This window comes from Miniopterus schreibersii, assembly GCF_964146895.1.
Source record: "Miniopterus schreibersii genome assembly, chromosome: 1".
NCBI lineage: Eukaryota > Metazoa > Chordata > Mammalia > Chiroptera > Miniopteridae > Miniopterus > Miniopterus schreibersii.
This window is the reverse complement of record NC_138101.1, coordinates 35,384,421-35,456,509: the sequence shown is the minus strand read 5'-3', so window position 1 is coordinate 35,456,509 and position 72,089 is coordinate 35,384,421.

Here is a 72,089-nt window from a genome sequence, read left to right as displayed (position 1 = left end):
TAGAAGAGAAGCAATTTATAAGTACTCTTAAGAAAAAATGTTTGGTCGATATTGTCTGTCACTTAAATTCTCTAACCTTCAATTTTTAATACATAAAATAAAATAGTAATGGTGCTCCTATTTTAGTAAGTTAGAGTACACCAGAATAAAAATAATATCTGTGGAAAATTGGTAAATTTTTAATGTTATGTTCATTATAAATTATAATAATAATAGGTTTAATAGATTTAAATTTTTTTATCCAGACTTCCCACTCATTATAAAGTGTTAACTTTTTTCATTAGCAAAGTAGTTAGTACATTAAAAAGTTAAACATAAGGCATAGGAGTAAGGAGTCAATACATAATAACTGTTGGTTATCCTTACTTGTGTGATATTTTTCCATGTACATTGCTTTCTTTATAATTATTTGACAAAGTTTGTGTCCATTTATTATTTTCTTGATGTATAGTTTTCATACAGATATTTTAGAAAATATGAACAGCAAGAATTTTCTAAAAGACATGAGCAATATATATTGTGTCTGTCATAAAATATCTAGACTCCTACAATGGATATCCTCATAATTTTCTATCAATTATCCTCATAATTTTCTATCAATTATCCTCATAATTTTCTATCAATTTTCTATTAATAAAACTTGGAGGGATAGAAATAAAATGAAGTTGAGGAAATAAAACAATTTGAAAAGCTTGTTAAACACAGGAATCTCAACCAGTATTTAGAATTACAATATTCACAAATATTCATAATTAAATATTCACACACAAAACAATGCCCCAAAGCTTAAGACACTTGAATATGTGCCAAGGTACCTTAGATTATTCAAAACTCTCTGATGAAAGTAATCTTATTTTTATTTTCATAAGCATTATGTATAAAATATCTAAATTGTCTAAAAATGTATTTTTAATTCTAAATTTTTTAATTCTAAATTTTAATTCATAATTTATATCAATTTTAGTTGAATCACTGAAAAACTATTAACACAATATAAGGAAACCTCACTGATCAAGAACTCATCAAATTAATGTAAAATAATTAATTACCTATATAAAATTTCTCAATATTTATGGTGTTTTTGAAATATAGTCTTCCCATAAAAAGTAGATCTTTGGGTATTGAGGTGCATATGACTTCCTGTTTTCAATTGCTTCTCACAGTTCATGGACAAACTATCATGTGCTCTCCTACCAGCAATCTATGAGAGTTTCAGTTGATTCATATTTTCGCAAATATGCTATGGTTGACAGTTTTTACATTTTAGCCATTGTAATAGCTATATATACATACATACACACACACACATATATATACATATACACACACATATATACATACACACACCCACACATATATACACACACACACACATATATATATAACATAATGTTATCTCATCATTGCTTTAATTTGCATCCTCTTAATGACTAATGTTGAACACTTTTTAAGTGTCCTTACCTGTCATTTTTTGGCCTATTCTTGAACAGTTTTACAGTAAGAATTGAAGTTAGATAGTGTAAATACTTGAAGTTTGTACTTTTCAAGTTTTTTTTGTTATTTCAGGTCCTATGAATTGCTACATATCTTGGAGAGAGCGGTGGAGGATTTTGTCCCTAAATAAAATGAGAACTATTATTTAGCTTAGCATTTTTGAGTTACATTCTACAGTTATCTTTATTAAAATGGAAATTATTTATTTGCTTCTTAGAAAAGAGAATATTAGGTATAAAATATACTTCCAACTATTTCTTTCTGGATTTTCTTCAAGTAATTAGCTATCAACGGACTTTTACTCCAATTTGGCACTTCTGTTCATCTCATATTTTAAACTACCTCAAGTGATTCTACAGTCACTTAACCTATAGCTTGAGTTAGATGATTTAGGAATGGGATTTACTCTGATCTCCTTTTTGACTTCCATTTATAGTAAAAACTAATTATTTCCTTTTCTTCAGAATATCTTAAAAGCATTACCTACATGCATTTCTTTAAGCTTCTGCATTTCATCTTGTTGATGGTGCTCTTATTTTGATAATTTTCATTTTTCCAAAACATATTTTTTAATACATTTTACATTTATACTGAATAGTATATCAGAAAGAACCTTTCCCGAAATACCATACATATCATGCCTTACTATTGGCTTATTTGGAGTGTATCTAGTAACTTAAATTATTATTTTCCAGTAGCTGAATCACTTTCCACCCATTGTAAGAGAATTGAAAAAGGAAACAAACAAGATCACCATGTAGAAAATAATAGAGAAAATGGAGCTTCTGTTTCCTTTTATATGAATTTTGAGTATAAATAATAATGATCCTCTTTGGGTTTAGTTTAAATGAAATTATATTTGAGAACTTATATTGTAATGTTTCATAGTGATGCAAGTAATACTTAGTATGACCAGTATTTAAAATATCCTGTGGATGAATAATGAAGTTCCATTTGCTATGTTACTGGGAACCTGCGATTATTAATAAAAAATGATGTTGAATGCTAACAATGGGTAATATTTGTTCTCAAGAGAAGTCTTCAAGCAAAAAGAAAAGTTATACCAGCTGACTTTGAGGCCAAATTTTCTCAGGCTTTGTATAGAATTACTAGAGAGATTTAATCACAATAAATATCAATGTTGAAACCATGAGGCATTTGAAATAGGAACAACCCAAGTTTGAATTCTGTTTCCACATTAACTTTCTGAACTTTAATAATTACGTTGAGAAGAAAAATGACTAGTGCTATCTTTCTCATGGGATTGTTGTGAAAACTGTGTTTTCTGATTTTAGTGCCTGAAATGAATTTGTTGCTCAGAAATAGTTTCCCTTTCTTTTCCCTTGTTTCAATTAGTTTGCAACGTCCATTTCTTTGTTCAATTATGATCAGTCTATTGCTTTCCCTGTGACCTGTGATCATTTAAAACTGAATGAATTACTCATGATTTTTTTGGTTATAAGACATGCACTACTCAAATGGACTTAAGAAAAAAATCTGCACATCAAAGGATATATGGTAACTTAAATAGTTTTATACCTTGACACAGCCGAGCACTTGATTTATTTCATCCTGAATCATTGTTTATTTCAGTCTGGATTTCTACACGTTTAAATCCTGAAGTTCCAAGTTTATGCCACATGTAAAGTTAGTAAAAGCAATAAAAATACACCTAGGATTTTATTGCTTTATATCATGGGACAATCCCCAGCTACTTGTATGTGGTCAAGATATTTCAGCAATTTCTCTAAAAAAACAAAGTCAAGTGTCTGGTCCTATACCAAGTTTACAAGTTTAACCCTATTGTATTTATGTGGTCTGAGGAGGGGTCAGGGTGGTTTCCACAATAGAGACTTGAATGTAATTAACAAAATAAGGAGCAATGGATCCTGGCAACAAATAGATGTCTTGTACACTGAATTTATAATCATCTTCATTAGGCACACTGAGGTTCAGTAACATATTTTAAGTTTTTTCTGAGAATTTAAAACACTATTTGTTCCGACTATAGTCCAGACACATGGAGATTGAATACTTCCAGCTCCAAATATGTGAAAATTTTCATTGTGGGGGCTTAAAAAATTTTATTTTCCCTCCCACTTTCTAAATTCTTCTAGCTGATCTAATAATCAAATTAACAGAGACAGATTAACAGGAGAAAGTCAAGTTTTAATACATGAGCGTGTGGAATTCACATAAGCATGAAAATTCCAAATATAGTGAGGTAAAATTGGGTATATATGTTATTTTGGACAAAGAAGAAAAGGGAGGTAAGCCATCTGAGATTTCAAAAGTGAATATGGGTGACTTACTGGTAACTGAAGATGAGCTGAACACACATGAGAGGCAAATTCTTGTTTCAATAGGACACAGTGATTAATCCAGTTACCAGGCTCCGGCCTGGAGCCCTTCCATCCACCATTCTCAATTCAAATTAGGCTAAGGCTAACATCCTAAGATTTCCTTCCTGGAATAGGACTTTTCACCTGAATCATTTAGGCAGGAAAAGGGGCAGGTCAAAGGTTCTTTCTGAGTCTTTTGATTATTAATAATGAGCTTAAAATCAATATCCCACTCGGCTGGTGTGGCTCAGTTGGTTGAGCACCATCCCATGCACCAAGAGGTCCCTGGTTAGATCCCCGGTCAGGGCACATGCCCAGGTTGTAGGCTCGATCCCCAGTATGGAGTGTGAAGGAAGGAGCCGGTTGATGTTTCTCTCTCATCAATGTCTCTCTCTCCCTCTCTCTCTAAAAGAATAAAATTAAAATAATAAAATAAAATAAAAATAAAATAATCAATATCCCAAAAGGCAGCACACAGTTTTGGTTTCCTTCATCATCTTCCTTCCTTTTAACTCCTTTTGTAATAAACACTGCCATTTTTCAGTCTGGATGCTCTATGGCTTTTTTGCATTCCAGTTAAATCTTTACTGCTTTTCCTCTTATCCTTGCCTTTCCAATACTTTGTTTATTTTCCCTAAAGGAGCTCTCATTGAAATGATACATAAATTCACTTATCACCATTTTTTTTTTCTGGAAACAACTTTTCATCATCTTTTACTACTGGAACTTAATGTAAGCTTGTATCTGCCAGAGGAGACAGTAAAATCATTTACAATAATTTGTTAAAAATTAAAGTTATTTAACATTATATATGAATACATTAAGAATTAGAGAATGTGTTAGTTCTCCAAGGTATATGTTCTAAAACTCTATTTGTTATTAATGATGATAGATTCTTAGCATAACAGTCAGGGCTCAGCAGGAAATAGAAAAAAATTCTGGATATTCAGAGGAAGGGATTTAATATATTAAAATAAATACCAAATCATCAAAACTTTTGGATAAGCAGAAGTCAGGGTTACGAGAAGACATTGGATTTTTATTTCAAAATAGCATCACTCAATTTGTGATCTAGAAATAGGGAAAAAGTTGCTGCCACTTTATATCCCATTACTTCTGCCACAGCCTCTGTTTGCTCTTGAAGCTGCTAACTGGACAGTGTAATATGAGGTTAGCTTGCTTGAAACACCCATGTTCACCAACACTTTAACTTAGCACTACTTTCCCCATTTCTACCTTCCAAAATTAACACAAGAACATTTTATTAGAAGAACTTAAGCAACATCTACTTCTTATTGCCAAGGGAGTCTGGACCATGAAATATTTATATAAGTCCATGAGATATGGGAGAGGAGAGTTGGAGCATAGGAAAGATGCAGGGTACCTGTCGAAGATACTAGCACAGAGAGGCTAGAAAGTTATTGTGAACAGCAGCCAGAAATATAGCTTAAAATGAATGCCAATATTGTGATCTCAATGGAATAAAAAGTATAGCCAATGGAGTGATGTGACATATTACGTTCTGAAATAATATAGAATATATAATTGCTTCCATGGAAGATTAGTATTAAATTGGTGCTCAGGGATAAACAGATGAGTTTCAACAGGAGTATCCATTATTTCAAACAGTGTGTGACATTTTCTGTTTATATGTATAGGCACATGCTTTTTCCTTCAGGTAATTAATTCAAAAAATAACACAAGAAAATGTATTATTTCAGAATTGTTGCTTATCAATGTTGGACAAATAATTTTGTTTTTATGTTTAGCCTTTACCACTTAATAACTCTGGTACTTGGAAAATTTACTCACTCTTTTTAAACAATTTCTTACCAGAAAAATAAATGCAAAGCAATTAGCCTAGTATGTAGCAAATGTCAAGTGATAGTTTATTGCTATCAGTAAATGTTATTCATGCATAAGTCAAAGAGAATTGAACAGGTACCAGGAGACTGGATACAAAAAGGAAATAAGACAGATATAGGCTCTTCCTTCTGAGTTTATAGTGCAAAGATATTGACAATTAAACAATAAAATATAAATAAATTATATGTGTCAAGTATTATGAAACATGAAATGCTGAACAATGGCCGCTGGCCTGATAATAATGGACCAGGGAAGCTTTCTTCAAAACCGCGAATCCATGCCCTATTGGCGTGTCTCGGCGGTTGAGCATCCGGCCCTGCACCGAGAGGCTGCCGGGTCGGTGCCCTGGCTGCGGGCTAGATCCTGGGGCAGGGTGTGCAATAGGCAGCTGATTAATGTTTCTATCTCGCCTCTCCCTTCCTCCCCTCTAAAATCTAGAAAGTCATATTAAAAACAAAACAAATAGGTAGATTGATGACCAGTCCACATAATTTGTTATAGAAATTTCTTATATAATAATGTTTTAGAGTCTACAAATCATACCCTGTACATTGCTGTTGATATTATTGGTGACATCATACTCTTTAGTTACCTAAGCAATCCTAAATCAGAACTCTGATCATGTTATCTTGCTGATTACATAACTGGGATTAATGGTATAACAGAAAAGCAAAAATGCTTTAACTGGCCATTTGATTCACTCTAATTTTACACCCTAAGAACTTCCTTTACACACACTCAGCTTCAACCAAACATACTGTTTTGCTAAGCCTGGGATGACCTTTGCCATATTTTTACTTATTTGAACTCTCCCTGTTTTTTAAGGGTCACATTAATATTCTTCTGTATTACCATGTCTTTATTTTATTACCCTGACTCAATACAACTGAGTTGTTATTAATAATAATTCTAAATGTTGAGCTCCCCTATGGAAATTTTCAAATTTTATTCTGCTTGTTATAATATGGAGCTCATTCCCTGAAGATTGTATAAGAAGGAGAGGTGGATATATTTGTTTATATTTATATAGGTATGTAAATTAATATATTAATATATGGACAGATACGGTGTTGCTTTGAACATACTATACGTCTAATAAGCACTTGATAAACTAAATTTATGTATCTTCTATTTTATTTTGTATAAACTCTTAAGAAGAATAATATTGGCTCAAACATATTGGCTTAAAGCCATGCATAGTATTTTTATTGATAGGAATTTGTAGTCAATTGTAAGATTTACCACAAATTGTTAATAAGTATGAATATATTTATAAATATATTTATACAGTGTAGCTTATCAATAAATATATATTAAATAAAAATATAAACAAATGAATGAATAAATGCATTGTAGAGTAAAGCTTCCACTTTTATTTGCTTCTAGACAAAATTAAGTGAGCATTCAACTTTCAAAATAAAACTTCATAACTTAAACACTTGCATAAACAACCACTGGTAGCCTCATATTCAATTTCTTAAACACACACTGTGGATCAAGCTTAATAAATTAAATCTCATCTCTCTATATTTTTATATTATAAGGCAGAATGCACCAATAAAAACATACACTAAGACAAATGAACTAACATGCTGCATATTAGAATTTCAAATCAAGTCAAAATTAAATGTCTAATTTAATTAAGTAGCACTATATAGACAAAGATATAACAAATTTTAAAGAGGCCAAGTAATTTTCACTTATGTGCATGTTCTATAACTTTATTCTGTAGGAAATAAAATAGAATATTAACTTAATAATTCAAGACAATCCTATTAGTTAATGTGATATTTTAAAGCATACTGTAAATGTTTATAGCTTAGAAATCCCTCAAGGTAGCACAAAAGTCAAATAAAGGCCTACAATTTATTATGATCATTTCCTTTTTATATACAGTAAATTCCCAAATGCTATGAATGGTGTGCTGAAGTTTGAATTCATAATCCTGCATTCTCATGCAAAAAACTTATAGAATGCTATTTTACTATGATTTCATTCAGTGTTTAATCTTGAGGCTTTCTTATACTTATTATAGTCAAAGACCATCCAGTGAAATTCAAACTATTTATTGATTGATTTTAGAGAGAAGAGGAGAGAGAGAGAAAGAGAGAGAGAAACATCAGTTTGTTATTTCACTCATTTATGCATTCATTGGTTGATTCTTGTATGTGCCCTGACCAGAAATGGAACCCACAACCTTAGCATATGTGACGATGCTCTAACCAACTCAGCGGCCTGTCCAGGGCCACTAATTGTAACAATCAATAAACTCTAAGCAAATGCAGTATCCTAAGCCACTCACATCCATGCCAAAAAAAAAAATTACGATGGCATGTTTTATTTGAAAAGTAGTGGTAAATGTATTGTTCTTATCACAAAATTTAATTTATTTAATGATTTATTATTATTTATTTTTACCAATGAAAACAAGAATAGAAGTATGGAATAATAGTGTAGAAACCACTTTTATTAGTGTTTTAAGAATCATTAAAAGTTAAATTGGAAAATGTTTAGGGAAGTTATTTACTCTTCTGACTATATATGAAGCAAATATTATAAACCCTCAGGAATTATGAGGGATGCTTTCAGTAATTTAGTAAACAGTCTCCCAGAACAGACAAGTAAATCCAGCAATAAATAGGAAAGTGTAAGCTAAGTACCACAAATCCTTTACAACCCCTGAGGATTGTCACTGCAGGCTACACAGTCAACAAAAATAATTCATTCAACTGCTCAAGTAGAGACGTGCTTCGGCTAGAAAGTTTAAATTTCATGCATACTAAGAAAGGGAAGCAGTTCTGGGTCATCAGATTTTAAAGTCCAACTAGGTTTAGAAAGAAATGTTTTTGTTATGATATCAATATAACATTAATATAAGATTTTAAAAAGTGCCTAGATATGCATGTCTTTGATCTAAATGTATAAAGGAAACAAAGGAATGGATTATCATAAAATCCAGACATTTATTTTTAGAAGGAGGGAGAAGACAGTGATAAAGAAGCGACTGAGAGGGTTCCATGTTGGGTATAATAGAGGTCCTTTTCTGATTTGGGTGAGGGTTGCATGAATGAGCTTATAATTTATTGAGCTTTGCACTTTCAATTTGCATTTTCTGTCTATGTATTGTATTTCACAGTGAAGACGGTTTAAAATTTTAAATTGTTTTAGAAAAACCAGTCATTTATAAAGAAATGAATTTACCTACATAAGCTTTTACATTCTAGTTATTTCAAAATTTCAAGGTATTTATAGTTTATTAGTTTTAATAGTAATGCAACATAAGAACTATGAAAAGCAAGAACACTTTTCCTTACCCCTCCTTCCTCCTATCCCCTCACAACTCAGAAATCACAAATAAAATCACTTTTCTATCTCCCCATGACAATTGTGTACCTATTTTTGACATCCCATGTTATCATCTCAAAAGTGAATAATACAGCTTCTTAAAATCTTTGATTAGATTTGATTAAGTCTGATTAAAATCTTGGCCATCAATAAAACCTCCAAAGGAGGGGAAATGGGAAAAGCCTAGAAACTAGGACACTGAAAACATCTGTCTTCAAAAAGACTGACTAGTTCTAGAGAAAAAGAAAACTTGTATAGTTCATTAAATGTCAAATGTGATGAACTCAGCAACATGTAGTGTACTAAGTATTCTCAAATCTACTGGAACTGCATAGGAACAAACATATAATTATTTGATTGTAGAACAAGGATGTCATCAGTCACTTTAGTGATAATTTCTAGTGAAGCAAGGTCAGAACCCAGATTGCACAAGGCCTCGTTTTCTCTAAATTTCCATTTGTAGCACCCATTTCTGCTACTGTGGCTGTGTCTGTGTGAGCACTGACTTACCCAGTAACACAGGTGAACTGGTATTTTCTGGGTGAGTCAGCATGTCCATTTTGGTATTTCATGTTTCTTCTGAGGAGTCCACTTTCTGATGAGGGACAAGGGGACGGGAAAGATCTTTACACTCTGTGTCACCTCCAGCGGGATTCCCTTTTATCTCTTCCCCATGCCTCATTGTCCTCAGTCTCCCAGTCTTTACCCTTTCAGACACCAGACCAGTTTAGCCATTTGCGGCTGCCCGTGGCTCTGTGCATACCTTCCCTGCAGGCCATTTCCCTCTCCACAGAAAGCAAAGGGCCAGGAGAAGGTCTAAGGGTCTGGTAACAGATTTCTTTCATTATTGCCGTCAGTGGCAGGCCCTGAGTGGAGCTGTTTCAGCAACAGGTCATTCTCACCTCTCCACCTACATCCTCAGGCAACACATGAATAAACTACGCCTGGGATTCTTCCTCTCCTGTCAGTGATTCAGAACAAACCCTCCCTGAGCCCAGAGGGGCGAGCTGCGTTGGAAGCACGCGGCCCCAACTGGAGCTGACGCAGGGTTCTGTGCCAACTGCTCATGCATTTTATTTATGTGAAACAGATTAAGGTGCACATGATTTATTGACGGATCTTTGTAAAGAAAAACAATGTAAGGGATCGGTGGGTAATATAGGAACATGAAGAAGAAGAAAAATGAGCAAGAAAATTGTTTCGCCTCGTCTAGCCACGGCTGGACAAACTGAACGTGGTGGCCACGGATATGCCGTGGGACATTGTTGTGGCGCTGAATTAAAATCAGCTGGTGAAGAGACTGATTCTCACTGAGGAAAATTCTACAGAGGGGGCTCTGGGCTCCTAATTGCCAAAAATAATAACAACTGAGGAATGGGTGCACAGGCCCGGCCAGGTGAGTCTGAGCGAGAGAGTGACTCCTGAACACACTCATAGTCTCAATGTCTGCATCATGGAAGTTCCCAGGTCATCCATCCTCGCTGGGGTTATGATTCCTGCATTCAGGGCCTCCTGCCTGTCTCTACAGCTGCATCAACGGGACCTCACGCCCACTCTTCCCAACATTGCGCTCTTAATCTCTCGATACATGGTTTCTATTGTTCTTGTTAGTAAAGGCACCGATGTTTAGTTGTCAAATGTAAATCTGAGCGCCCTCTCTGATGCGTCCCTCTCCCATCACATCTATATTCATCCCGGTTTGCTGCAGGCGCTGCTGCTCTCTCGTCCCTGTCCTCGTGGCTCTTGCTCCTCGGGTTCATGCTCCCGGCTGCCTACTGCAAGTGCCTGCAGTGCTTCACCCAACCTCTTTCTGGGGCGCACTCAGATGACATGCGGGGCAGGCTGCAGGTGCTGGAAAGTGAATGATTGAGAAGCAAGCTTTAGACAATGATGGACGGGATTTGGAAGATTAATTGCCCAGCACCCTCTACCCTTGCATAGGAAGGTGATGGGGATTTCCCCACCCTGTCTCCTAAAGAACTCAGCAGTACTGGCTCTGGGTGCCCATAGTGGAACTGTTTTTTAATAACACGTCCGAACTAGCTTCCATTCCTTTCTCATCTTACATCCTATCTTCCTGATTAGTGCTTCTTGAATCATATAAAAAGCACTTAAATCTTTGTCTAAGTTCTGCTTCAGAGAAAACTATGCTAATAAATGCCCAAGTCTTACCAGTTTATTCCCTTAGTGTTTTAAAAATCTGCACTTTTATTTATGTGGCCATCACATAAATCCAGTTTACTATCATTTCTCAGCTTTGACCAGCATTGCAATAGCTCCAAACTTCTTTCCAAAATCCATTCTGCCTCTCCTTAAGCCATTCTCAATACTGTAAACCTTGATATTTCCAAAATGGAAACCTTACAATATATTATATTAAAACTACTTAATGGATTATGTGGATTTAAGATTAAAAGCCAACATGTTTTATGTAGTGTACAATTTATGGTATGTTTTCACTCAGCATCCATTTCACTCAGTTCTAAGTACCATCTTGAATTGCAATGAGTAAATCTAAATACTTCATGTCCTACGTTAATTAGCAGTGTAAACTTAAGATAGGAATTATAATCTCTCACTGAGATGTGCTTCTGTGAAATTGGAATGGAATTTTAAGTTAAAATGCTTTATTACAGTGAATGCTGTGATATTGATGAATAAAATTTGAAAGACTTTAGCGTTTATGATGACCAGGGCAGCGTTTCACGTCTAGACACATGTTTAACTGAAGCAATGGTACCAAGGTCAGAGACCACAGCAACCTTCTGGTCTTTGGAAAGGTTTTGCGAAGATGACCTGCATAGTCATGGGACTGCATGTCTAATGATATTTCTCCAGTGACTCCAAGAACGTTTAAAGGTCCTAATTTCCTGTGTTAACTCTTTTCATGTTTGGAAAATCTAGAATGATTTCTCTTCTAAACACTGAAACTTGATTATACAAATAAGGTAGCATGTAGTTGATTTGTATATACTTTCCCAGCTCCAGCATCCATGGATATTTTAATTTTCTGCATTTCAGTCATCCAGTCTATTATTATACTGTTGTATGAAAGTCTTATGCTCTTTCCAGCTGCAGGGTTATTTTTTGCTTCTCAACACATCTCAACAGCATTTCAAAAATGCCGTTTCTCCTTTGTTATCAGAGCTAATTAATTCTATAGAGAATATTCCCTGAGGTCTTACTTCATGAAATTATCAAATTAGCTCCTAAATTCACCCCTTCACAAAAATTTACATTTTAAAATTGTTCACTTTAAGTGTGATTATTTAAATATTATATAACTCATCAAAACAAGGAATAAGTTTCTGAAATCAAGACTGACTCTGTTTGAAATCCCTATTCTAATCCCTAGAACATTGTCTGGCCTAAGCTAGAAATTCAATTTTTGGTGAATGTTGTTGAGAGAATTAGAAAAATTAGGAGATATTTAATTAAATGAAATTTCTGTTTAAGTTACTGATGGGATCCAGACCTCACACTGGCAACTTGACCTTATGTAAGAAGAACCCTGTGTCACTATGACAGGAAAGACAAAGAAAAGATAGACATTGATATTTATTAATGGTGTGTAAGAAATTAAAAGGTCCATATTTTCTCCCTGAAGCAATATATTAAGGAGTCTACTGATAATGATAGAAGTTGTAATTGGGAGGTGGTTCAAATAGAGGGGAATATATTGAAAATTTCTACTTTGTTAATGGGAAAGAATGTTGACTAAGAAAATGAAAGAACTGGGGAGTTTTGAAGACACATTTTAGAATCAAAACAAAATATTGTAAAGACACCAGTCTGTGCAGGTAAATTCATAAATCATATCAGAGTTTCAGTGAATGAAACAATTTAATTAATCCACATTCTAGGTGTTTTATCATGCCTGTGTTAGAATAATAAGGTAACAGTAAGGCAATTCTAAGAGTATTGACCAAAACATGGGTGCTATTTTAGAGAGAGACGAGAAAGATAGGATGCCTTTATGTGAAATAAGTTAAAAATTCACAAAAATAGAAATACTTGTGAAGTCATAAACATATGCAGTGTGAAGAACAGGGGTCTGGAGATATATGAATATATGACGAGAATACAAAAAAATTATTAAATATTCCAGAGTTCCTGAAACTTGTGTAAAAGAGATTTTTAAAATTCTAGCTCTGATAATTCAGGTCCTGCACACATGGCCACTCCTGGTTAAGTGGGAATGGATCTTAACCCCATCTTAAATACATAAGAATGACATGGATAAAAGGGCTATTTCTCCATAGAAAAGTAAGAGGTTCTATGAGCAGACTAAAGGAAATTGGATGTTGAGTTGACAAAAACTATATATGTCAATGGAAAGTTCTTTAATTGTAACAAATACTGTCTTAAACTGATTTCACCTACCCACTCTCAGGGACACAGCATTGGCTCTGTCATTTACAGAGTCATAGAACAGAGGCTAATGTAAAGTCAGCAGTAAAGGTAATAAACTAAGGTGACTAGTTTGAGGAAAACATGAAAGAAGACAAGGATTCAATTCATTCAACAAATACTTACTGATTGCCTATTATGTTCCATAAATTGTTTGTGTGTGTGTGTGTGTGTGTGTGTGTGTGTGTGTGTGTGATTGATATACATCACTAAATTAATGCATTTCAGATTAAAATTTTCTAATCTTCTAGAACTTAAATTTTAATATTAAGTGTGTAACCAAGTTCAAGTTTGTACCACTTACAGCACAACAGCCAATAAGTCAAGAGACAAGATGCTGGGGCAAGGAAAGTGACTTTATTTGGAAAGCCAGGAACCCAAGAAGATGGCAGACTAGCATCCTAAAGAACCATCTTAAGAAAGCACAGAATTCATGCTTCTTTTATATCAAGGGAAGGGGGAAATGGGAGGGGCAAGAGGTGATTGACAATGAAAGACCTCTGGACACCAATAGGGTTCTGAGGAAGATCATGAAACTTCTTTGTTTTTACTCTGTTGACTCTAGTTAATGTGATTTCAGGCACAAGGTTGGACAATAAATACTTCCCTTATCGCCTTGGGAGAGGCACCTTCCGGTAAGGGGCTGTTTTTGTAAAACTCAAGCTGCAGCAGAATTCCTCAAATGCTACATGCAAGACTAAGCAGAAGCTATTAAACTAAAGGCCATGGAACAAATCAGACTTGAACAAGATGAAGTTAAAGAAGCCAAGCATTTCACTCTGTTACAGTTACAAAAGACAGACAGGAAACACAATAAGTAAACTATATATATTTTTAGAAGGTAATACTTAAAACAGAAAAAATTAAAAAAAGGAGACACAACACCAAAATTTGAGGTTTAGGGATCGGCATGTATAGAGCTAACTGGGCACATTATAATCAGTGCTCAGAGTATGCTTTACTGAAAAGGAGACTACCACTAACAGAAGGAGAAAGGGAAATTAGCCATATGAATGCCTCGGAAAGAACACATCCAGTTAGAGAAAACAGCTAATGAAAAAGCCCTCAGCTGGAGTGAGCAAGTGTTTTGGAGAAATATTAAAGAGTCAAGAAAATTAATATTTCAAGAAGTATTAATAACTGGAACAAAGTGATCAAGAGAACATGTGAATGATGAAATAAGAGATATAACCACAACTTAAGGCTTCATTTGCTCTTTCCGAAATGAGGAGTCTTTCAAGGTTTTTGAACTAAGAGATAACTTGATTTGACCTATGTTTTAAAATGTTATACTATCTGATGTATTGAGAATAAATATTGACAATATTACATTTGATTTGGAATATTGTGGCATTGGTTGGCTTTTGGTTTAAAAAAAATGTGTAGTCCCAACAGTCCCTGTTTGAATGGGTTGAGTTTCAGGGAGAAACTCCAGAGAAAATCCCTGCTCTCATTAAAGAGTAGTACCTAAATGCATTGATTTTCTAGAGCAAAGCCCATCTCTTTGCAGGTGAAGGAGTCAGTTCCTAATAATGTCACTGGGAATATACTTGCCCCAAGTAATAAATAATCCATTTCTAAAGTGTCTTTTTTCTATAAAGAAAGTCAGTATTTTCTTTTGATAAGGTGTGTGTAGTTCCAACTATGCAGTGGGGGTCAAAAGCAGCTCTTCATCAAATCCTCTTACCTCCCAAGGCGAATCCACCTGCCTCACAGGAGGGTCCAGGCAGGGTAGGCGAGTCAGTGCAATCCACCCTGGGCTGCCTGCTGCATGAACACACCTCTGTTCTCAGACAGAATGGCACAATAAAGTAGAAATGGGTCTAGAATTCCCTATTTAAAGAAAACCCAAGGATTTTGAGGCTTATAGTTTTATATTTTAGCTTCAACTTCTAAACAATAAAAAGCAATGAAAGCAAAGTAATTTAAAAAGTAGAATCTCTAGAGGATGAAAAGTAATTAAAACAAAGGAAATGGAAGTAAATAAAGAGAAATTAAAAACAAAACTGCATCCATTACTATAGCATCTTAAGCAATTTATGATAATATAGTACATTATTCTTTTCTGGTGTTTTTCTTGTGCATATTTACATATTCAAAATCTGTTGTTGTAATTCTGAGTCCTGACTTTTTCCATAGTTAATTGGTTCTTTGTACTTTACATGTGGCGATATTATCTTTCACAATAGCTTTGTAATAGTTGTGTAATTTTCAGTTAAGTGAGTATATCATAGTTGATCTTTTATCGTTATTGGAAATAAAAAGCTCTGTAACATCAAGATTCTATAGCATTTTACATATTGGTAGGTTATGGATATTTTGTTATCATAAGCATATTCAACCAAAACCCTTTCTCTTCTATTTTCTGATATTAATATCTGATTCTTAACATTAAAAGAATAATATCAATTAGTAGAGAATTTCATTTTGATGTTTCTCTTTTCCTACTAATATTCATTAATTGGTGTTCTCTAAGTAATGAAGACAATTGGCTGTCTAAAAATCATGAATTTGTCTTGGATCAGTGCAGATGTGAGCTGTGTCCATTTATTAATCATCTAGCCATTGTTTCATCTGCAAGGCATTTATTTATTTATTTATTTATTTATTTATTTATTTATTTATTTATTGGCACTTATTTTTATTTCTTGTTTTTAAAAGCCCACTTGTATAATATACAATTGGGAAGGCTGTGTGGAAGGTAGATTCTGACTCTGGAAAATTGGAAAGATCAAAATGTGCTAAGATAAATATGTATTCATTTGCTTTGTGAAACAATTAGGATAGTCTACCAGTTAATCTCAGTTGCATACATGAAGTCCAAATATACATTGCTATATTTCCATATCAATGAACACATAGGGTTTGATTTAAAAAATGAAAAAGTTTAGTAAATGAAGTTTCTGAATATTTTTAAAGAAAAGGACCAACTTTTAGTAATATAAAGAGAGAGATTTATCATAATTTGGCCAATAGACTAGATGTGGAATTGGAATTCAGGGGATTATAATATGATAATTATGATTATTTCCACATTATTTTATGCTGGCTGTATAGTCAATGTGTCTATGAATAAAAATTTAATTTTCAAATTCCATTAAGCAATTTGCTTAAGTTTAATCATGCCAGTGGTTTTTATTAACATTTAGGTGATTAGAAATTATAAAATTCACTTCATTTATTGTCCTTTTCGCTAATTTTACCTTATATTATGATAGGGATAATAGGGACTGTTTAATAATATATTTGTTATAGGAATTTTCAAAATATCTAAATTCCTGAAAAATGTATATAGTCACCTAATGTTATTTGTTGGGCAACATACATATATACAGTGCTTCATTTTGTAATTCAACAAAATCCCTAAATTCAAATAAGTGCCCTGGCATATCTTCAGACATACACATGCACACCCCGATGACACATAGTTTTTGCCCACAGAAGTGTACAATTTAAAAAGGAGGAAAAATGAAAGTCCCAAATAATCATGATAAATACATAGATCTATAGAAATATATAATATAAATAGGGATAACAATAGGTAATTGATTAATTCATCTTTGGTTGTATGAAAACTATTACAGTATAAAAATAGAAGAGACAAGTATCTCTTTGATAAAGAATAGAAATATTTTATGATAAAATAAGAGTAGGAAAATAATTCCTGGAAATTAAAACAGTGTTAAGAGTACTTTGTGATTATATTTGATGGGGTTTTATCTGTTGCAGCTCTTAGCTGAAAATAATAGGAACAGGTTTTGGTTACCTCAAAGAGAAATAAATTAACTGGGATGATATCTGATATCTCACAGGTTCAAGGGGAAAGCTGGGAATCAATCACAGGATAAGCCAGAAACAAGGCAGTATGGACCCCAGGAAAATAACTAGTCATGGTAGTACCTGGGGCCCCTCTGTAACTGGACATTCCATGCTACCAATGTGGCTGAGCTCCTGCTACCATCGCTGCCACTCTTTCTCAACCTTTCATAATTACTTTAAGGTTCAGACTCTTGGTAGTAGCACTTGCTTGACAAATTGTGGGCCATAATAATCTAAAAATGGAAGAAAGAAATTTCTGACCCCATTAGGTCCCCAGAGTGATATGGGTAACCAACACAAAGAAATCTGCTACAGAGAGAAAGAGAGTAAGCTGTGATTCAAATAGTAGACTGATACAATATTGGTTAGAAAGATTTACACCACTACATAAAGCTTAGACTTTTGCTTGTAGGCAATAATAATTTATAGCTGTATTTTAAACAGAATAATTAATCTTGTTAAAATTGTATTTGAGAAATGACTGTAATATCGCTATGGATGATAATACTGAAGCTATGAGAATCTCTCTGTTTTTTGTTTTGTTTGTTTTTTTCCAAAGTGAGTACCAAGATTTATTTAACTACTTAATGAGTGAACCAGCAGGATGGATCAAAGGAAGAAGTGAAAACCATCACTGACAGTCGGTGGGGAAAAGGAAAAGGGTGCTGGAATAAATTTGCAAAGTTGATAAGGAACTTACATGACTTATAATACTCTTGAAAACAGATAAGTGTCTTACCCAGCAAAATGCTGGTGGGATTAGCAAGAATAAAAAAATAAGAATGGATGTAATAATTATTTTAGAAGTAACACTTGGAGAGTTTAGAAACTCACTGGATATGACAGATAATGGAGAGAAGTGATCCAGAGATACCTTATAGGCTTTTTTATTTATTGTTAAATTTTTAATTAATTAATTAATTTTTAAAATTTTATTATTGTTTAAAATATTACAGATGTCTCTTTTTCTCCCCAATGACCCGTTCCACCCCGACCCTTCCCCCTCCCCAGTCCCTCTCCCCACCATTGTCCGTGTCCTTGGGTTGTGCATATATGCACATAAATTCTTCGGTTACTCTCTCCCCCTCCACCCACCCGCCCTCCTCCCTCCCTCTGACATTCGTCAGTCTCATCCATGCTTCCATGTCATTGAATCTATTCTGTTCATCAATTTATTAAGTTCTTTAGATTCCACGTATAAGAGAGACCATGTGATGTTTGTCTTTCTCTGCCTGGCCTATTTCACTTAGCATAATATTCTCCAGGCCCATCCACACTGTCCCAAAGGGCACGAGAACTGGGTATTTGGGCTACTAATGAAATATAATTCAGTTTTGGACCCACCATATTTGAAATAAATTAAATATTAAAGAATTGAAAAATATCGGGCTAGAGTTTGGAGTCATAGTTTTGAGTCTTTATGCACTAAAACTCTAGGGGTACATATTAAAAGATAAATCAGTAAAAATAAAAGCAAGCAAGCAAACAAACAAAACAAAACCCAAGGCGGGTATTTTGGTGGAAGCCAAAAAAAATAGACTTCCAAGAATTAATGGGAAGCCAGATAGATAATTGCTATTGAAATCAAAAGAAAAAGAAGTGAAAAAAGTGCTACAGGTTTAGACAGTAGATATATTTGACACAAAACTTTCTTCAGTGGCAAGAAAAATCACTATTGGAAGGATTAACGAATAAATTTTCAGTACAAAGGTGAAAAAGAGTTCTTCAAAAATGTTTGTCAGAATGAGGAATGATAAGCGGAATGTTTTTTTTTTTAAAAAGGGGGTGACAATGAGGGAAAGGTTATTTAAAATATAACTTTATAAGCAATATTATGATGTATAAAATTAATTCACTATTTTATACCTGCTATAGTCCAATGTGATTTGTTTTATTAAGTAGGTTAATTTAATACTATTTGAATTATGCACTATTTAACAACTTATACATTTATGGCTTACTCAATTTGAATGACAACATTAGTAAACATTAAAATGTTAAATATCTATGTTTCCTATGTTTAGCCACACCTAATATGTAACAATGGCTTAGAGTAATATATTTATAGAATAGTCCTGAGTTTTATGCAAATATTTGTAAGCAAGCACACTATAAATTTTTTAACTTGAAAGGTAATCACTTGAAATACAATAAGGCTTAAAATTTCAATCTACCTGATGCCAAGAGCATAAGATCTTTTATAATCATCTTCAGTATTAAACATTGATCTATTTTGTTGAAAAATATATTTACACACAAAAAAGTAAAAAAAAAAAAAAATAGAGGAAAGATATATCATTAAGAGATAAATACTTCACTGTCTTTTTTACTTTTTTTTTTTAGTTGATTCTGAAACCTAATAATCAAATAAGCAAACAAGAAAATCAATAACGGAAATCATACTATCAAAAATACAGTTGCAGTGCCCTAAAGAGTAATTAAAGTGTTTTAATTTATGTTTTAAAATAACCCAGAGCTCCCCACTAAAGTGTGGAAACCGGGGTAGAGTTTACGAGCTACCTATGTGCCAAGGTATTGATGACCTCAGCATTTGGAGGCCAGGCAACTAGACTGACGGCTGTTGTCCTCAGCAGCCTTGTTGAACCTAACGTTTCCTAATATATCTTTATGTGTGCCATGAGGCAAAAAGTTTGTGAATTGCTGTTTTTTAAAATAAAGTCTTGATTAAATACAATTCAATTTTTTTTATTTTTTCCCCCTGAAGGAATTGAAAGAAAATGAAATATCAGCTATTTAATCACATTTTCTCTACCATGAAACCTTACATGATCATGATAGCAAATGTACACAATAATAAAAGAAGAAGAAAGAAAACTATTTATTATCCCACAGTTTAAACATATCTATTGTAAACATTTTAAGGCATTTCACTCAACATGTGTTTGTGTATGTGTGTCTGTGTGTTGTGTTTGTGTTTAGTATGCTTGGGTTTATTTTTTTGAATGAATGTATGATTATTGAGGGGAAAAGACATTAAAAGCTTGGAATTAGTATTCTGACATACATATAGTTTAAACTATAATATTAGAAATACTGGATTTAATTAAGAATACTTAGGGTAAAAATACTATATTATGATAGGAAAGGGTTTTATAAAACTGTTCATTGAATGATGATTATATTAAAGGTTTTTCCTTGCCAGAAGCAACAAGAACTGGGTGGGTAGAGGAAAATCACTTATTTTAAGGGTGGCATTTAAATGATAGAATTTAAGTCAAGAATGAATTATTGTGGTGTGGGTATTTATTTCTTAATCTATTTTAATTTGATTATGTCAGAAATATAAGTTGTGTTGTTACAGAACCATAGCCAGAGGGAAAGTTTTAAGCTATTATATTTAGGAATAGTTTTTATAAATTAATTTTAATCACCAAAAGTATTTATATCCAATAACAAGATTAATTTTTTATTTTCTCATATGGATATTTTTAGTTCAATTCCCTTATTATATATACAAATTTCGAGAGTTGTTATATGCATTGGCAAATCTAGTTTCTTTCCTCTTTATATTAGAAGAGGAAAACCTTTTCCATTTAACTTGCTAGATCCTGGATATTATATGAATACTTCAGATTTTTCTGTTATCTAGTGAAAACTTTGTAAGTGGCATTTGCAGAAAATCTGTTTTGATTTAATATCCTTTATAGTTTCTTACTTTTCTGGTTGTTATTTGAATATTTATAAAATGGAAAAAGTGCTATTATCCTGTTATCATGTTTAAAAAGGAAAAACTAGGCATATGTATTTCATAGAATAATAGGTAGAATTTTCTTTCGTAAGAACTTTCAACAGTTGTGCCCCAAGAATTTTTAAAACATGCAATACCTAAAAGAGGGGCACTGACCTCTTTTCCCGTAGATTGTCAAAAAATTTGACAACAGCCAACACAATGGCTGTCTGGTGTGACTGAATCAAAATTATACCTATTTTTTTGTTAGGTTGTCAAAAATATAATACTATATTTTTTGGTGTGTTGCGGAATTTTAGTAGTTGATGTGTGGCATAAGATGAAAAAGGGTGAAAGTCGCTGCAGTAGATAAATGATGACCACTTGCGCTATACTGGGTTTCAATTCTGACCTTATGCTTCAATAAAGAAATGTTTTATAAGCTGAATTGTATAAAAGTAGTCTACTAAAATACTGGCAAAATATGCAAATATTAATATTTTAAGCTTTAGAAGAACTCTTAAGTAAGTCTAACAATAAATGATGCCCACTTTATCAATTATGACTTGGGTGTTTTAAGACACCACGAAATTACCCAAAGTGAAGCTTAAGCCAGTATCATTCTGATAAATGAACATTTTTCAATTAATATTCTCAATAAATGTGTTTTAGAAAAAGCCCAATATGCCATGAATGAATGCACAGGCTTATGGCCTAGATTCACTTGGCATTTCTCTTGGAAGCCAAATCTTAATTTCATAATCAAGACCTCCCACAGAGGACTCTTCTCACATTGGATATACGCCTGGTTCATCTAGAAGCAAGCCAACTAATTGCTGGGACAACAGATGGGTCTGTTCAATCAATGTGCTATCTGCCAAGTAAAGCTAAAAATGTCTCAAACTAAAATAAAGTACCCCCAAATCAGTTCTTGATTAAATCAGACATATGATACATAGAATTTAATTCTTATCTTTCTTCAACGTAGGAAATGAGAAAGAGGAAATTGTCTAGGTTGGAATTAAATTCTGCAAAATCCTGCTATAAGGAAGAATGATGAAACCCAAGTAACGAAAATAAATGAATCTAAACCACTAATGCCAATGGTCATTTAGTAACTGTCAGGCTAGTCAAAGTTTTTGTTTTTGTATTGTTTTAAATTTAAACCACAATATAAATATGACAACCAATGCGTATATATATCACAGTGGTCCTAATAAAGTGTTCGAGTCTAAATAATGTTGTTCCCATCAGGGACTTTTTTTTAGCATATTATAAAGATTTGGGTTATTTCTCTAATAAAATGCCACACTCTTTCCAATTTGTTCATGCAATTTCAAGTGAGTCAAGAGGTCTGATGCTTATCCAATTGTCCTTAAACTCCAGTTATGAATGTTCATTACCCATTAGAGCCCAAAAATTCATCAAGAATAATTCTGAGTTTTCTGCTTGGGGTTCTGAGAGCCTAAAGTTTGTACTTTTCACAGTGGACTATTAAAAGTGGATGGAAAAAAATCTGATTTTTCCAAGGGATGAAATAGGTTAAGCAGATTAGAGGTTGGAGAGCTAATGAAAACACATGTTGAGGGAGTCCAAGAATAAAACAATCAGAACTGGAGGAAACATAGGAAAGCAGTGAAGTCAGCAATCAGAGATGTACCCCACCCAGATCCTAGACTCTGTTTTTTTAGAACCAGAGTTGGCACATGAAGGTTGTCCTGAGTCAAACAAGAGAAGCAGCGTATATTTTCAGTGTGAAAACCTACAGTGTATTTCTTCCTATATGATGTCAGATGAAAGCTCCCACTAAAAGCAGTTGTCATATAGCCCATAAATATTAATCATGTCTGTACCTTGAACTGTTGCTCAGTCCTCACCTGTATCAGTCAGAATTCAAGGAAGAAAACAGAAGCCAATCTGAATATATCAGGGATAAACTATTTAATTCATGGCATTGGTGCTTACAAAATTATTAGGACTGAAGGAGTAGAAGTCAAGAAGAAGTCATACTATAGTAGCTACAAACCAGATGTTGGGAAGCTTGGACTGCTGGCACCATTATTGCTGCCTTGACAACTGGCTCTCCCAACTAAGTTGCTGGTGACTAACCACTGGAATGCAGAGCCTGGCACCAACAGACAATCAGGTCTCTCCTAAATTTTTGTCAGCAGTTATTGAAAAAAGTTAAGCCTTTGTTCCATTGCCATCTATCCAGTATTATTTGGTTATGTCTCAGTTGAATTTTATATGTATCAATTTTATATGCAATACTCTGTAAGGGTGCTCTGTAAATGTAGTTTTAAACTTTCTAACCCATCAGAAAGAACCAATCCTCAGTCAGAATTTAAACTACGTTTTCATCTTCTCAAAGCACCTGCTCCTTGACTGCACGAACCAGACTTTGTCAGTGAGCCAAGCTCTCCACAATTATCTGGGCCTAACAATTCTCAGGTGTCACATACTTTACCCTCGGGATCCTCACGCTTGCTAGTACCGCAGTTTCCTAATTTCACATTCTGTGAGGCACACTCGGAGGCTGTGTGTGTGTGGATGTGCACTGTACAATTATAGCAATGCCACAGAACGTGCAGAACAGAGCCTGGGACTGCTTATCAGCCTTGTCTTAGCTCGGCCTTTTTCTCTTTCCTTGGATTCCTTCTCCTTTGTGCCCCATGCCAAGAAGAGGCCATACATATATACACACCCCAGCATATTTTCCTCCTGTAGTGTACTTCCTAAAATTACAGTATCTTCTATGTTACCTATTGTGCATATGAGCATCAAACTTCAGGAAACACTTAATATAACGTTTCTGGGGGGAAAAAGCCATTTAATCAAGTGTGACCCTAATTTCACATATATTATTTCACAGGAGATATGGTTTCTGGGAATGTTATGTAATATGGTGTGCTGCATGGTTTACAGTGAGGATTTTGCACATATCTGTTAAATAAATAAATTAGTATGGTATTTTTTTATTTTTTATTTTTTTAGTATTTTTAATTAGATGAATCATTATTTGGTATTTAAAATTTTGTAGATTTATATGACTGAATGTAAAATAACAAAGATCTGCTAAGGACAACAAACAGAAGGGATATGTACTTTTCTGTTCATCTTTACCACAGACCCCAGCAGACCATCTTTGCTATTCCTTATTGACCAGGCTAATGTCAATATTTGAATTTGCAACCTGACTAAAGACCACTATTACTTGTTGACACCTCCATCATAAGAACTTCAGTGTACATCATTTAAAAATATATATATTTATTGATAGATTTTTGGAGGGAAAGAAATAAATATCAACCTACCTCTCCACCTATCTATGCATTCACTAGTTGCCTTTTGTATGTGTCTTGACCTGGAATCAAACCTGAAACTCTGAAGCATCCAGACTACACTCTAACCAACTGAGCTACCTGGCCAGGGCCAGTCTACCTCTTGATCAAGTGTATATTCAATATTTTAGAAGACTGAATCATCAATAATATACATTACTCTTTTTATATTTCAGTTTCTAGATAAAACTTTTTATTGTATTTAATATTTGAGAGGATATATGCTGTTAAAGGGTCTAAACAAAGTTTATTCTATACGTTCTATGGACAAAAACTTCCAAGAAACTTTTTTTTTTCCCTTCCTGAGAAATCCAGTCCTAGCAATTCCAACAAATTTGGAAGGGCTTCCTGAAATGTTCTAAATTTGATATACATATCAATATAAGAGATTAAGGTTTTTCCAAAGAGGACTCTAGGAATAATGTTTAAGATATACATCCAAATGTTACTAAAGCTATATACAATACTGACATTATTACAATGACTTTAATGTGTTAAAACCTTCATGAATGTAAAACTTTTTTACAGGTCTATATTCCTATAAAATTAGAACTTTTTAAAAGAATAAATTTTCAATAATCCAGAATAACTTTTAAAAATCAGCCATAAAAACTGTAGTATAGATAGAAAAACAATGACCTTGACAATTTTATCAAGAATATTCTTAGAATAAATCAATACACACACACACACACACACACATATATGTATATATACACACACATATACACACATATATGTATATATATATATAAATTTTTTTCTGAGGAGCATGTAGAATTTCCTAATATTTAGAGAGATATTTTAATAATACAAATGTGTTTTCTTTTGAATTGTTGTTATTTATACAATTATTTTTCATTGTAGTTCCATTATCCCTTTATTTAACCTTCAAAAGTTACCAACACACACCTGTACATCATCTCCTCTGGTAAAGTGTAGGATTATACCTTATTTACTAGCCAGATAAGCTCAATGGCTTTAAAGAGATAAAGATAAGTTTACCATCCAAACTTTTGAAAACTGGATTCAGTATCATTGCATTAGAAAGAACAGCTCTGCAAGGTATCTTGCAAAATCAGAATTATCATTAGATACCAGAGGTAAAATTAAATGTGTGTGTGCATTATTTGAGGATAGATTGATATTTATATAAAGATTTTAATACTTTTTAGTTCCATTGCTCTGTATCTAAAATATTTTATTCATTTCTAAAATTAAATTTCATTTTCTATATCCTAAAGCATCAGCTAGTATAATTTATGAATAGGAACTGTACATAAAATCTAAAAATTATGTTAGAATTCAAAGATGCTAATATAAGACAAAAACTCTACATGACACCCTTCCATTGCCAAATCTTAGATGGCATTCTAAGTATATTAGCTAATGGTTCCTTCCTACAGAAGAGAGAGGAATATCAAGATTTGTTTGTAGACATACAAGGTGTTGAGTATTTACATTCATGAGGAATCATGAAGAATTTTCAGAGTGGAGAAGAAATTGAGAGTTAAGAATATGAGTGACAGCAAGAGGGAGGGAGAGAGTGTAAGAGAAGAGATAGAGAGGCAAATCAAAGGAAGTAAGATGGAAATTGTGAAATGTTTATATTCTTGGAACCATAATAAATAATAAATAATAAATAATAAATAATAAATAATAAATAAATAATAAAGGAGCAAAAACATGAGCACTGCCGAATTTAATCAAGTAAGGCTAACATTTCTGAAATGTGTATGCATCAATTGCTGGCCCTAACAACAGGACCTCTATCTCATGGAAATGACATTATAATGAGAAAAGTACATATCCAGGTGTAGTAAACAATAATTAGAGTAAGTAGTAATTAGCCTCATCTAGTTTAATTTGATCCATCTTCTGAGTCCTATGGCTACCCCGTATAAATCACATTTTTCTCTTGTCACTCTCTATCACATCCCTCCATCTATTTTCTTCACAGAACTTATTAAGAGAAGCAATGCCTGGCACATATTAGATGCTAAATAAATGTTTAATAAATTAAAGAAACAGGGTATGCTTTTCCAAACTTCTATAACACTGTCAAATCAGATCCTCATAAAACATCCTCTCCAAAAACACGTTTAAAAAACTATCCCCTGAATAGGTTGGTGGGTAGCATACGACACTGACAGATTTTTAAATCTAGGGAGAATAGAATTTTCCAGTGACTTCCCACTGTTGATAACAAATCCTTACATAGATTTCACTTTTGTTGCTGAAGCCTGGAAGATTAACTGCCATTAAGAACTAGAGAGAATGAAAGGTGTCAAACGAGCAGAGCTACTGCTTTTGTATTTTACTGATGGTTTAAAAAGTTGAATAAGGCACCACCTAAGAACAGATACAAAAGTCAGAAGTGTCACAGACTGATTTCTGAAGGCCATCCTTCATCGACTCAGTGAATCAGAGTAAGCCCAAGTTGTCTTCCTAAAGCGCACAGGCTGTTTGGATATTGTTTATTACAATTCCTTAAGAGGGAGGGAGGATGGCGGCGCTGTGAGAAGCAGCAGAGGCCCCGCCCCAGCCACGGACCCGATTTCCTCCTGAAATCCTGCGGAGCCAGCTTGGAAAAGCCAGAGAAACACACCTGAGTGCACGGAGGGCGAGTGGGGAGCACTGAGGAGACATCACGGAGTCCGGTAAGAGGGGGCGCAGGAAGGGGGAGTCCCCCTGAAGCCCGTGCTGGGCGCCGAGCCCCGAGCCCCGAGGCCTGGATGCTGCAAAGCTCCCCCCCTCGGGAGTGCGGACCGGCGGCCAAAGGCGGGGACCCCACACCCGGAGCAGAGAGGGGAAGGAGCGCCCCGCACAGGGCAGAGGGACCAGGGGAGCGGCGAGTCCCAGAGGGGTCGGCACCTTCCTAGGAAACAAAGCCTCTAATGGTGGAGGACGCCTTCCTAGGAAACAGAGCCTCTAATGGCGGCTGTGACCGGCATCTGATGCTCTGGGTGCCAACCATAGGGACGCTGTTCCAAAGTGTGTGGCACCCGAGTAGTGAGGGACCAGAGGACTGCGCGGAGCACCCACACATGGGGCCCCTCTGCCTCCCTGTGGGGCACTGTGCTGAGCCCCAGAAAGTGCTGAATCTACAGGGCGCAGGGGAGGGGAGGAGCCCTCCCGCCCTGAGCTCCCAGTGCCGGGAGGCTGGGACCTGTGACCGGCCCTGAGGGGCGCCCTGGTGGCCTGTGAAGCCGCCCCAGCTTTGCTGAGACCAGCGGTGCAGGGAGCTGTGGGGAGCTGACTTTGGGTCCCCTCCCCTGGGTGCCTTGGTGGGCGGGCGGCGGGACCCTGCAGGGCGGACTCTCTGCCTGTTTGTTGTTTTGTGCATTTGTGAGTTTGATCCGGGACTGGCTCCCACCTTCCCGGCGTGCACTGGGGACAGACCAGCGGAGGCTGCCTTTGGGGTCTGCACAGTAGACGGTCTGAGGGGCAGGCCTGCTGCGACCAGCCAACCAGAGCTGGGCAGGGAGGGGCGGAGCCCGCCGGCCTCTCCTGCAGCCGGGAGCACCGCCCCCAACAGGAAAGGGGCGGGTCCCACTCACTGAGGCCCCAGACACCCCGCAGGGCACAGTCCTGAGGGGAAGGGAGAGCGGCTCACAGGAGGACTCTGCAAGAATAAGACTCTCGGGACTATTGTTTGGGAACTGGAGGAAATGCTGAAAACCCCTGCTGGGGGCTGGGCAGGCAAATGGCCCTCCAGAATGTGTTCTTAATGGAACCCACTGAGCCCAGGCTGCTGAAACGGCCCAGACAGAAAAGGCAACAGGCTGAAATCAATCTGAAGCTGCAGCAGGACAGAGCCTGGGGGACTAGAATCAGAGGACAGGGTAGGGGCTGAGGAGCTGGTGGTGGAGCAGAGACTAACTCCCACAGAGTGAGCGCCTGAGAGCAACGCCTCTAAGGGGAGTGATACCCTGAGCTACACTAGCCACCCTGCACCCTAAAGACTCTACAGGAGACTCTGGAGCAAGACCAGGCAAATACAAGGTTGGAAAATAGCTGACAAGAGGAGGTGGTCCACAGAGAGCCTCAGACCAACCATCTACCTAAGGGCACCAGAGCCAAACCGAGACGGCTCCTCACATTGGGGTGATACACAAGCACCTCCCAGAGAACAGAAAGCAGCACACAAAACAGTGACCCTCAGACAACACAAGCTACCCAAAAGAAACTCACCTGAGTGACTGTCTTTTTTTTGTAGTTGTTTTTTGTTTTTTTCTCTTTTTCCATTAGGAAGAAGAGAAAGGGCAAAAAAATCATTTGCTTTTTCTTCTTTTTAAATTTTATAATCACTTAAAAAATTTTTTTAAATTTTTAATTAATTTTCTTATTTTTTTAAAGAAGTTTGTTTTGCTTAGCTTGTTTTTGTTTTGTTTCTCTGTTTTTTATTTGCTTTGTTTTGTTTTATCCTTGTTTCTACTATCAAGACTTTCTTGATATCCCTGCTTAAAGGCTGGGACTTTATCATTATAACCAGCAAGTTTACTGCTTTTCTCTATAGTTTCCCCTAAATCTCTTATTGTACTCCCTCCCCACTTGGGCTTTATCTCTCTCTCTCCTCTCAACCCACTGGCATAACTTTTCTTTTTTCTTTTCTTTTTTCTTTTCTTCTTTTCCTTCTTTCTTTTGTTTTCCTACCTTCTGTATCCCTGTCTTTTTATTAGATTGTTAGTTTTTCTTATTCTCTTTAATATATTTTTAGTTTTATATTTTCAATTATTATCCTATTCTCTCCCTTAATTGTTTGCTGGCCCTTCTTTCAGAATCTTTTCTCTGCCACTATTATCTCCCAGTAGCTTCTCTATTTTTTACATTTTAGTTTATTATTATTTTCTAAATTTTAGTCACTATTAACAACAATATCCTTCTCTCTCTCTAAGCTTTACTTTTCATTATCTTTCTTATTTTTAAGCTATTTTTCTTTCCTCTCTAGAACTTGTGTTCTCCCTTCACTCTTCCAGTTCTATTTTCACTTGGGTTGTTTTCACTGTGACTGTCAAGATGTTTTGTCAGATACCCCTTGTTTCCTGGAGGTTTAGTTGGGTATTGTCCTGCCTTCCCAGCACCTGTACAACAGCTTACACGATGAGGTTGGGGCTGAGACACAGTTACCAACCTGAGAGGAGGGTCCTCCCAAACACTTGTCAACAACACTCTAGACGCAGCCACAACCGGAGAACCCAAAGAATCCACAAAAGGGACACCCACAAAAGGGACACAGCTAGAGCAAAGAGCTCAGAAGTATAAGGAAAACACACCTCTGGGCTCCACTGGTCTCACAATACAAAATCCCTCCGCACAAGACTGGGAGACAGCAAATATACCTAATATATATATACAAACACTAAGACCTACCAAAATGGGGAGACAAAGAAACAACCGCCAAATTAAAGAAAAGGGAAAACACCAGGAAAAGACTTCAATGAGATGGAGTTAAACAAGTTGTCACAAACAGAATTCAGAGTATTGATGTTGAAGATGTTCAAGGGCTTTAACAAGACATGAGATGATAAGATCGAAGACCTTAGTGAAAACATGAAAAAAGAGATACATACCATAAACAAAACTCAGACAGAGATAAAGAACGCTGTATCTGAAATCAAGAATGCACTGGAAGGAATTAAAAGTAGGCTCAATGAAGCAGAGGACAGAATAAGTGACAGAAAGCAAGGTAGAAAAAAATCACACAATCAGAGCAGCAAAAGAAAAAACACTTAAAAAGCATGAGGATAGTCTAAGGGAACTTTAGGACAACATGAAGTGAAACAACATTCGCATTATAGGAGTGCCAGAGGGGGAGGAAAGAGAGCAAGGGATAGAGAACTTGGTGGAGGAAATGATGACAGAAAAGTTCCCTATGCTGGCGAGGGAGAAAGCCACAAGTTCAGGAAGTACAGAGGATTCCAAACAAGAGGGACCCAAAGGAACCCACTCAAAGACACATCATAACTAAAATGGCAAATGGTGCCTGGCCAGGCATGGCTCAGCAGTTGAGGGTTGACCTGGGATCCAGGTAATCAGGGTTTGATTCCCGGTGAGGGCACATGCCCAGGTTGCAGGCTGAATCCCCAGTTGGAGGCATGCAGGAGGCAGCCGATCAATGACTTTCTCATCATTGATGTTTCTATTTCTCTCTCTCTCTCCTTTCCTCTCTCTGATATCAATAAAGATATATTTTAAAAAATGGCAAATGACAAGGACAAAGAGAAAACATTAAGGGCTGTAAGAGAGAGACAAGCAGTGATCTACAAGGTAACCCCCATTAGGCTGACATCGGATCTCTCAACAGAAACTCTTCAGGCCAGAAGGGAGTGGCATGAAGTTCTCAAATTAATGAAAAGCAAGAACATGCAACCAAGACTGCTTTATCCAGCAAGGCTATCATTTAAAATTGAAGGTGAAATAAAGAGCTTCCCAGACAAAAAAGAGGCTAAAGGAGTTCAGAACCACCAAACCAGCATTACAAGAAATGCTAAAAGGACTGCTCTAAGAAAAAGAAAGAATAGTGATAGAAAGGTACATCAGCATAAGGGGGGAAAATGGCATTAAATAAGTTTATATCAATAGTAAATTTAATAAATGGTCCAATCAAGAGACATAGAGTAGCTAAATGAATAAAAAAACAGGACCCAAATATATGCTGTCTACAAGAGACCCACCTAAGAGCAAAATATTCATACAGGCTAAAAGTGAAGGGATGGAATAAAATATTCCCTGCAAACGGAAAGGAAAAGAAAGCTAGAGTAGCAATTCTTATTTCTGTCAAAATAGACTTCAAAATAAAGACCATAACAAGAGACAAACATGGTCACTGAATAATACTAAAGGGATCAATACAGCAGGAGGAAATAACCCTTATAAACATTTATGCACCCAATATAGGAGCCCCTAAGTATATAAAAAATTTCTTGGTGGACTTTAAGGGGTAGATTGACAGCAACACAATCATAGTGGGGGACTTTAACACCCCATTGTCAGCACTGGACAGATCATCAAGACAAAAAATCAACAAGAAAACACAGACCTTAAATGATTTACTAGACCTAATGGATTTAATTGACATTTACAGAACATTTCATCCCAAAGCAGCAGAACATTCTCAAAAATAGACCACATGTTAGGGCACAAGGCAGGTCTCTATAAATACAAAAAGATTGGAATCATACCAAGCATCTTCTCGGATCACAATGCCATGAAACTAGAAATCAACCACTATAAAAAACTCAAAAATATTCAAACACATGGAAGTTAAATAGCATGCTATTAAACAATGAATGGGTTACCAATGAGATCAAGGAAGAAATCAAAAACTTCATGGAAAGTAACGAAAATGACCAGACAACAACTCAAAACCTATGGGACATGGCAAAAGCAGTCCTGAGAGGAAAATTCATAGCATTACAGGTCTATCTCAAGAAACAAGAAAAAGATCTAATGAACCACCTAACACAACAACTAAAAGAACTAGAATGAGAAGAGCAAGAAAGACCCAAGGAAGTAGAAGGAAGGAAATAATAAAGATCAGAGCAGAAATTAATGACATAGAGACTAAAAAATATATATAAAAAATCAATGAAACTAAGAGCTGATTCTTTGAAAAGATAAATAAGATTGATGCTCATTAAGAAACAAAGAGAAAGGACGCATATAAATAAAAACAGAAATGAAAGAGGCAATATAACAACTGACCCAACAGAAATACAAAGGATTGTAAGAAAATACTATGAGCAACTATATGCCAACAAACTGGACAACATGGGTGAAATGGACAAATTCCTAGAAGCATACAACCTTCCAAAGCTGAATCAAGAAGAGGCAGAAAACCTGAATAGGCTGATAACAACTAATGAAGTAGAAGCAGTAATCAAAAAACTCCCAGCAAACAAAAGTCCCGGACCAGATGGATTTATAGGTCAGTTTTACCAAACATTCAAAGAAGAATGAACACGTATTCTATTCAAACTATTCCAGAAAATTCAAGAGGAGGGAAAACTCTCAAACTCTTTTTATGCAGCCAGAATCATCCTAATCCCAAAACCAGATAAAGACACTACAAAGAAAGAAAATTACAGGCCAATATCCCCTGTGAACATAGATGCTAAAATCCTCACCAAAATACTAGCAAACTGGATCCAGCAATACATAAAAAAATCATACACCACGACCAAGTGGGATTTATTCCGGGGATGCAAGGCTGGTACAACATCCGCAAATCAACAGTGATACATCACATAAACAAAATGAAGGAGAAAAATCATATGATCATATCAATAGATGCAGAAAAAGCATTTGACAAAATCCAGCACCCATTTCTGATAAAAACTCTCAGCAAAGTGGGAGTAGAGGGATCATACCTCAACATAATAAAGGCCATATATGACAGACTTGCAGCCAACATCATAGTCAGTGGGCAAAAACTAAAAGCATTTCCCTTAACAATAGGAACAAGACAGGGATGTCCACTTTCACCACTCTTATTCAACATAGTACTGGAAGTCGTAGCCTTAGCCATCAGATAGGAAGGAAATATAAAAGGTATCCAAATTGGAAAGGAGGAAGTAAAACTGTCATTATTTGCACATGACATGATACTGTACATAGAAAACCCTAAAGACTCCATCAAAGTACTACTAGATTTGATAAATGAATTTGGCAAGGTAGCTGGATACAGAATTAACATCCAGAAATCAATGGCATTCTTATACACCAACAATGAACTTTCAGAGAGAGAAACTTAAAAAGCAATACCATTTACCATTGCAACTAAAAAATAAGATACCCAGGAATAAACTTAACCAAGGATATAAAAGACCTGTACTCAGAAAACTATAGGACACTGAAAAAAGAAATTGAGGAAGATTTAAACAAATGGGAAAATATACCATGTTCATGGATGTGAAGAATTAATATCATTAAAATGTCCATACTACCCAAAGCAATTTATAAATTCAATGCAATTCCTTTTAAAATACCAACAGCATATTTCACAGACCTAGAACAAATATTTTGAAAATTTATATGGAACCAAAAAAGACCTTGAATAGCTGCAGGCATCTTAAGGAAAAAGAACAGAGTGGGAGCGATCACATTACCGGATTTCAAACTGTATTACAAAGCCATTGTAATCAAAATGGCATGGTATTGGTACAACAACAGGCTTATAGATCAATGGAACAGAACAGAGACCCCAGAAATAGACCCACACCATTATGGTCAGTTAATATTTGACAAAGGAGGCAAGAGTATCCAATGGAGTAAAGACAGTCTCTTCAATAAGTGGTGCTGGGAAAACTGGACAGGTACATGCAAAAAAGTGCAACTAGACCACCAACTTTCTCCATATACAAAAATAAACTCAAAATGGATAAAAGACTAAACGTAAGTCACAAAACCATAAAAATCCTGGAAGAAAATATAGGCAGTAAAGTCACAGACATCCCACGTAGTGGACTTTTCACTGATACATCTCCTAGGGCAAGAGAAACTAAAGAAAAAATAAACATGGGACTACATCAAACTAAAAAGCTTCTGCACAGCAAAAGAAAACAGCCTCAAAATACAAAGGAACCCCACGGTCTGGGAAAACTTATTTGCCAAGGATGTATCTGATAAGGGGCTAATTCCCAAAGTGTACAAAGAACTCATACTACTCAGCAAGAGGAAGACAAACAACCCAATTAAGAAATGGGCAAAGGACCTGAATAGACACTTCTCCCAAGACTTCATACAGATGGCCAAGAGACACATGAGAAAATGCTCAACATTGCTAATCATCAGAGATGCAAATTAAAACCACTATGAGGTATCACTTCACACCTGTCAGAATGGCTCCATCAAGAAATCAACAAACATGTGCTGGCGAGGGTGTGGAGAAAGGGGACCCTCGTGCACTGCTGGTGGGAATGCAGACTGGTGCAGCCACTATGGAAAACAGTATGAAGGTTCCTCAAAAAGTTAAAAATGGAGCTGCCTTTTCACCCAGTGATTCCACTCCTAGGAATGTATCCTAAGAATCCTGAAACACTAAAATCATATGCACCCCGATGTTCATAGTAGCACAGTTTATAATAGCTAAGATCTGGAAACAGCCCAAGTGCCCATTGGTAGATGAGTGGACAAAAAAGCTGTGGGACATTTACACCATGGAATACTACGCAGCTGTAAAGAAAAAGAATCTCGTACCCTTTGGGACAGTATGGATGGACCTGGAGAATATTATGCTAAGTGAACTAACCCAGGGAGAGATAGACAAACATTACATGATCTTGCTTGTATGTGGAATCTAAAGAACTTAATAAACTGATGAACAGAATAGATTCAATGACATGGAAGCATAGATGAGACTGACAAATGTCAGAGGGATGGAGGAGGGCGTGTGGGTGGAGGGGAAGAGATTAACCAAAGAATTTATATGCATATATGCACAACCCATGGACATGGACAATAGTGGGAAGAGGGACTGGGGAAGGGGGTGGGACAGGGTGGAACAGGTCAATGGGGAGAAAAAGGGACACTTATAATATTTTAAACAAAATAAACTTAAAAAAAAACCAAAACCACTGTTCTAATTCTCTCCTTTTTTTAACCTTCATAATTTCTTAGTAGCTAATAGTATAAAAATAATCTGACAGTCTGTGTTCTCTATACATGTGTAAAAACAGCAAAATAAAACAAAAACTAGAGCCTCTTTGCTTTCCTATGGAGCATATAAAAATTGCAACCACTGATTTCAAAATTTGTTTTTGGACTCAGAAGTAAGAAAATGCATTTGAGCCTCACTCTCTAAGACTATATTTCCACCTGAAGGGATTTGCAAAACACTCACATTAGCATTATTATTTTAAATATTATATTTAATGAATCCAATTTATCAACTTTTTTATCAGTTTGTATTAGTTCAGACATGTGGGTCATGAAATTTGAAGCTCTTTATGCATAAAAATGTGAAATGCGAAGGCACTTTTTCAGAACTCTAATACCAGAGTGAACGTGAGCCATCAGGTACAGATTACTTTATTTTTTAAATGTGACTTTCTGTTTTTACATTATTTATGAAAAACAAAACAAAAACAAAGCCAGTAGAGAGATGCATCTAGAAGGTTGTTATAGAATTGGTACTACAAGCAGCAGAACTCACGTGTGAAAGTATGACATTTTTCTTTTTTGTTCTTCACCTTTTCCTTTGTACTTGCCGCTCTTTCTCATTAAAGTGAACAGACACTGAATCAGGACTAACACTGAATCAAGACTGACACTGGTAGAGAGAAATGTTTGGGCATTGGCTCCTGTATTTCAGAAGTTCCTGTTTCAAACATGGTGAAGAAAATGTCATAATTTTTTTAAAAAAATCTTTCAGTTTTCTTATCAGGCAGATTAAGAAAGTGAATAGTTCCTAGAATATAGTTAGAAAGCCTTTTAATGAAAACAACAATATGGGCTATATTGTAGGTCCGTAGGGCTCTCAGCAAGAACTGAGCCTCTCTGGAAGAACTCTTGGGAAAGGGTTGAAAGAGTTCTAGAGCAGTGGCTTTAGAAGGAGAGAACTTATCCCCAGCAGGACATTTAGTAATGTCAGCAGGCATGTTTGCTTGTCAAGGAGGTGTTACTGGTATCTAGCATGTAGAAGTAACGGATGCTTCTAAATATCCTACAATGCACAAGACGGCAGAAGGCCTGTTCTAGACATTCTAAATGAATTTGTATTCCACAAATATTAACATTCATATTTGAATGCCACCACTATGGAAACATTCTTGCAATTTCTACTTGGGAATTTCAAGAAAAGTAAATTTATATAATGTTAAGAAACAATTTAAGTCTCAATAAAATAAAACTAAATAAAATTGTAATCTCTTGATGTTTTCAGTTTTTAATAGTTAAACCACTCATAAGCATTCACAATTAGTTTTCATCATTATTAAAATATACATCCTATTCCAACTTAGATAATAGAGATATTAAATTTAAAGACAATTTCTTGATTATCTCATTAGGGTGCTTCTGATTCTCTGCTGGTAACTCCGTTATACCTTGTTTCTGTGGCTCCGGGCTTTGATCTCTGGGAGATTCCTCGTTGTCAACGTCCACAACCTCTGTATCTAAAGTTGTTTGCTTCCTTGTTTGCCAAAAGGCTTCTTCAGACTGCTTTCTGCTGATTCATGATTGACAACACGTGTTGCTGAATTCAGGGACTGGACAAAGGCTTTTACAGAATAGGTTTGTGTTTTCTCTGGTAAGAAGATTTCCTCAATAAAATATCAAGTTCTTAACCTCTTTGTTTTCTGGTAACTTTCATGTGCAAATAACCACATCCACAGGTCCCTTCTGGACATATATTTTTAAGCCTGCTGACTCTTCTTTGCTGCTTTCTGCGTCTTTTTATCCATTTATCCCTCATTTGAATTGGGGTAACCTAAGGCCATTGCAATTATTGGAGAGGATGTAAAAATACTAACCTCTAATAAAAAATGTATCATTGGGCTGGTCCTTCTCGTGTCAGGCCAAGAATACCTAATGGAAGCCAACCTTGTTTGGAGTGAGAAAGCCCAGAATGGCTTGGAGTTGAAGGATTAGCTGGATCTACCATCTTCCTGGTCAGATGGAATATTTACAGGAACACGAATGCTATCTAAGTTTTCATTTGCCGATGTGGCACCCCAGCGTAAATGGCTTCTTTTTGGACCTAGAAAGTTATTTCAACAACAGTCAGAAAATTTGATTTTTTTAAAAAGAGAAACTGAATCGAAACTAGAAAAATTACTATAATTTTGTATTTAGAGTTGCCTATTGGCCATCTTGAATAATATCTTTTCATTGGAAGAATGATTTTATTTCCTGTGATACTGGTAGATGTGTTTAAAATAATCCTTATTTTTATTTCAAATGTATGCAAAAAGTCTTGTCTTCATTGTAAAACAGAACCATACAATGGCAAAATAGCTTAAGTGGAGTAATGTGAAAGTAGGAGTTTTAAAGACATTACCAGAGCAGTATTTGGCTAGATATGCTGCAAAGAGATTGGCTATCCTTTGACTTTTAGAAGTACTGTCTGTTGGGTGTTTTAATTACTTCCTAAAGCATTGATAGCTACCCAGCTATATACCTGGCATTGCTCTTGCACCTGGACTTTTTATATACCTTGAAGCCATTTCCAAAGCAACCAGGAGCCCAAAACAGCTGCCAAATAACACTGTTATATGATATCATTGTGGATTATACAAATTCTTTTTAAAACTCCTTATCATGAAGTAGGAAATAGAAACATAGTTTCTTACAGTGTGTCAAACAATGGATAGAATAGCATGTCATTATAACAAATTAAGTTGTTTCAAATCTATGTCACTAAAAATTGAAGTTTTGTAAACTGACTTTCCTTATATTATAAGGTCAGAGAAATCAAAATTTTAGATAGTTTTGTCAGAGTCAAATGTGTAAAGCCTGCAATAGTTAGGTAAAATTAGATATATATTGAGATGTAAATATTATGGATTGTAAATTGAAGCCAATCCATTAAACTAAACAAAAACAAAATTTAATTTACACTTGTTTAGCATGCTTTAGTGAACAGATCTGTTTTAGATCATTTAGATTTTTATCTTTAGATAAAATGCGGAAAGAAAACAAACAAATTTAATTTTCATTAGATAGTTGTATATTTAAGAAGTCATTTCAATTAGGTAAATTTTTAACGTATTGTATTTGAAAGATTATTCTTGACAATTTCTTCAGAAAATGTTTATATTTTCTAGATTATTAATTTCCATGTAAATGCACTGCATTTTTAATTTTTTATCCAGCATTGCAGGAGACAAGTATGTATATATTGGAATTACATACTCAAAATGCAATTATTTTAACATAATAGGTGATAAGAGTAAAAAAAAAGGAGAGACCACATGATTCAAATATGGAATTTTAGAAAAAAATAAAAGCAAAAGTTTATTTGGACTGGCTTATTCCATGCACTTGGCAAAAATATAGTAAAATAGTAAAACATAAATAATTTAATTTCTACATAGTAATAGGATTTTCATTTCTTTTTAATGAATTTAGATTCATTAAAAAATGATATTCTTTGTATAATAAGACTCAACTAAAACACGGCTGCTGCACTCAAATGAAGATGAGGTGTGAAGAAATCCCACAAACATACTCCAATTAGTGTCATAAAATAAAACCTATTTAAAACAGATTGTATGGTAGCAGATGTTTTTACACAGTTATACTGCTCTACAATAATTATTTGATAGATAACACATATTTTCAAACTTTTTTTTTTTTTTTTTTTAGTTTTAAATCCAAAGATACGAATAAAATAAAATCGTTAGAAAACACCCTGGCTTCTTTCTGTCTTAGCCAATCGGCTACCCAGCTTGCTATCACGTTTTCAGTTCTCTGTTTTTGTGCATGCTGGTTCTCCAATTAGAATACCTTTTCTCTCTTATCCATCCTGACCTTTTACACATTTTTCAAGGCCTCTTCAGATTACCTACTCTGTGAAATCCTCTGTTTTTCCTCAGACATAGAAATGCCATCTGACCACTTTTTTTATAACCACTTTTCTGACTAGACTGTAAGCAAGCATATGGCAGTAGCTTAGTTTTATTCCATATTGCTAGAAACTAGGAACTCCCACTGCTCATTGCAAGAAATGGCATATAAATATTCTTTTTATCTTTTAAATCCAATTGTGTGTTCAATTCACTTGTGAGAACATACAATAAATCACTTTAAATTATCGCTTTATTTCTTTATGAGTTGTTTAAATCTTTATATACTATGTCAAAGAGTGATCAGTATTATGGAAAGAAATAAGTTTAGGTGAGAGAAATGGAGACTTAGGAGAGATTGACATGTTATTTTGTAGTGTATGGTCAATAGAGACTTGACTGACACAATGATATTGGAATAGAAACTTGAAGGAAGTGAAGAAGAGCCTTTCAGCTTTCTCAGGGGTGAGCATTCCAGTGGAGGGAACAGTAAGTACAAAACCCAGAGACAAACACATTTACATGTTCAAAGAAGAGCAAGGAGGCCAGTAAGGGTGGGGCAGACCCTAGGGATGGGTGAAGAAATGGAGAAGAGATGCTAAGGTCAGAGAAAACACAGAGGGCTCAAAAGTATGTGGTCTTATCAGCCATAATGAGGACTTTTTTTTTTTCTGTGGTAAAGATGGGGAACTTGTAAACATTTTGAGAGATCTGACATACATTCAAAGGAACAGTATGGCTGCTCTGTGAAAAATAAAATTGGAAGGGTAAGGGCAGAAACTTGGGGATCAGTTAGGAGACTGCTGAATAACCTTGGCAAGATTGAGGTGGCTGGCGTCAGAGTAAGAGAGGCAGAGTAGTAACAAGTGACTAGATTATGAATGTATTTTAAAGGTAGTAAAAATAGGAATTAGCATCTGTATCATTTTGCTAGGGCTACCATAATAAAGTACCAAGAATGTGTGGTTAAGACAAAATAAATTTATCTTCTAACAGTTCCGTGCTAAAACTAAAAGTTTTAGCTAAATGTTTAAAATAAAAGTCTTAGCAGCATTGGTTCCTTCTGAGGCTGTACGGGAAGGATCTTTCCTTGGCTTGCATCTGACCATCTTCTCCCCAGGCCTATTCACATTGTTTTCACATTATGTTCATATGTCTGTCTCCAATTTTTTTCTTTTTATTAGGATAACAATTATATGGGAATAAAGCCCACTCTTATTACCTCATTTTAACTTAATTACCTCTACAAATACCCTATCTCCAAATAAGGATTCATTCTGAGATATTGGGGATCAAGACTAACATATGAATTTGGGAGGAAGACAACTCAACCCACAACGGGGTCCATGAGAAAATAAAATTTTGACCAAGGATTTGATATAAGCAACCTAAGGAATAGAGTTAGTGATTATCTTAAATTCTCTTCACACTATCTATTTATTCATATTCAACAAATACTTAAGTGATCTGCTGTGTGAATAGTGTTCTAAGTACAGTCAACAAGATATCCACTCAGCCCACACAAAGTCAACAATTTATCGGCACATTCCTTGGACATACAATTTCCCTCTCCTGAAGGACCTGTAGTTCACCTAGTACTCCAGGTATAATACTTCCCAAATGCTCAAAAAGAACTAAGGTTAAAAGCAACATTTCCTCCCTGGGATGGTGTCCAACAACATATTTTACTTGTCAGTTTTGGCAGGTCACTTGTCTCTTTGAGCATCTCTTCCCTCCTCTGTAAAATGAGGGAGATAAATACATCTCACAAGACAGTAGTCTGGATTAAGTAAAATATTGTATGTCCAAGTGATGTTCAAAAATTGTAAAAATGTGAAATTTCTGGTGATGGACACCATCATGGAACTCTGTCTCAATCCTGTTTATCAGCTAAATGACATGAGCAAATTGTCAAACAGTCTGAGAGTGAATTATGTCTGTTCTCTCTCGAGTAAAAGTTTTAATAGGGGAAACGAGAAGGTACCTCCTCAGCTTTGAGTGTGAGGTACTTAATAATTAGGTGATAGGAAGAAACAAAGATTTTGTATCCTTAGAGCCTGGTACAGAGACAGCATACATTTTAATTATTACACAGAAAATTATTTGTAAATGTAAGAGAGGGGTTGGTCACATTCACATTCATATCTGCCCTGTCGCTCAGGGCCTATCAGAAATCAAGTATGCAAATATGTTTGGAAATGTACCATTTAGGATATTGATAGGCTAATAAAATATGAAAATCAGGGTCTAGCTGGATGCCACGTTTGTTCTCCCTGGCAAAGGATCCCATGAAATTAAAAGATGAAAGAGCAGGCTGTGCTAGGGTCACACAGAAAGCTTTGTGTGATGCAAGGGGTGCTAGATATTTCCTTATTCATGCAGCAAATACTGAGCAATGGCCCTGCATCCCACTAGGTTTGCAAAGGTGAGTAGCGTGTGATTCTTATTCTTAATTAGCTCACCTTCTAGTCTCAGACACAAACATATAGTAATAATAAATAGCAGTTCTCAATCCCTCAGTATGTACCAGGCATTGTTCTAAGTCATTTACACGCATGAATTCCTTGACTGAAAATGACTGTATAAGAAATGGAAGCAGGTACCAGGAGCTTAGGAAACGTCCATGATCACACAGCTAGTAAGCGGTGGAGCTGAGATTTGAACCCAGGGAGCCTAAGGCCTGCACTTTTAATCACCATGCCTTTTTGTTAATGCAGTTCTAGTGTAGTGTGTAAATAAAATGATAATCTCATAAATGAACAAATAAATTTAAAAAAAGAGAAATGATCAAAATTATCTATGAGATGGTTAAAGAAGATGTCACTAGGGGACGGCCTTAAGGTAGAATTTTGAAGGTTAAACAGAGGTGTTCCAGATAGAGGAGCCATACAGTGTCTTAAGTAAAGGATGTTGAATTTCACAAAAGCTTGCAATAATGTTTCCTCCCTGGACTCTATTAAAATAAATGAGATACTCAAAGCTTTTTGTTCTTTGCTAATTTGAGGCACAGGAGGTGGCATAAACCCAGAAGGACTGAGGCAATAGCAGAGAAGACAGCAGAAACAAACTGATAAAAGTGGGCAAACTCCAATGGATAACTGGGTTAGGAGACCTAAGAAACTGAATACTTTGGCGAGGAAATCTGAGAAACACCTGATTTCTTTCGTGCAAGCCTCTGGTGTTCAGGATTTGATGCACTGGTAGAGTAGATTGCCAAAGCCCACACAACCATCCTGGCTACAGTGGGGTTTATTTTCCCACTCCTTGAATGTGGGTGAGCCTTGTGACTGGCTTTTACCTCAACTGTGCCAAGATCGGCCTTGTTCGAGGTCTGAGCCCGGGCACAGGAAACTACCGTAGCTCTGACTCATGAACGAGCCTGTGCTAGAGAAGGAAAAGGCCACTGGAAAATGTTCAGCTGAGGCACAAACACAAGGAAGGCCAGCCAATAACACATGAATCAGAAAGGAGTCGTTCCATCGGAGTTCCACCTAAATTATTGGGCTCACAATCATGAGCAAATAAATGCTTGCCGTCTTAAGTCACTACATGTGTGGGTATTTTGTGACAGAGCAAAAAACTAGGTGATTCAATCAGGTTCAACTGTAAGTAGTGATGAAGGATAAGATTGTTTGAAAGTTTCTGTAATAAATAGTTGAATGCACAGATCTAAGTCACCTCACCAAGCTGGACAGAAGTCTGGAGCTTTATTCCCAAAATGGGCGAAACAGAGGATCTTTGGATCTAGGGACCCCAGGCACAGTCAAGGACACAGGGACCATGCTACACGTGGTTATTACGTAACAGGTGATGTATTCAACTGGGAGCAGTTTTATGCATTTGTCTCTCCAGCTCTGATAGCCAGGCCTTCACCCTTTATCAACAAGGCCAGAAGAGTATTTACTGGAGAATGCGACTAGCTCAAGAGAAAGACCCTAAAAACGCCTCCGTTTTGATACGTAGCTATAAGCTATAACTGTTCTTCACCAACAATAACCTCTGGTCAATGGCACCCACAGCGCTACCACATTCCCTGCCCCCACGGAGGAACACCCCTCTCCACCCCACCGATGCGGACTTTGCCAAGCGGCTTCATTCCTGCATGCCACCGAGACACTTCGGTTGTTTTCCAGGAGCAATAACTGGGCCATACGAAGTGAGGACCGGGCCGGCTGCATCACCTAGAATAAGGTTTTTTACAAACACAGGGTGTTAGCTATTTTGAAGAAAGTCACAGGGACTTAGAAGGACACACTTTTGAGAAATATTGCATCTCCAAATTTCTTGATGTCACAAAGTACATCATTTTATGGAAAAATTTGGACATTGGAAATGCTGAATCAGAAAATGTTTCAGTGAAATATGGCTCTGAATATGGAAAAAAAATTTAGGAATGCCTTTACTGGTTAATTTTATTTTCCACAAGGTTAGATAGATGATTAAAATATCTAAGTATACATAAGACCTCCTTTTAAAAGTATAAAAATATTTAAGTGATGAGAAAGCAATATGTCATAGTTTAACTCTAAGCTCTTTTTGAGTGAATGCTATGTAAACTAGTGTACTTTCTTATAACTAATGATGTCTTATTTAATAAAATTAGGTGGATGATATGCCAGATGATACAAAGTGCTATGAGAAATAATACCATCAGGCAAGACAGGAGAGCAGAGGACAGGAATTTCTACTTTATACGGTGATGTCGAAGGACTTCTCTGATACTATGACTTTTGAGCAGTAACTTGAAGGGTGTAAGAATTATTTCAGGCAGACAGATCAACAGCTTTTGGGGTGGAGTTGTGAATGGCCTCCTGAATACAGAGAAATGAAGCTTTAAAGAGAATAACGGGAATGTTTTAGGAGGTGCGGTTAGAGAGTTAGTGGGGAGAGTCATTTAGTAACTTATGGGCAATGATTAATCTTTTGGTCTGATTAAGATGGCAAGTCACTGGAGAGCTTGATCTGAAGAGTGGCATGATCTGACTCACATTTTAAAGTGATCGCACTGGACTACTGTGTCAAGAATAGGCTCTAGAAGAGCAAGGGTACGGTCATGACAAGTTGGGAGGTGAGTGCATAGGTAAAAGAGAGAAGAAATAAATAAAACTTCGAGGTTTTGGCCAAATAATTAGATCGATAGAAGTTGCCATGTACTGAAACTGAGACTTCATGAAGGGAATATTTGGAGAAGGGAAATTGAGTACATTCCCCCCCCCCCATTTTTTAAATCATTAACAGTTTTCTGAGATGAAATGCATTTCCTGAAATTAATAATACTATTGTGTATATTTGTGCACTAAGCATTTAAGATTCAAATCTTTTAACAAATCACACAAAGTTGGTTTATGAGAGTCTTAACTCTCAAAAACACAGACAGACATAGACACACAGGCACACAGGCACACACACACATACATACATATATACACTAATATTGAAGTAAAAAATTAAATATAATGATCTACATTTAGATGAACATGAAATTATCAAGTTATTAGCTTAGAAGAGAGTGTTTTATTTAGGCACTTAGAGACCATCGCTTCCCAGAATCTCAGTTTTCTGGAATGCTAAGTGCACCAGATGGTCTTACAACTTGGCTGAACAGTGAGATGACGTGTTCGGAAGAAGGGCTGGCATGGTGTGTGAGAACAGAACTCAAGATAAAGGAAATGTCTGGCCTGCTTGTTCATAATCAACTTCTCTGGGGAAAATCAGTGCACAGAATTGCAAGCTCCCATCTCTGCCTATGGCACATTTCTCAGTCCAGTTGCTCAGTCTGGGTAAAACCAGCCAAATTTCTAAACAGTACATGAATCACTTAAGTCCTCTTTTCACATGACAGAAAACTGTTTACCAGGACATCTTGCACTGAGATCCCACCTAAAAAATACAGTGGTTGATTCATAACTTTGCCGACAACTCTTAAAACTAAACTTCTATGTGACATATTTTTGTCAGTATTACTCTAAGAAAAGTACAATTAAGATGGAATTCAAAAATTACTGCAACACTCCATTTGGGGTGCAAATTTATCTCATTTATTTTTAAATTCAGCAAGTGTATTTTTATATGTATTTCAGTACAGGAATTTTAATATCTGTCGGTGTACATGTAAACATATTTTAAAATATAGGTTGTGGTATTCTCATTGCTTTGAGATAAAGGAGATGTCATTCCTTCCTTCCCCAAACCTTTGGTTTTACTTTCAGAGACTATTACCAGGATCCACATTAGGTTAAAAAAGCCACTGCCAGACACAGTGCCTCTGATAGAGATGCTTTACAGGCTGAGCTTACTGAATAAAATGCAATACAGCTCTAAAGTAACTGAATGTCAATTGATTTTTAAAAAACCCCCCAAACTGATGGTATTTATTTATTACATTATTTAACAATATATAAACATACATATTATAAACTCAGGCATAAAAATTTTAACTGCTGGTTTTGATTACCTAGATTTATCTTACTTCTTCTGCTATATTCTTATATATGCAGTTTGTCTTAGATATCTTCATCTTTGAAAACAGGAATAACATCCAATATGGGCAAGTTATATAGGCCAGCTTCTAGCATTAGCCTAAATTGTTTCTAGTTGTTCATCAAAGCTCAGCAGAGTAGAAAACTAGAAAAAGTTACAGGGCTATGCTAGATTGTTAGTTGTGAGGGCAGCGCTATCCAGCACACTTTCCTGCAAATCAGTAAGAACCCTGGGAACTTAATTATCCAGAATCTCTAGCTAGGGGCAAACAAGGTTACACTGACCACCGATAAGCAGCAACTTGCACAATTAATAGAAGGTACAAGAGAAGAGGGCACTATTCTCCGGTGGCAGGCAGACCTGTGGCTATAGGGTAGACATGACTTTTGTGGTGGCTCCTGGGAGAACTGTGTCTTATCGATTTTGGAGCTGAAAGCAACTGAGATTTCTGCCCTTCAGATTTCTTAAAAACTGGTAAAGCCCATGGCTCAGTGGCTGAGCACCCACCTGTGATGCAGGAAATCGTGGTTCGATTCCCGGTCAGGGCACATGCCCAGGTTTTGGGCTCGATCCCCAGGGGGCACGCAGGAGGCAGCTGTCAATGACTCTCGTCATTGATGTTTCTCTCTCTTTCCCTCCCTCTCTCTCTCTCTCCCCCCCTTTCCTCTCTCTGAAATCAATAAAGACATATTAAAAAGAAACAAAAAACAGCGGTAAAGGATTTAGCTGAATCTGACTTTAGTAGTCCTAAAGGTTGAGTAAGACTTTAATTCTCAGGATTTAATTGTTTTCTTCTATAAATACCCATAGTGGTTTCATATGGCTGACTGAACTCAGAATGATGGAGAAGCCAATGCTCTCTATATAAGGAAGACTTTGATTGACCCAAAGCCTCACTGGTAGGCCGCATGGAAAATAAATAAAAAAACAAAGCTGTTTTCTAAGTACACTACTGGTTAGACATTCATATACCAAATTTCTTAAAATAAAGGCCCTCAGCCAAGACCTCTCCTCCTTTTCACACAAGTTTTTCCAACTAGAGATGCAGTACCTAACTTTGTAATTTAGCAGCTTCTATCTTTCCATGAAACTGCCCAGAAACATATTAACTATTCTCCCTGCTTTCTAGTTTATCTAACTCTAAATTATTTTTCACGATACCAGAGTCATCTTTGTCATGAAAACAAACAAACAAACAAACAATATATTATTCATCTGCCATCCAGTATCTTCAAGCTAAAATTCCAAATTCCTTATTGTAGAATTCAAGGTCCTTAATGATTTGGGTTCTTTTTCTTATTTAAGATTCATTTTTTCCCCCTACCAGCTCTCTTAATTTTTGTATTCCAAATACCTTCAAACCCATGTTGCTTTTTTATGGAGTAAACTCTCAATTTGCTTAACTCTCATTATTTCCTCTATTTCTGTTTAATTTGTATTATGTTACTTCCTCTGTGGTATTTTTGACAAATTACATAACTACAGGATCTTCTACCCTCAGGTGGATTTGTCTTATGTTTACTTATCTGACTGGTACTTTTAAGAGGTGTCAAATCAGGAACACAGAAAAGGAAAGAAGGCTGAACTGTCAGGGTTTGGAGGAGATGAAGAACATGTAACAGTTTAATAGAATATTGTATATTGAATTGGATTCTAGAACACAAAAAGGATATTTGTAGAAAAACTGGGAAAATCTGAATTAAATCTTTATTTAATTGTATGGTAACTATATTAACGTCTTACATTTGGTAATTACACTGCGCTTATGCAAAGCGTTAAGCACAGGGAAAGCTGGTGACGCACACACAGACGCTCTATACTAGCCTCACAGCTCTCCTTTAAGTTGAAAGTTATTTCAAGATACAGAAGGTTATTTTTAAAACATTGTTTAGAAAAAAGTAGAATTTATTAAAGCAAAATCTAGTTCTTGAAAAGGGCAAAACATATTTTGGCACATTCAACAGGTAAAATGAAAAGTCAGGATAGGCAGGAAAGGACACGCATAGTTACAGACGAACAGGGTTACTCTAACCCTACACCACGGCAGTGTGCAACGCATTCCATCGCTGTATCAGTGACTTATGTTAAAAGAATTAGGAATAAAGAGAAAAAGATTAGGGAGCAGGCCAGGATCACACTCCTCCAAGTGACTGCCCAGAGCTTTGAACCCACTTTATTTAATAAAGGATATCGTGAGTACCGTTTTTGGCTTTCTCATGGGAATAGCCACCTATACGGCAACATATTTTTATTTTATTCTGTGAAACGTCTTTTTTTTAATATATCTTTAAAAAATTTTTTTAAATATATCTTTATTGATCTGAGAGAGAGGGAGGGAGAGAAACACCAAGGATGAGAGCGCCACGGAGCCCCCCCCTTGCGGGCCCAGCGGGGATGGGCGCCCCGGGAGCGGGTGCCCCCTCGGGGTCCCAGGCGGAGGCTCCGTGCCCAGCTTGGGGGGGGTGAAGCTTCTGGAATGTTCCCGCCCCCTCCCGCCCTCCCCCCCCGCCCCAGCCCCTCTGCTCCCGCTCCCACGCTCCAGCCTCCCTCCTCCTTCCACACCGGTTTCCCCTCCCCCCACTGACTTCCTTTCGCTCTCTCTTCCCCCTTTGCCCCCTCCTGTCTGCCCCCTGCCCCCCCCCACCTCCTCTGGGGTCGCCCCGCGCCGGGCCATCGCCAACGTCGCTGTGACCGGAGCCAAACCCTGGCTAAGAGGGGGGCGCTCTGCTCGGGCAGATACTTGATTTTAAAGCTTTGAAGGCAAATGAATAAAGTTTGTGATGTAGTAAAGAACACAAAGAACGAGTGTGATGTTTTCTTCCCTCAGACAGAATTACAAGTGTGGGTGGCTACTGAGAGTAATTTTAATAGCGACGTTATTGTTTTAGTTCCCAATCTGCTGCATGAAAGACCATTAAGACTCTAAAACGTCATGTCATAAAAAGCAAAATTCAGGCTTAATAGCAAATATTTTTCTGACTCTGAAGAATCAGCTCTTATTCTAGGCCGTTACTTTTTCACTTTATGGAAAAATTAAGCTAATTCCTTTCACCTAGTCAATTAGAACATATTTTCCATCATTATTTCATCCAGGTTATTTCTTGAAAAAAAGAGACCTTTTGAAAAAGTACACAGATTCTGAAGTTCTTGTGCTCAATTTAAGAGAAGAGCTTGAGGAAGACTATATTGTTGGAAAACAGTGACCTCTATTGGCAATAAAGTTTTCACTCATGAGATGAAGTTAGTTGATTTTCTGTGCATTTGAATCATTTAGAAAATAGCAATTTTCTCACTTGAATAATAATTAAGTACAAAAGATATTTTAATATAAATCCTATTGTGAAATTTTCTTTTGTGGGCGTGTGCATGTGTGTGTTAAGTTTATATATCTGAATGTAGTTTAGATGAATAAGAAGACAAAAAGTTTATGGTCATATTAACTAATACGGAATTTATAAATTTCAATTAAAAAAAAAGTTTTTTGGGGACTTTTAATTCAGCTTGTAGACATTAATCATGTTTTAATAAGTACAGAAATTTTTTTAACTGTTGGTTAAGTCCTGGATTTTATTTAATGTTGGTATTTTTATTAACTTATTAAAGACAATTTTAAAATGAATTAAACATTTAATACATTTAATTTTCTTTTATATTCTACAATATTATTAACACAAAAATTTAGAATAGCACATGATACTATTAATTCAAGTGATAATAATGAGAATAATAATGCTAATAGTCCAATGATTTTCCTAGTACTTTAATTTGATCCTTAGCTACAGACTGCATATGGCAAAACTGAGCCAAAGGGGAATGAATAATTGCCCAAGTTCTCACATGTTAAAGCTGGAAAAGAAAGCAATTTAAATCAAGTAGACTGTATCAAAATTTAGGAATCTTGAAAGTGTAATAAACATAAAGCTATTTGTAGTCCTTGGAGTAAGCACAATGTTTGTACAACACACTAAAACAGGTCTAAGAAAGAAGAAAACAGGATAAAAATGACATATCAAAGTAAAATACGGAACTTAACTAGAGACTCACTCCATTCCATTAAAATTACTGTTAAAGGGGCGCTACGAACACCCTATACCACAAATTTGATAGCCTAAACGAAGGGGAACAATTCCTTGAAATACACAAATGGTCAAAACTCACACAAGAAATAGAAAATCTGAATAGGTCTATATTCATTAAAGAAATGGAACCAATAGTTAATCACCTTCCAAAACAGAAAGTACCCTGTCCATACGGATTCACTACTGAATCCTGACAAACATTTAAGGAAGACACACATTAACTCTGTACGATAGTGAAAGAAGTAAGCACAATGCTTTCTAATTTATTCTATGAGATCAACATTACCTTAATATCAAAACCACACAAAGATACTACAAACAAACAAAAAACCAAAACTACAGACCAATATCTCTCATGATTACACACATATAAGTCCTCAACAAAGTATTAGCACATCAAATTTAGCAATGTATAAAAAAATATATATACATTATGGCCAAATAAGATTTTTCCCAAGTATTCAAGGTTGGTTCAACATTCAAAAATCAATTAATGTAATTCTTCACATCAACAGGTTAAAAAAGAAAAATCACTCTATCATGTCAAAAGATACAAAAAAAATCATTTGACAAAATTCAACATCCTTTTGTGATAAAACAAAACAAAACAAACTCTCAACAAACTAAGAATAGATGGAAACTTCTTCCAAATAAAAAAGAATATCTACAAAAGCCCTACACCTAACATACTTAATGGTGAGAAACAAATCTCTCTCACTAAGGTTAAGAATAAAGCAATGATTTTCCTTCTCCCCACTGCTTGTCAACAACATACTGGAAGTTCTAGCTAATGTAATAAGACAAGAAATAAAAATAAAGGTACACAAGAAATAAATAAATCTGTTTTGTTGACAAATAACATGTTTATCTATATAGAAAATCCTCCGACATTAAAAAGTACTGGAAGTAATAGCAAATTATAGCAACATTGTAAGATACAAGGCTAATATAAAATCAATACTTTTCTACATGCAGTACCAGCAAAGGACAATTAAACTTTAAAGTTTAGAACAATATCACTTACATTAGTCTTCACAATATTAAATCTTAGGTATAACGCTAGCAAAATACGTATGAGATCTACATGAGGAAAACTACAAAATTTGATGAAAGAAATCAAAGAACTGAATAAATGGAGAGGTAATTTCATGTTCATGAACAGGAAGACTCAATATTGTCAAGACGTCAGTTCCCCCCAACTTGATTTATAGTCAATTCAATATCGATCACAACCCCAGAAAGTTATTTTATGAATATCTAAAAACTTATTCTAAAGTTTATGTGGAGAAGCAAAAGACCTAGTATAGCCAAAATTATACTGAAAAAGAACAAAGTTGGAAGACTAACATTGCCCAACTTTAAGATTTACTATAAACTTATAGTAAACAAGAGTGTAGTATTGGTGGAAAAAAAAATAGACCAAAAGAACAGAATTCAGATCCGAGAAATAACTCCACATAAATATTACTTGATTTAAATACAGTGAAGTCTTTTTCTGGATCTATATTTATTCATAGTAGTTCTCTTCATATGAAAATAAAGAACAACAAATAAAATATTTTACAATATTAAGCAATTTTTTATTTCTTTGCTTTGACCTCATGGACATATGGTTTCTGGTAACTGGGAGGTCTACCTGAAGAATTATCTAAGTTCATTTTGATTAGACTTTTTTTCGTCCTTAACAGCATGGCAGAATGCTGACATTGTCACATCAGTTTCTAGATCTTAGTCACTGAAAGATGATCTTTATTTTAAAGTGTATTCCTTTGCAGCTCTGTATTTTGTTCATGCTCTTATATATTTGATTGAGATATGATCTGTCCAAAGAAGCATGATTTATCATATTTGGATCTTATTTTTTTTTTATAATACACATTTAAATGACATAAATAAACTTGTGTTTGTCTATCATTTGCAGTGGTGTTTAAATTGACGGTACATTTCCTCCACTTTTCTCACTGTCTCTTGGCATTTTAAATTGACTCTTTGAAATTAAATCAAGGGGGTACCTACATTTTATGACACATGTCAAAGGGCAACATATTGCTGGGTGATATTTAGATGTCAAATAATAATGATATAGGCACTGTGACCTTTTCTGAAATTATGAACTGCTTTAGTGGAGAGCTAAATTATTTAGCTAGCACCTTTGAACTTTCTTTCTGTAGCATGTTTCTAAGAAAATTTAAAATTTCTCTGTATCTCAATATTCTTATACTTAAATAATTTTTGGCATGGCTTAGTTAAATTTTAATGTTATAATAAAATAGGGATTGAAAATAAAAATTACTTTTTTTCATGTTTAGTAAATATGCCAAGAAAACTTTTAGAAATTATTTAAATTATTTTTAAAAGTAGTAATTTGACCTAATGAAAAAGCTATGTTCACGGTAATATACTGATGTAGATATACAGATATATAGATATACATATTATTTTTGTGTGTATGTGTGTGTGCACACTTCTTACAACTGAATATAATGTCATTATAGCTAGGAAATATGTTTGATGAGGATGCTAATGTTTCTTCAACTTTGCTTTCTTCTTGGTTTCATGTTATCAATGATATCACCACAACCCCTAGTTGGATGGTAAATGTTGACCAAAAATTTGTATATATTACATGTTTATCATTAACTTTATAGAAAAAAATTAATCCAAAAATAAGTTTTTATTAAATATGCACTTCGTGTATTTTAAAAATAATTACTAAAATAATTACTAGTTTAGACTTATGTGCATATTCATACGATGGGGTGAGAGTAATCAGACTTCCTTTTCTACTCTCCACAGCAACACTTATTACTGTATATATCACTTTCATCAAGCCCATACTTTTCCATGTTTTCAAATGACAATACTACCTGGCTGCCAGATAACTTCAAGCATTTTGTCTGTGATGTAGGTGGGAGCAAGACACAGCTGGTTAGCAATCTGAATGGCTGGCGAGGGCAACTGCATCAAATGCTTCTACAGCCACCTAAGAGAAGGGACTGATTGTCTCCAGCTACTTCTTTCAAAATCATTTCGTTTTTCCAAGAGTGCTTATTGCATTTTGCCAGAGAATGAAAGAGAATGATTCGATATATTATATTTGAAAAATTGTGGCTAAAAAACAACACTGAGTCTCCTCTCATAGTCTTAGGATGTAAACATGTTAAAATGAGTACTCTGATCCCTATATACGCACACAGTACTGGGCTTGATTATGGCAGAAGCTGATTATCCAAAGCAGAGACCTACCAAACCATCTGAGATTATTTTGTAAACAACTGATAATGATTTTTTTTTTTATTCAAAAACAATATATTCTGGTCAAATGCTATATCACATAACATGAAAAAAGAGTGTAGAGCAACACTTTAATTGGCAAAAGGAACAATTTAAATGGTCACCCTAGGCACACTGAAAGATAAAGAAAGCACAAGTGGCTACAACAGGAATTAGGAAGTGTAAAAGATAAAATGAAGATTAGAATAGTTGGTAACAAACACACTGTGCAAGAAACTTGCAGAACATTTCTCGTTATTTTGGGGTTGCAATTTCTTGAGGATCTTCCCAGATGTTATATGAAACTGACCTTCGTAAGTGCAGGGCAGGGAAAGACCAAAGAAAAAGGCTCCAGATTGGTAGGTAGGTAAGCAAGGGGACTTACCTACAAGGCTTGTCCTGGGCAGCCACAAGATGTGTCATTTTCTGCACCTGCTTGCCAAATTCTACAAATTTATATAGAGGCCCTAACTGAATTCACACACATGCCCAGGGGACCTTAATTAGGGTCAGTCATGTACCTACTCCAGATAGTCTCAATGCACATTTCTATCTCAAGCTGTACCCCTGAAACAGATTCTGGGAGCAGGGGAGGCAAGCAAAGCTCACATTCACTGGGGGTAAGTGAAGAGCTTCCAGTTGCTCAGGCCATTTTGTGGTCAAACCAGCTGGGAGTCTTCTTGATGACCTTCCCTAACAATTATCATTGAAGGATTCCAGTGACATAAACAGCTTTATTTTTGAAAATATAGACTTTGTTTTTTAAAAAGGAAAGTGATTGCAACAAGGCCAGAATAGAAGTTGTAAAACAGTCAAGTGCCTATTAAAAAAGTCTCTCTCTCACTTTCTCTTTCATGTGTACACACATATATGTATATGCATGTATATATAGATGGTAATGACATTAAATATACAGGGCAGATAAGCAAAAGGATGCATTATACTCATGTAAATGACCTTCTTATTCCAGGTTAACAGTGTGGAATACAAGGAGTGGTTCAATCAAAAGCGATTTGTTCCATCTTGCTAGATGGGCTGGAAATGTGAACAGGAAAGAGGTTGTCTCGCACTTGAAATGCTTGCCAGGATGCCAGGACATTGTGTTCTAGGAAATAAAATTTACTCATTCATTTTAAGTGAGAAATGACATGCTGGGTTTTATACGTTAGAAAGACGAACGAATTTGAAGCAACACCTGAAGCTGAGAAACCAGTTAGAAAGCTTCTGGCGTGGTCTGGCTGAGAGGTGATAAGGGGCTTAGATAACGTAACTGCCCTGTCTGTTTAATTGCAACTGAGGAAAACAAAAGTGCGTTTCTTCAATCAATTCACTAAAAAAAACCCACAAGTTTAATTATAGTAATACAAATTTTTTGTATTTGTAAGATTATAAATTCATAACACTTCAATGTACATTTTTAAGATTTTTCAGTTCATAACACCCTAAAACTCAGATTTTAAGACTGGTATGTGATTATATTAGGAAAAAAAGTATATATTTTTCATTCAACAAGTAGGTTACAAAACTTTTGCTTGAGACATATGTGTGAAATATATCTTTAAATTGCATAATTTAGGGAATTAATATTAGAATGTCATATCTGACAGGAAATAACAAGAATGAGATGAAGTTCACTTATTTTCCCTCAAAGCAGGCAGAAGCTACACTGGCCCTTCTATTAATGCAGAGCATGATAAAGGCAAATCATAACAGCGTTAGTAATTTGGACTGTCTGAAACTAACAGATGCAGAATGAACTGAGCAATTCTCCATGTGATGATTAAAAATGCAGTGAAGTAATGTGCCTGTCATATTTAATGGGGGGCAGCGTTCAATATAAGCAGGTTCACATGCACATATTTAATATTCACCTTCCTTTAAAGAAGGACTGGAACCACAGCTCTTCATATTGAAGTCAGGATGACTCAATGAAAGTTCACACTTAGGCTTGTAAATTAGTGTTCTGATCCACATTACAATTTACACAGGCTTTTGGAAACTCTCTGAAACATCAATAGCAAAATATAATCAGAATGTTGAAAAATATCCAATTTAATTAGTCAAAATTTTGGAACTGCTAACTTCAATTTGGTTTTTCAATATAATTTTATCTGATATGAAGAGTCCTGGGAAACAGTTTAATAGAGACATAAAACGAAGTATAGACTTATCCTGATGAAAATTCAGAATACAGTCATATAATAAAGTTGGAGGACCTCATTATACTTTGATAAAGAAGGGATATTGAAGTTATTTTCAAATATACAAAGATCTGTAGTTTGGTTCAGATATTAAACTTTTTCTCTATCAACCTAAAGCATTGATAGGATGTTTCAGGGTGACTTCTGTTAAAAATTATCAAAATAATTTTCAACTTCTTATTGATGTCAAGTATGGAAGGTACCGTCATTAGGAGAGTAAATTTTCTGTTATTGAAAGAGTTCAAGCATACAATAATAATTGTAAAAAGGAGGAGGAATCTGCTCTTTTTCTATCACTTCTTTTGTATAAGTAGATTTCCATGTGCAGTGCCCTGAGATCATGGGTTTGGAGACTTAATTACCCCAGGATGTCCCCTCCATGGAGCACACAGGATATTCTTTTATCAGGTGAAAGGCTGAGTGCTCAGAAATTTCTTGACTAGCAGGACTAATTGTTTGACTTTGTATCCTTAGAGCTTAACTTATGTTTGCGCCAGAACTACTGAGGACCCTCAGATTTCATGGAAACGTGTTTGAAACAAAGGTAATAAAAATATTTCTTGTAACCAAAGATTAACAATGAATCAAATAGAAATAACTTTAGAATGAACCATCAAATAATGTGTTATTAGAAATGTAAGAATCAAAGTTTTGTTGCTGTTGTTTGTTTAGAGGAATGTTGCTCATTTGTGAATGAGATAAGAACTGGGAGAGTGGGTTGAGGCTGGGACAAAACCCTTAGATTATATTTCACTTGATTTTATTTATGCTATTTATTCTCACCAGGGATTTTACCTTTAACTCCATTCATTAACATTTTCAGGATTTTCCTTCATTTTAAGTCATTTAACTTTAACAAAACAAAACAAAACAAAACAAAAAACAAATAGTACATATGCACACATCTGCTTTAGTTTGAAATACTGCAGTTAAAATTAACTTCTTTGGTAACAGCATTCAATGTGTCTGCTATGATTATGTTTCTAATAGATGAATAATATATAGTGTTCCATGGTCTCACTGTACCTTTTGTCAAAAATTTCCGATTTATTTTCCCTCTTATATAAAAAGAGTTTAAGGCATAATTAGACCAATAAGGTGTGGTCAAGAATTACTACATTCAGAAAAATGCAAACAATTTAAGGAAAAAAATTCTCTTATGATAGATAGTACCAGAATTGACTGGAAGGTCACCAAAGTCTTTTTATGTTTTATTTATTTGAATATAATTATTATAGTCCGAGGTTTAGCTTCAGCTTTATAAACTTAGAAATTTGATTTTGTTACAACACAAAATAGACCCACATTAACAAACTTCACAGAACCAAATTACACACACACACACATATACAAAATATACATGTATACTACTCGATCAATCAAAATATACAAATCTCAGCTAAGTTTAAGAACTCAGCTGTGGGTAAGAGTCTTATTTACTCTATCCAGGCTTGAGCCTTTAAAACCTTAGTTTAAGATACACCACTGTATCTTTTAAAAATGTGTTTACCTGATATTTTGCTTATTTTTTTTAGAGTAAGTTGAAGACAGACAGAAATTATATACAAACCAACGGCCAAGAAATCTCGGAACAACAGCACTCAGAGACCACTAGTTATGTAAGCTCCTGTGTGAGAAGCCCCTTTAGTGTACAACAGAGGGCCTTGAACATGCCACATCAGCAGTGTTTTGCAAAAATGACATCTTTATCTGTTTTAGGAATTCTACTATTAAATGCTTTGCCTAAAGAATGTGAGAGATTAAGTTTCCAACATAATAGATACCGGAGTACCTAGAAAAATATATTTGATATAACATTTTAAAAGAGATTAGAAGTAAAGATTTTCCAATATATTGAAGTAAATGCTCTAATAAAATGAGAAATAGAGAGGTAAATAAAAACTATGGTAAGAACAGTGCAAAAGGGAATAAGATGAAGGAAATATTGCACAGTACAACACTAACGTCCGAAACATTGATGGATGAAGCTTGGAAAATGGTTGGGAGCTTGGAACTTTGAAGACAATTATTTTGAATTTATAGTTATGCCTTTAACAGTGATGGTGTCAAAATAAAACTTTAAAGCATTCTTTCTGCCAAGTGAGTATGATAAAAATTACCAATTCTTAAGTAAATTTATGACTGTGCATCATTTCTGGTACATCTTCCTATTTAAAGTTTCTTTGGATGAAATGTTATTGTGAACACTCTCAACTGAAGGCCCAGAAACTGATAAAAATGTCAAATGTTTTTCTGAACAAACATTTTTAAAAAGAAAATTTATATTCTCATTGTAGTTATTTATTTTATGAAATTCATATTGTTATTTTGCTTAAATAGTGTAAATATCTTAATTCTCTAGAATATTTACTGATTTCAAATAATAATTCTATTTGAATTATACTGCTCTATCATGTATATATGTAATAAATATGTAATATTCTCCATAATAAAGATAAAGAAACAAAAAAGCTAAAAAACACACACAAAAAATAATTTTAGTTTCATTCATGCTAGTTTCTGAAAAGCATTCCTCCAAAAGCTAGTTTACTACTTATTATCAGCACTTAGATTGTTCTAATTCAATGTATTTTCATATGAAAACATAATTGAATGAAGACATTCTAAAATAACTTAAGTTTTTATTCAATATGTGCAAACTAAAAAGATAAATGTTAATTTGTTGAATATAGATGTAATTGGTTTCTCACCATCGGATCTACTTGCCTTGTAATATTTTGATGCAAACAAAATTTAGTAAAACAAAGTAAAATTGAAATAGTTTTTTTTAAATGACTTAAACTTTATGTCATCACATGTAAAACTTTTCTTCAAAACCTTTAGAAATATTTTTGCCCGAAGTTCTATAAACAGGAGTTAAATTTCCAAAAGCAATGTGCATCTTAAAAGCTCTATGACTTACAACTATTCTTCAAAATGTATGGTGGCTTGCAGATGCTATGATATCACTGCCATCAATAGGAATTATTTCTTATGTTTGACTATGTTATCATCTTCTGAATAGAAGATAACTACTCAATGGTATATTTTGAATTCCCGTTGTTATATATTTTGTTCAAAGTAACATTAACATGAATATATTTAGGAAATGTGTTCTTTTCTTTTTTATAAATTTATTTTTATTGTTGTATTACAGATGTCCTCTCCTCTTCCCACTGATCCCTCCACCCTGCATCTGCCCCACCCCCAGGCCTTCCCCACACCATTGTCTGTGTCCATGGGTTATGCATTTATGCATATGTGTTCTTTGGTTAATCTCTCCCCCCCCACTCTCCCCCACCTCGTCTTCCCTCTGAGGTTCCTCAGTCTGTTCCATGCTTCTATGTCTCTGGATATATTTTGTTCATCAGTTTAAGGAAATGAGCTCTTAATTGGCATACATGGGCATTAAAAGTCAAACTTAACTTACAAAAAAGTTATATTTCATTAGAGATGAATGATGAACGTGATATTGGGTTATTTTATGAACGGTAGGTCTCAATGTTGGTAAGAAGGTGAAGTTTCCTCAAAAGGTTTCCTATTTCTTCACTGATATACTTAGTACACTAACACATGTTTGGTGAAAAGAAAAGTAATGCTTCAAAGAATGTCTAGTAAAGGAAAAAGCAAGGAAATGGGACTTTCTGCTATAATGATATGTCTGTTTTTTAATTGCTTTATTTAATTCTGAATTACTAAACCTTCCTTTATTGGTAATTTTTAGACCTAAATAGTGTGCCATTATATTTCTTCCTTATGTTTGATGGACTATTGTTAGAAAATAGGCAAAAGCTTAGTGGTGGAAACTAGAGCATGGACCTCGGAGCCAGGATCAGTGGGCCCACATGCTGGCCCTACAACTTGTTGCTGTGCAGACTTGGAGAAATTAATCATTTGGTGTCTCAGTTTATCATCTGTAAGATGGGTATAATGATAGTAGATTTTTCACAAGACTAAGAATTATATGCGACCATCACATAGTCAGCAAATACATAAGTAACTACATATTGTTTAAATCATCATCACCATTATCATCATCGTGATGCTGATTTTATGCCATCTAACACAGTGTAAAAAACACCTGACTTAACGACTACATAGACTGAGTTGTTAAGTGTTTATTTTGAGCAGTGACACTATCATTAGAATATAACAGATAGTACATAACATCAATTGTACTATTTTCTTAAAACTTCTGTGAGGCAGATCTCACACCCATGAACATCATTCATCTTAAATATACAGATGGATGAGGTTTGGCAAGTGCAAAACCCATAGTGTTTTAAAAATACCACCGTAATCAGGTTTAACAACATCTCCCCATCGCTAAAACTTCCCATGAGCCACACTCACTCTCAGCCCGGGCAACGACTCGCCTGTGAAGATAGACTTTCATGTAAATGATATCAGACTGTGTTTAGACTTTTGTGTCTTGATTCTATTTCTAGCACTATTTTTTAAAAGATGTTTTTAATTGATTTTTACAGACAGAGGAAGGGAGAGGAAGAGAGAGAGAGAAACATCATTCAGTTGCCTTTCGAACATGCCCCGCGGATCATACCCGCAACCCAGGTATGTGCCCTGTTAGGAACTGAACCGGAGACCCTTTTGTGCTTGGAGTGATGCTCAACCAACGGAACCACAGTGGCCAGGGCTCCTAACACTATTTTCGAGATTAATTAATATTTTCATGCTTAATATACTTCATTAGCTGTTACTTCTAAGAAGTTTCTGATTGCGTGGATTTATCACTTTTTGTTCATTCACTTGTTGACGCACACTGGGCTGTCCTGGTTTAGAACTATTCTTTGCCTGCAAGTCTTTTAGGAAAATTGTTTTCACTTATCTTGGGTGGCTATTGTAAGTAGAATTGCTTGATCATATAGTAGGGTATGTTTAATTATGTGAAAAATTGCCAAACTGTTTTCCATTGTGTTTGAGATATTTTGCATTTCTCCAGCCATGAAGGAGCATTCAGCTGGTAACAATCCTTTGAAATGGCATCTTTCTGATTGAGTCCTGATGAATGTGTAGTGGTTTCTCAGTGTGGATATAACTGCGATTTTCTATTGACCAATGATGAAACTTTTCAAGGGCTTGTCTTCCTTCATAAATTTCCTTTATTGACATATTTGCTCAAATATGCTGCCCATTTTAATTTTAATTTGCCATGTCCTTTATTCTATCATTCTGTACTTGCACCAAAATCAAACATAACATAATTTTTAGCTCATTTAAAAAATATTATCTAAGAGACATTTGGTAAATAACTTTACATCAACTGCTAGCAATATTGGAATAGCAATTTCAGCCTGAGCTTGTTTACATATTGACTTTAAGGGAGGTACAGTATATAACTCTCGCTTCAGTCGAAACCCATTTTCCATTTGGGACAGCTCTCAGGATTGTCTGATGCTGAACTCCAGCAGGGGAGTACGCCATAGTAATTGTCTGGTATTTTATAATATGACTATGCATCATTCTGGTGTAGTTCTGGGAAAATACTAAAAGGCCCACATTGCTTCTTGGTTTACCCTGAATGAGAAGCATAACTTCTGGCACCATTGGATGAAAGTTTTCTCAAGCAGTCAATTTTCTTTCATGCGGGAGTTTACTAGTATCAGAAAAAAATTCTCTGGATTCTCTCTAAAATTTCTATTTTAATTTATTACTTTAATTAACAACCATCCCCCAAACTGCTTAGAGGTTTAGAAAATCAGATCAGAAATCAATCTCAGAGTAGTGCTAGTAGAGAATACTAAGTTGTGTGCTGTAGTTGAGTGTAGAATGTGGACTGGGAATTTGGAGGGCTTTGCAGTGTGTCCACCTTTTTAGGCTGAACTACGTTTCCCAGAATTTCCTTTATTGTATGTTGCAACAAGGGAGATTCTGGGAGATCTGAAAGGCAGAAGGGAGGCAGTGGACCCTTTGTAGCTCACACACTTATTGTGGATCTGCTGACTCACCTCACTGGTGGGAAGCACCAGCTGGGCCTGTAGTTGTTCTACTTTTTCTGAAATTCTTTGTTAGCTTCTCTGACCATGTCTGTATGTTTAGCTTTGTGACAAAGGCTCCAGGTTCTGCAAGTTATTCTTGTCACCAAGGACAAACACTATAAGGAACCACATAGATTTCAGTATGTCTTTGGAGGGTTCTAGCTCATGCTTGGGGTTCTAGCCTAGTCATGATCTTCCCTCCCTGACTGCCTGCCTGCCCCGAGGATTTCAAGTTCCAGCACAGACAAGGAAGTAGCAGCGCTACATAGATAACACACTCACACACACACACACACACACACACACACACTCACACACACACACACTCACACACACACACACTCACACACTCACACACACACTCACACACACACACACTCACACACTCACACACACACTCACACACACTCACACACACATTCACACACACACTCACACTCACACACTCACACACACACTCACACACACTCACACACACACACACACACACACTCACACACACTCACACACACTCACACACACTCACACACACTCACACACACACACACACTCACACACACTCACACACACTCACACTCACACACACACTCACACACACTCACACTCACACACACACTCACACACTCACACTCACACACACACATTCACACACACACACACACACACACTCACACACACACACTCACACACACACTCACACTCACTACTAGTTCTACTCCCCTGGTTTAACCCTGACTGATAGATGAAATAAAGACAATAGCTACAGACAACTCCTCCAATAATTTTTTTTTTTTTTAAATGAAGGGAGTAGACATGATATCCAGAGATTATAACAAATAGGAAGTTACTGAGCCTGTTTCTATGTTTCTTTTCCAGAAGAGAAGGAAACTTGGTGAACTGGAAGAGAAAGAATATAATTTCAGAAGCAAAGCTTTAATAAGGTAAAAAGAGATGGAATCTGTACAATAATTGGAAAGCCAGACTTTAATAGGAGTGTGGGGAATTATCAATACTAACTTATCCATGGAAAAAAAGAAAGGCGGAGAGAATAGTTGTAGATTCAGATTGGTTACTAATTTTCTTCCCCTCCCCCAACTTTATTGAGGTATAAATGACATATATAAAATAATATATATGTGAAGTATACCATGTGATGATTTGATATCACAGATACCTCTTTGAGATCCTAATTTCATTTATTTGGATATATACCCAGAAGTGGGGTTTCTATTTTTTAAATATTTGAGGAGCCTCCATACTGTTTTCCATAGCGGTTGCACCAATTAACATTCCCACCAACAGAATACAAGAGTTCCCTTTCCTCCACCTCCTCACCAGTGCTCCTCTCTTGAATCCAAGAATACTCAGTGAGGAAGAGACTCTCTTAAATAAACGGTGTTGGGAAAACGGAATATCAACAAGAAAAAGAATGAAATTAGACTCCTTTCTTATACCGTTCACAAAAATTAACTCAAAATGGGTTAAAGATGTAAATGTATGACCTAAATTATAAAATGCCTAAAAGAAAGCATATAGGAAAAGATCCTTGATACCTTGGCTATGATTTTTTTTGGATATGACATCAAAAGCATGAGCATCAAAAGCAAAAATAAATAAGTGGGAGAACATCAAACTTAAATGCTCCTGCACAGAAAAGAAAAGGCAACGTAAAGAATGGTAGAAAATATTTACAAATCATATATCAGATAAGGAGTTAATATCCAAAATATATAAGAAACTCATACAACTCCATAGCAAAAAACAAGCAAAACACACACAAATGATCCAATTAAAAAATGACAAAGGAGCAGAATAGATTTTTCCCCCAATGTATATACAGACTTTACTATTGTAGGACAAAGGTACAAATCACATTGCCAAAGTCATGGATTTAGAGAGGGAATGGTTATAGGGCTTTAGAGAGGGTAATATTTACCTTTCAAACTGTATACTCAAAATAAATAAAAGTTAAAAAAATCACAATCAGAAAAAAAAAAAGTGTAGCACATGTATGTTCCAAAGATGATCACACTGATATATTGCATCCCCAGTGCTCTTAAAATGTCGTGACACTGATACACCTTTATCAGGAGGTAAGGTATATCCCCCTCCCCTTCAATACAGGCCTCCTCGGTTATGTGTTTTTAACAAATATAGAGGAAGAGACACTGTGTGACTTCCATGGCTAGGTTAGAAAAGTCAATGCAGCTTCCACCTGGCTCTGTATACTACACCTTTGGAATTCAGTCATCACGTTGTGAGGAAGCCCAGGCCACATAGAGAGGACACTAGTTGTATTCTGGCCAAAGGCACAAACCAGGATCAGTCACTAGATAGGAAAATGAGTGAATCTTCTGATGGTTCCAGCCCTCAGACTTTGAGATGCCCCAGCTGATGCTGAGTGGAGCAGAGATGAATTACTCCAAGAGGCTTTGCCCAAATTGTAGATTTGTAAGCAAATTAAATGTTCCTCGCATTTTTAGCCATTAAAAATATAATAAAATAACAAACAAAGCAAAACTAAATCTTTTGACACTTTACCTTTCCACTTTTCATTTTTCATGTAATTGCTGTCATCTATTTTATTTCCATGTTGACTTTAACCCCACGGTCTTTCTGATTATTGTTTCTTGAGTCATCAGCATTCATGCAGTTCGTTAGAATTTTGCTTTTTTTGTTCTATATTTGCTTCTGTACTATCTTATTTCTGCCAACAATGTTTTCCTTCAGGTTTACAGACACCTTTAAGTAATTTTGTTGTAGTTGTTGTTAAACATATCTTTATTGATTTCAGAGAGAGGAAGGGAGAGGGAGAGAGAGAGAGAAACATCAATGATGAGAGTCATTGATCAGCTGCCTCCTGCATGCCCCCAACTGGGGATCGAGCCCCCAACGTGGGCATGTGCCCTGACGTGGAATTGAACCTCAGTCTCCTGGACCCTAGGTCGATGCTCAACTGCTGAGCCGCACCCGGCCAGGCTAAGTAAATGTTTAATGAATATCTAAAACAAAAGTTCTTTCACTTGTTTGTTATCTAAAACATCTTTTACTTGCCTTCATTTTTGTTTTGTTTTGTTTAAAATATTACAGATGTCTCTTTTTCTTCACAATGACCCATTCTACCCTGTCCCACTCCCTTCCCCAGCCCCCCTCCCCACCATTGTCCGTGTCCTTGGGTTGTGCATATATGCATATAAATTCTTTGGTTACTCTCTCCCCCCCCCTTCCCTCTGACATTCATCAGTCTGATCCATGCCTCCATGTCATTGAATCTATTCTGTTCATCAGTTTATTATATTCTTTAGATTCATTAGATTCTTTCTCTGCCTGGCTTATTTCAAGAGCATAATTTTCTCCAGGTCCATCCATGCTGTCCCAAAGGTAACGAGATTCTTCTTCTTTACAGCTGCGTAGTACTCCATGGTGTAAATGTCCCACAGCTTTTTTGTCCACTCATCTACTGATGGGCACTTGGGCTGTTTCCAGATCTTAGCTATTGTAACCTGCGCTGCTATGAACATTGGGGTGCATATATTCTTTCTGATTAGTGTTTCAGGATTCTTAGGATACATTCCCAGAAGTGGGATCACTGGGTCAAAAGGCAGGTCCATTTTTAATGTTTTGAGGAAACTCCATACTGTTTTCCATAGTGGCTGCCCCAGTCTGCATTCCCAACAGCAGTGTACAAGGGCTCCCATTTATCCACACCCTCGCCAGCACAAGTTGTTTGTTGATTTGTTGATGGAGCCCTTCTTACAGGTGTGAACTGATACCTCATAGTGGTTTTAATTTGCATCTCTGATGATTAGCAATGTTGAGCATTTTCTCATGTGTCTCTTGGCCATCTGTGTGTCTTCTTTAGAGAAGTGTCTATTCAGGTCCTTGCCCATTTCTTAATTGGGTTGTTTGTCTTCCTCTTGCTGAGTAGTATGAGTTCTTTCTACACTTTGGAAATTAGCCCCTTATCAGATACATCCTTGGCAAATATGTTTTCCCAGACTATGGGGTTCCTTTGTATTTTGAGGTTGTTTTCTTTTGCTGTGCAGAAGCTTTTTAGTTTGATGTAGTCCCATGTTTATTTTTTCTTTAGTTTCTCTTGCCCTAGAAGATGTATCAGTGAAAAGTCCACTACGTGGGATGTCTGTGACTTTACTGCCTATATTTTCTTCCAGGATTTTTATGGTTTTGTGACTTACGTTTAAGTCTTTTATCCATTTTGAGTTTATTTTTGTGTATGGTGAAAGTTGGTGGTCTAGTTTCATTCTTTTGCATGTAGCTGTCCAATTTTCCCAGCACCACTTATTGAAGAGACTGTCCTTACTCCATTGGATGCTCTTGCCTCCTTTGTCAAATATTAACTGGTCATAAAGGCATGGGTCTATTTCTGGGGTCTCTGTTCTGTTCCATTGATCTATAAGCCTGTTGTTGTACCAATACCAGGCCATTTTGATTACAATGGCTTTGTAGTACAGTTTGATGTCTGGCAAAGTGACCTCTCCCACTCTGTTCTATTTTCTCAAGTTGGCTGCAGCTATTCGGGGTCTTTTTTGGTTCCATATAAATTTTCAAAATATTTGTTCTAGATCTGTGAAATATGCTGTTAGTATTTTAAGAGGAATTGCATTGAATTTATAAATTGCTTTGGGTAGTATGGACATTTTAATGATATTAATTCTTCCTATCTTATTTTTTTAGTTGCAATGGTAAATGGTATTGCTTTTATAGTTTCTCTCTCTGAAAGTTCATTGTTGGTGTATAACAATGCCATTGATTTCCAGATGTTGATTCTGTATCCAGCTACCTTGCCAAATTCTTTTATCAAATCTAGTTGTACTTTGATGGAGTCTTTAGGGTTTTCTATGTATAGTATCATGTCATCTGCAAATAATGACAGTTTTACTTCCTCCTTTCCAATTTGGATACCTTTTATATTTCCTTCCTGTCTGATGGCTGTGGCTAGGACTTCCAGTACTATGTTGAATAAGAGTGGTGAAAGTGGACATCCTTGTATTGTTCCTATTGTTAAGGGAAATGGTTTTAGTTTTTGCCCATTGAGTATGATGTTGGTTGTAGGTCTGTCATATATGGCCTTTATTATGTTGAGGTATGATCCCTCTATTCCCTTTGCTGAGAGTTTTTATCAGAAATGGGTGCTGGATTTTGTCAAATGCTTTTTCTGCATCTATTGATATGATCACATGATTTTTCTCCTTCATTTTGTTTATGTGGTGTGTCACATTGTTGATTTGCGGATATTGTAACAGCCTTGCATCCCTGGAATAAGTCCCACTTGGCCATGGTGTATGATCTTTTTAATGTATTGCTGGATCTGGTTTGCTAGTATTTTAGTGAGGATTTTAGCATCTATGTTCATCAGGGACATTGGCCTGTAATTTTCTTTCTTTGTAGTGTCTTTATCTGGTTTTGGGATTAGGTTGATGCTGGCCTCATAAAGAGTTTGGGAGTTTTCCCTCCTCTTGAAATTCTGGAATAGTTTGAACAGAATAGGTGTTAATTCTTCTTGAATATTTGGTAAAACTCTCCTGTAAATCCATCTGGTCCAGGACTTCTGTTTGCTGGGGGTTTTTTGATTACTGCTTCTATTTTATTAGTTGTTATCAGTCTATTCAGGTTTTATGCCTCTTCTTGATTCAGCTTTGGAAGTTTGTATGCTTTTAGGAATTTGTCCATTTCACCGATGTGGTCCAATTTGATGGCATAGAGTTGCTCATAGTATTTTCCTACAATCCTTTGTGTTTCTGTTGGGTTGGTTGTTATATTGCCTCTTTCATTTCAGATTTTATTTATTGGGTCCTCTGTGTTTCTTGGTGAGTCTGGCTAAAGGTGCATCAAACTTATTTATCTTTTCAAAGAATCAGCTCTTGGTTTCATTGATTTTTTTGTAATTTTTTTTTCTTTAGTCTCTATGTCATTAATTTCTGCTCTGATCTTTATTATTTCCTTCCTTCTACTTCCTTGGGTCTTTTCTCGCTGTCCTTTCAGTTGTGTTAGATGGTTCGTTAGAGTTTTTTCTTGTTTCTTGAGATAGGCCTATAATGCTATGAATTTTCCTCCCAGGACTGCTTTTGCTGTGTCCCATAGATTTGGGGTTATTGTCTGGTCATTTTTGTTTTTTTTCCATGAAGTGTTTGATTTCTTCCTTGATCTCATTGTTAACCCATTCATTGTTTAATAACATGCCATTTAGCTTCCATGTGTTTGAATATTTTTGAGTTTTTTATAGTGGTTGATTTCTAGTTTCATGGCGTTGTGATCTGAGAAGATGCTTGATATGATTCCAATCTTCTTGTATTTGTAGAGACTTGCCTTGTGTCCTAACATGTGATCTATTTTTGAGAATGTTCCATGTGCACTTGAGAAGAATGTATATTCTGCTGCTTTGGGATGAAATGTTCTGTAAATGTCAATTAAATCCATTAGGTCTAGTGAGTCATTTAAGATCTGCGTTCCCCTGTTGATTTTTTGTCTTGATGATCTGTCCAGTGCTGACAGTGGGTGTTAAAGTCCCCCAGTATGATTGTGTCACTGTCAATCTACCCCTTAAAGTCCACCAAGAAATTTTTTATATATTTAGGTACTCCTATATTGGGTGCATAAATGTTTATAAGGGTTATTTCCTCCTGTTGGATTGATCCCTTTAGTATTATGTAGTGATCATGTTTGTCTCTTGTTATGGTTTTTATTTTCAAGTCTATTTTGACAGAAATAAAAATTGCCACTCCAGCTTTCTTTTCCTTTCCATTTGCATGGAATAGTTTATTCCATCCCTTCACTTTTAGCCTGTGTGAGTCTTTTGCTCTCAGGTGGGTCTCTTGTAGACAGCATATATTTGGGTCCTGTTTTCTTATCCATTCAGCTACCCTATGTCTCCTTTTTAATTCTTTTTTAATTTTAATTTTAAATTTTTTAATTTTTTTAAAATTTAATTTTTGTTAAAAATATCACAGAATTCCCTTTTTCTCCCCAATGACCAGCTCCACCCCACCTCATCCCCCTCTGCAGTCCCTCTCCCCACAATTTACATTTACATTTAAAGTTACTATTGATATAAACTTATTTAATGCCATTTTTCCCCTTTATGCTGATGTACCTTTCTCTCACTATTCCTTCTTTTTCTTAAAGCAGTCATTTTAGCATTTCTTGCAATGCTGGTTTGGTGATACTGAACTCCTTTAGCCTCTTTTTTGTCTGGGAAGCTCTTTATTTCACCTTCAATTTTAAATGATAGCCTTGCTGGATAAAGCAGTCTTGGTTGCATGTTCTTGCTTTCCGTTACTTTGAGAACTTCATGCCACTCCCTTCTGGCCTGAAGAGTTCTTGTTGAGAAATCAGCTGTCAGCCTTATGGCGGTTCTCTTATAGGTCACTGCTTGTCTCTCTCTTGCAGCCCTTAATATTTTCTCTTTGTACTAGACATTTGCCATTTTAATTATGATGTGTCTTGGAGAGGGTCTCTTTGGGTTCCTCCTGTTTGGATCCCTCTGTGCTTCCTGAACCGTGTGGCTTTCTCACTCGCCAGCATAGGGAAGTTTTCTGTCATTATTTCTTTCACCAAGTTCTCTATCCCTTGCTCTCTTTCCTCCCCCTCTGGCACTCCTATAATGCGAATGTTGTTTCCTTTCATGTTGTCCCAAAGCTCCCTTAGACTACCCTCATGCTTTTTAAGTGTTTTTTCTTTTTGCTGCTCTGATTTTTTTCTACCTTGTCTTCTAAGTCACTTATTCGATCCTCTGCTTTATTGAGCCTGCTTTTAATTATTTCAGTGTATTCTTGATATCAGATACAGCATCCTTTATCTCTGTCTGATTTTTGTTTATGGTATGTATCTCTTTTTCATGTTTCCACAAAGGACCTTGATCTTATCATCTAGTGTCTTGTTTAGGTCCTTGAACATCTTTATAATCATTACTGTGAACTCTGTTTCTGATAACTTGCTTTAACTCTATCTCATCAAAGTCTTTTTCTAGCGACTTTCCCTTTTCTTTAATTTGGGGGTTGTTTCTTTGTCTCCCTGTTTTGGTAGGTATTAGTGTTTGTGTATGTATATATATACACATACATACATACATACACAAACACTGGGAGACAGAAAATATACCATATATATATATATGGTATATTTTCTGTCTCCCAGTCTTGTGGAGAGGGATTTTGCATTGTGAGACCAGTGGAGCCCAGAGGTGTGTTTTCCTTATATTTCTGAGCTCTTTGCTCTAGGCATGTCCCTGGTGTCCTTTTTGTGGATTCTTTGGGTTCTCCTTTTGTGGTTAGATCTAGAGTGTTGTTGACCAGTCCTTGGGAGGACTCTCCTCTCAGGTTGGCTAACTGTGTCTCAGCCCCAACCTCATCATGTAAGCTGTTGTACCAGTGCTGGCAAGGCAGGACAATACCCAACTAAACTTCCAGGAAACAAGGGGTATCTTACAAAATATCTTGACAGTCACAATGAAAACAACCCAAGTGAAAATAGAACTGGGAGAGTGAAGAGAGAACACAAATTCTAGAGAAAAAAAAATAGCTTAAAAAAAGAAAGAGAAAGAAAAGTAAAGCTTAGAGAAAGAGAAGGATATTGTTGTTTATAGTGACTAAAATTTAGAAAATAATAATAAACTAAAATGTAAAAAATAGAGAAGCTACTGGGAGATAATAGTGGCAGAGAAAAGATTCTGAAGGAAAGGCCAGCAAACAATTAAGGGAGAGAATAGGAATAGGATAATAATTGAAAATAAAAAACTAAAAATACATTAAAGAGACTAAGAGAAACTAATAATCAAACAAAAAGACAGGAAGGCAGAAGGGAGGAAAATAAAAGAAGGAAAAGAAGAAAAAAGAAAAAAAGTTATGCGAATGGATTGAGAGGAGAGAGAGAGATAAAGCCCAGCTGGGGAGGGAGTCCAATAAGAGATTTAGGGGAAACTATAGAGAAAAGCAGTAAATTTGTTGGTTATAATGATAAGGTTTCAGCTTTTAAGCAGGGATATCAAGAAAGTCTTGATAGTAGAGCAAGGATACAACAAAACAAAGAAAAGAAACAAAACAAAACAGAAACAAATCTAAAAACAAACTAAGCAAAACAAAATTCTTTAAAAAAATAAAATAAGAAAATTAATAAAAATTTTTAAAACATTTAAAAAAATATTATGAAATTTAAAAAGAAGAAAAAACAAATGATCCCCCCCCCCCTTCTCGTCTTCCTAACGGAAAAAAAGAAAAAACAAAACAACAAAAACAACAACGAAAGACAATCAATCAGGTGAGTCTCTTCTGGGCAACTTATGTTGTCTGCGGGTCACTGTTTTGTGTGCTGATTTCAGTTCTCCTGGGAGGTGCTTGTGTATCACCCCAATGTGAGGAGCCGTCTCGGTTTGGCTCTTGTGTCCTTAGGTAGATGGTTGATCTGAGGCTCTCTGTGGAGCACCTCCTCTTGTCAACTATTTTGCAACCTTGTAGTTGCCTGGTCTTACTCCAGAGTCTCCTGTAGAGTCTTTAGGGTGCAGGGTGGCTACTGTAGCTCAGGGTATCACTCCCCTTAGAGGTGTCGCTGTCAGGTGCTCACTCTGCGGGAGTTAGTCTCTGCTCCACCACCAGCTCCTCGGTCCCTACCCTGTCCTCTGATTCCAGTTCCCCAGGCTCTGTCCTGCTGCAGCTTCAGATTGATTTCAGCCTGTTGCCTCTTCTGTATGGGCTGTTTCAGCAGCCTGGGCTCAGTGGGTTCGATTAAGAACACATTCTGGAGGGCCCTCTGCCTGCCCAGCCCCCAGCAGGGGTTTTTAGCGTTTCCTCCAGTTCCCAAACAATAGTCCCCAAGAGTCTTATTCTTGCAGAGTCCTCCTGTGAGCCGCTCTCCCTTCCCCTCAGGACTGTGCCCTGCGGGGTGTCTGGGGCCTCAGTGAGTGGGACCCGCCCCTTTCCTGTTGGGGGCGGTGCTCCCGGCTGCAGGAGAGGCCGGCGGGCTCCGCCCCTCCCTGCTCAGCTCTGGTTGGCTGGTCGCACCAGGCCCGCCCCTCAGACCGGCTACTGTGCAGACCCCAATCCCAGCCTCCGCTGGTCTGTCCCCCAGTGCACGCCGGGAAGGTGGGAGCCAGTCCCGGATCAAACTCACAAATGCACAAAACAACACACAGGCAGAGAGTCCGCCCTGCAGGGTCCCGCCGCCCCAGCACCAAGGCACCCAGGGGAGGGGACCCAAAGTCAGCTCCACACAGCTCCCCACACTGCTGGTCTCAGCAAAGCTGGGGCGGCCTCACAGGCCACCACGGCGCCCCTCAGGGCCGGTCACAGGTCCCAGCCTCTCCCAGCGGGAGCTCAGGGCGGGAGGGCTCCTCCCTTCCCCCGCACCAAGCAGATTCAGCGCTTTCTAGGGCTCAGCACAGTGCCCCACAGGGAGGCAGAGGGTCCCCGTGTGCGGCTGCTCAGTCCCCACCCGTGGTCCTTCACTACTCGGGTGCCACAGGCCTTGGGACAGCCTTCCCTATGGTTGGCACCTGGAGCATTAGATGCTGGTCGCAGCTGCCATTAGAGGCTCTGTTTCCTGGGAAGGCGCCGGCCGCCATTAGAGGCTGTTTCCTAGGAAGGCGCCGACCCCTCTGGGACTCACCGCTCCCCTGGTCCCTCTGCCCTGTGCGGGGCGCTCCTTCCCCTCTCTACTCTGGGTGGGGTCCCCGCTTTTGGAGGCCGTCCGCACTCCCGAGGGGGGGAGCTCTGCAGCATCCAGGCCTCGGGGCTCGGCGCCCAGCACGGGCTTCAGGGGGACCCCCCCTTCCTACGCCCCCTCTTACCGGACTCCGTGATGTCTCCTCAGTGCTCCCCACTCGCCCTCCGTGCACTCAGGTGTGTTTCTCTGGCTTTTCCAAGCTGGCTCCGCAGGATTTCAGGAGGAAATCGGGTCCGTGGCTGGAAGCCGGGCCTCTGCTGCTTCTCACAGCGCCGCTATCTTCCCTCCTCTCTGCCTTCATTTTTAAAGTTATTTTAACTTAGGATATAAATAAATTACAATTATTTTCCCTCAGAAATCCAAAGATTTCAATGTATTTTTTCTTCATTCAGTTATATCTGCTGACAAGTTGGTTGTCGTTCTTACTGTTCCTTCAAAGTCCTTTCAAGTCTTCTCTGACTGTTTGAAATATTTTCACTTATTTTGCTATTAGGTAGTTTAACTCTGATTTGTCTAAGTGTAGCTTTCTTTCTTCTTTTTTTTAAATCTTATGAGGATCTACTTAAACATATTA